Here is a 60,948-nt window from a genome sequence, read left to right on the forward strand (position 1 = left end):
ATAATTGAAAGAAGCAGGAGAAAATTCTGAGGATGTAACCCAGTGGGTCAAATTTTCCAAGAGTACATGTAAGGCCATGGGTTCCATTCCCAACTGAAAGAAAACAAAACTTACAGGAAAAAAAAGAAGGTGGGGGAGAAAAGGGGGTTCTGTTAAAAAGTCCTAGAACAAACTGTAATTTCTTCTGTTGTCTATCTTTTGACTCGTGATAGTATTTCTAAAATTTGCTATTTAATGCTATTTTAAACAAAAACTAAAAAGTTAAATTATTTGTGTGAATTTTGCTATATATTATTAATGAACAACAGCAGACAAGTGTATCTGTAAGTTATGGTGTGGAATAACATTAAAAAAACACATATATGAGTGTTTTGCCTGTATGTATGTGAGCCACATGTGTGCCTGGTGCATTCAGAAGCCAGAAGAGATATCTCCTGGAGTTACATACACTGGAGGACTGAGAACTGAATTGTAGTGGGTAGCCATTCCAGCTTCGATCTGGAAGTTCCAACCCCCACTGAGGCTTTGGTAATGGTCACCCCCACAAGGCGGGGCCAAGAGAGGACCCAGAAGACCCCAGATCTGCAACTGCTTGCTTGGTGCCTGGACCCTGGACGCTGGAGGTAGACGGAGCCGGACTGCACCATACCTTTGCCAGACCCTGTAATCTACCCCTTCACTTGTAAGTTACTCCACAAAATAAACCTCCCTTTTAACTACGTGGAGTGGCCTTAATAATTTCACCAATACTGAATTCTGATCCTGAGCCAACTCTCCAGCTTTCTTTAACTAGAAAAGAAAAGAACTGTCTGTGTAGCTGGGGTTCCTTCTGGGAAGACAGCCCGGGAACACTGAAGAGTAGAAGGGTAGATGCCTTTGACTCTACAACTTTCTACACTGCTTGAATTTTCAGTTTCTGTCTGTGCATAGATATTCACTTAGATGTGCGTGTGTGTGCGTGTGAGTGTGTGTGTGTGTGTGTGTACATGCCTACACTCCCATAACATATCTTGCTTTTATTATTTATTTTTGGATTTAAAAATGAATGCTTTAGTGATTTAATGAATATAATGTACGGCCATTAAAGTATTCAGACAGTACAGAGATGAACAATGATAAAAGCAACTAGTAACTCAGATACTCGAAATTAGCCAGCAGGACACGTGGTTCTTGTCTTTCTCTGTAAATATAGATGAAGCATGGGTGATGCAGGCCCGAGCGTGAGAATGAGAGCAATGGAGGAATGGAATGGGGGGATGAGGTGGGGAGGAGAAGACACACAGTTATTTTGTATGAGGTTTTTCTTTTTTCTTTCTTTCCTATTTTTTTTTTTAGACAGGGTCTCTAGCCTAGGCTGGCCTTGAACTTGGAATCTTCCTGCTTAGGCTCCTGAGTGCTGGGATTCAGGTGTGTGTTTCTCTACACTTATTGCGGACTCCTTTCTTCTCTTTTCCAAACTACTTGTTTTAATCACAGACATGTCCACTTAGATACTATATTGAAGATAAGATTAATGGGAACTCATGTATTTGTTCCTTTCCTCTGTCCTCTCTCTACCAACTTGTATTGCTTTTTAAGATTGTTTTCATTATTGATAGAGAGTAAGACTGAGTCAACAATGTCCAATGTTATTGAAAGATATAAACAAGCATTCTTTTTTATTTAATAGTTAACTTTTTGTGTGTGCACATGTGTATGTGTAGGTACATGTGCCCATGTGCATGCATGACAAAGTGGAAGATTCCATGAGTCCCAGGGGTCCTCCTGTCTCAGCACCCAGTGCTGAGTTACAGGTGCAGGTGACCAGGCCTAGCTTTGGCATGCATTCTAGGGATAAGGACTCAGGACTTGTGCAGCAAGTGTTCTTACTGTCTTCTAGCATAAGCAGCCATTCTGTTTATTTCCAGGGAAGGGAGTATGCAAACACCCTTCTATCCTGCCGTCATCCATCAGAGGTCAGCCCTTTCTGTGAGTGGCCTGAGTCTCCCTCACCTACCACAGAATTTGCATATTTATCCATCTTTCCAGTTTTCCCTTTTTCACGGGATCCTTACCAGCATTTAAACAACCCCATCTCCCTCCCTTGTCATACTCACAAATACTGCCTTTATTTACCATCAGGACCCTGGCCCACTTCTTATCTCCTTCCTTCCCATAGTGGTCCAAACTTTTGAAAGAATGATTAGAAATTACTGCCTCAATGTCTATTAATTTTCAGATCACTTTAATGCGGCTCTTTCTACATTATTTTTTAGAACTATTTTTTTAGCAGTGATTTTTCTACACTTTTCATCTTAGCCATCATAAGAACAGTGTGTATTGCGAATTTATCCATGTGCCAAATACAGCTTTGACTTTTTAAATTTGTGTATATTTCCTCTAGAATCCTCTGTTGCTTTGCCTGCATGATGTAACCCTCCTTGGATGGTCTTTGTACCTCTCATGTCCGTCCCCCTCCCCCCGTGTCCCTCCCCCCATCCTTAGTTTTCTGGACTTTCCTGGAAATTTCTTAAGGTCTCACTTGCTGTTTCTTTCCTCCTTTCTGTAACACTGTTGCCTCCAGACACTGAAGTGTCTGCTGATACACAGATGTCATAAAATGTTCTTTCATCTTGTCCTTTAAATCTCTAAAAGGTATGAACTTTCCTGTCAACTATTATTATAATACATCAATATGTGTCAAGAAAAGTTAACATTTCCTCAACATTAGCAAATAGCCCATCAAAAGGCAACTTTCTAATTATCTCCTATGTGGGAACCCATTTTCAGGTTCTTGGTGGCTTTACACAGCAGGTCTACATAGAGAGGATGATTGGACCACAGGCCTGAGTGCAGGTCTGCACTTGGCTGTGCTGGGGGGAGGTCTTTTGCTTCACTCCTTGGTGTTTCTATAAATACCCTAGGGCAGAGACAGTTGGGCTGTTGAAATAGGTTCCAGCCCCTCTTGGGGCTATCCTGTATTTTCTATCTGTTTATCTAAATTCTTCTATCTAATATTTCCTGCTGTTCTCACTCAAGAAAACTCTGGGGAACTGTGTGGTTGGTGGGTAAACGCCCCACACTCATAGTGATAAAATCCTTCCAAATTTAAAAAACTGATGTTTTCATCAAGTTAATCCTTTGCTTTCAACCCATTAATGTCTTCTCATTGGTCTTAGGATAAAGAACAAAATCTGTTGCCTGCCTGAAGGCCATGCACATTTTATTTATAATGGCTTAGCCAGTCACCCAAATCAATGGAATTGGATATAGAAACTTTCTTTGTTTGGTTCAGTTTTTTGAGAGAGGGTTTCTCTATGTATTCCTGGCTGTCCTGGAATTCACTCTGTAGGCCTCGCTGGCCTCTAACTCAGAGGCATGAGCCACTACTGCAAAGGTGGAATATAGAAATCTTAAGTGATATTTCATATTGATTTTTTTTTTTTGAGACAGCGTTTCTCTGTGTAGCTTTGCGCCTTTCCTGGAACTCGCTTTGGAGACCAGGCTGGCCTCGAACTCACAGAGATCCCCCTGGCTCTGCCTCCTGAGTGCTGGGATTAAAGGCGTGCACCACCACCGCCCGGCCTTTTTCTTGAGTTGACATACAATCTACTGTAGTGATACATTTTGTACCCTAATAAAATTTGCCTGAAGATCAGAGAACAGAACAAGCCACTAGATTAAACATAGATGCCAGTCAGTGGTGGCACACATTTAATCCCAGTATTTAGGAGTCATGGCCTTTAATCCCAGCATTTGAGATCTCATGCCTTTTTGTGTGAGGACTCAGGAAGCCCTTTTGGCTGAGGATTTAGAGGCTTTCAGTCAGAGGACTTGTGGTGGTATTGTGTTCCCCAAAATATTGTGGATGCTAATAAATTTATCTGGGGACAGAGAACAGGATGGCCCAATATTAAACATAGAGGATAGGCAGTGGTAGCACACGCCTTTAATCCTAGCATTCCAGAGGCAGAGATCTACCTGGATCTCTGTGTGTTCAAGGACACAGCCAAACATGGTGACTCACACCTTTAATCCCAGAAAGTGAGCCTTTAATCCCAGGGAGTGATGGCAGAAAGCAGAAAGGTATATAAGGTGTGAAGACCAGAAACTAGAAGCTTTTGGCTGGTTAAGCTTTTAGGCTTTTGAGCAACAGTTCAGCTGAGATTCATTCTGGATGAGGACTCAGAGGCTTCCATTCTGAGGAAACAGAATCAGCTGAGGAATTGGCAAGGTGAGGTGGCTGTGGCATGTTCTGCTTCTCTGATTTTCCAGCATTCACCCCAATAACTGGCCTCAGGTTTGATTTTATTAATAAGACCATTTAAGATTCATATTACAAGGATTCATGGAGTTGGCCAGATGAGAAGTTTCTCTAGTGGCTTGTTCCTTTGTCTCTCTGATCTTTCAGCATTTACCCCAAAATCTGGCTCCAGGTTTTTATTATAAGACAATTTAGGAATTTGTGTTACAATCTATAATATTAAAAATCTGCTAGGTCCAGGTGTGGTAGTGCACACCTTTAATCCCAGCTCTTGGGAGGCAAAGGTAGGTGGACCTTTGTGAGTTTAAGGCCATCCAGGGTGACATACTTAGTGAGACCCTTTTTCAAATAATAATGATAGCAACAGCAGCAGCAACAACCAACCAACCAAGCTAACTGAAAAACATTAGTGATTACGTGATTAGTCTGTTACTTAGAATGCTATGTGGTGATATTTTATTTGTGCTGAAATGTGATATTTTATTTTTATGTTAATAAATAAAGTTTTCCTGGAGATCAGAGGAAATAGCAAACCATTAACACAAAAGTCAGGTAGTAGTAGCACACGCCCTTAATCCTATTATGTGGTAGGTTGGGTCTCCGTGTTCAAGGACACACTAGGGAACATCCAAGCATGGTGACACATGGCTTTAGTCCCAGTACCAACCATAGAGACCTGGAGGTCTGTACAGACAGACAGTGAGAAGGAAGCGAGGTGGCTGGGCTAAGAGCCAATGAGAGGGCAGAACGGCAAGGTAATAAAGGCATGTGTAGACAGGAAGTGGCTCATTTTGGGGAGTGGCAGAGCTGGAGAGGTAAGGTTGGTTGGTGGCTATCACTAGTTCACTGATCTCTAAGGCTTTCACCCCTATATTTGGCTCTGTGTTTTTCATTTACTAGGACTGCTTAGAAATTTGTCTACGTTTGGCGCCCAACATAGTCCAGGTAGCCAGCTGTCTCTGTCATTCTATATTTTGGAAGTTGCTTATAATGCTCTTCCTGTTTACTTAGATAATATTGTATCCTTCTGAGGTCTATGATGTAGTTGAAGACTAGATAGTTAAAATTATAATTTTCCTTGGTTATGATAAAAGATAAATTAGATATGAAACTTTAGATTCACAAATATAAGATAGATAGAATATTTTCTTTAGTTTTGCCAAATACAAATAGACTAGATATTGTAACTGTAATTCTTGCTTGATAACTGTTCTATTATATATAATTTTACTATGTTAAAGTTAAAACCTTCCTTTTTGTTTAATAGAAAAGGGGAAATTTTGTGGGATAATGCTTTTGTACACTGGTTTAATAAGATGCTGACTGGCCAGTAGCCAGGCAGGAAGTGTAGGCGGGCCAAGCAGATGAGGAGAATTCTAGGAAGAGGAAGGCTGACCCAGGAGATGCCAGCCCACTCTCCAGGGAGCAGCATGTGATGGCACACAGGTAAAGCCATGGAAAACATGGCAACATATAGATTAACAGAAATATGCTGAGTTTAAATGTAAGAGCTAGTCAGTGGAAAGCCTGAGCCAATGGCTGAGTAGTTTTAATTAATATAACTTCTGTGTGTTTACTTGGGTCTGAGTGGCTGCAGGTCAGGACTGGCAGGTGAGAGAGATTTGTCCTGACTGCCAGCTGGCCAGGACACAGGAAAACTTCAGCTATAATGCTTTGTTTTTAAAATAGCAAAGTGTGTATTTTATATATTTTCAATGGCTATAATCATCCCACTAGATGTCAGAGTAGCCTAAAAAGCAATTTCTCAATAAAAGTATTGAATAAAACTTCAGTTAAGCTATTGTATGTTTCTATGTTAGTTTAATGAGGAGAGAGAATGCTTTTGTTGATACCTTTGAAACTGAAGTTGTAGATGTTCTGAGGTTGTATATTGAATATGAAAGTTAGAATTTTCTTGTGTTATAGAAATTTTTGGTTTTTCATTAAGCCTCAAACTCTAGCAACTGTAAAATATCTATGGCATTAAAGCTATTAGTATTTTATTGAGTACCAAATACAAGTCTGATACTTTCCTAATATTTTAGTGTTGTATCAGATTTATCCTCAAATTATAGCAGTAATTAAAAGCATCTCAAAGGCTGACAAGATGGTTTCAGGGGTAAAGGCATTTGCTGCCAGACCTAATGACCTGACTTTGATCCCTAAGACTCACATGGGTGAGAGAAAAGAAAAAAATTTATGTAAGATGTCTTTTGACGTTTATATTCACTTACAAGCAACCATGCGCGCGCGCGCGCGCGCACACACACACACACACACACACACACACACACACACACACATACACACACACACACACACGGTAAATCTAAACAAAACATTCCTGAGTGAGATATCTATTTTGAAAACTAGACTTTAAAGAAATTAAATAACTATCCTTAAAAATTCTAGCCTATTAACTATTCATGATTGTTTTTAAGAATAAATAGGTATTCTAAACACTAGAGATGTTTTAATCATGAGAGCTGTTAACACCCACAAGCAGATAATGATGCTGATATGTGGAATGAGTGTAAGGTTTTTATTAGACACACCTGGTTATCAACAACACCATTTGTAGCATTAGTCTGATCTTGAACAGGCCGTTTCATATCTCTGACCTTTAGTTATCTGTTTTGTTTTTTGTTTTTTGTTTTTTGTTTTTTTTTTAATACAATCTTAGTCCTTCAATTTCACCAATGAAGACTTGGGAGCCAGATGCTGGGGTGAAAGCCTGCTATCTCAGAGAGGCAGAGAAAGCACCTAGCTGACCTTCTTCCTCTCCAATGTCCCCCAAAGGAGAAACCTTTCTCATTGTCTTAAACAAAACTCCTCCAACTCAATGTCCCTCCCTTCTACTTCCTGTGCATCTCTCTCTCTCTGTCCTCCTGACCCCTAGTACTCTGTTGTTTTACTCTGTCCACTGGTTGCTTGCTTGTCTCTTGACCTGTGGTTGACTTTATTTAATCCTGTTTACAATGAACAGAAAGCTCTTGGATTAAAGGTGTGTGCTAGGGCTGAGCCATACTACAACTAGGAACAGTTTTTTTTTCCAGTAAATAATGTAATCTCAGGGTTCACAGAGTGATCAAATATCCTGCAACAGTTCTCTCATCAATAAAATGGAAATACAGCCTAATGTCTCCCCCACAGTGATGAGATGAAGGCTAAAGAAGAAAATATATGCCATCTACTGCAGTGGCCAGTCATAGTTAATCAATCTTTGTATTATTTTTGTGAATCTGAGAGCAAAGCAAAATTAATATAGGTTAAAACCCCTCCTATTTGAGTCATGGTAGATGACCCAATATTGGTGCTCATGTATATGTCTGAATGTATCAATAGACATTTTGCATATAAAGACTAGTATTGGATTTAAAAAGTGAGCAACTATGCTTCCATTGAAAAGTGAAGAATTACAATAACTTACTTTGCACTCTACCAACATTTTAAGTACTTCTGTTGCTTGGAAATGAAAGTGGACGAAGTGGAGAATTGAATTTCATCCTCTTCATGCCATGTTTACCACTACTTATCACTTATTACTATGTTCTAGTACTTCTTTAATTTTTTAGATTTGTTTATTTTCATTTGATGTGTGTGCATGTTTTTCCTGAATGTCTGTGTGTACTACATGTGTGCCTAGTGTGTGTGTGCATTACATGTGTGCCTGATGTGTGTGTGCATTACTGTTTTGTGATATTTTGATTGCATTCTGACACTCCCAAAATGGCGATAAAATTTGTTTTGAATCAGAGGGTGCAGCTAGCTATCAGCTGACCAAAATTAACCACAGAGGTTTTGGAGGACTGAGGACAGATAGACAGGAAGTAGAAGGGTGGGGCTTAGAGAGAGTCCTGGTTTTGTGGATGGAGGAACCAAAGAGATGGGAGGTCACTGGTTGCTTCTTCACTGCTTCTGTGATCATTTGGGTTCTTACTCTGATATCTGACTCCTGAGCTTTTATTAGTAAAGAATAATTAGATAATGCATGACATTACATGTGTGCCTGGTGTGTGTGTGTGTGTGTGTGTGTGTGTGTGTGTGTGTGTGCATTTTTTGCACGTGTGCCTGATGTGTGTATGTGCATTACATATGTGCTTGATGTGTGCAGAGACCAGAGAGGCTGTAGGATTCCTTGGATCTAGAGTTATAAGTGGTTGCAAGCTGCCATGTAGGTGCTAGAGACTGAACCTGGGTCCTCTGCAAGAGCAGCCAGTGCTCTTAACCACAGAGCTCTCTCCCAGCCCTAATACTTCTTGTTGAACTCCAATAACTACCAAACTATCACTCCATTTTTTTTTCTCCTTTGTACAGGTTTTTTTCCTTTTTGAAGATGAGTGCCTGAAGGTACAGCTCCAATAGCTTGCTTGGCACCTACAGGTCACCAGCACAGTGAACACATTGTGACTTTGACTTATCACACCAGAGACTCTTGCCAAATTTTCCCAGATAGTATGGCTCTGTATATATGCAGAGGTAGATTAAGATAGTGGGAACAACATCCAGTGTCTCTAACTCAAGTTTATAATTTGAGGTTTTTGTTTTTGCAAATTCATTTAATGGGTCTAGAGTGAAAAGGTATTTCATGCTTAAAGAAACTAAAAATTGAGAAAATATAAAAATGGTATAATAAGCACTGTTACCCTCCTGATAGTAATTTTTCTTATTATAGCTTAATGTAGCTAGAGTTAAAACATTACCGTTTAAGGAAAGCAAATACAATCATATTACAAAAAAACCAATACCATCATGGGTTGGAGAGATGGCTCAGCAGTTAAGAGCATTTGCTGCTCTTACAGAGGATCAGAGTTTGGATCCCAGCTCCCATATCAGGTGATTTACAACATCCTGCAACTCCAGCTCCAAGGGATTAGACACCCTCTTCTGGTCTTTGTTGACATCTGCACTCTGGTGCACATAACCCACTCCCCCTACACATAATTTTAAAAATAGCTTAAATTACCTTCCTGTCTCCATCCAAAATATCTACATGAGGAGTTTGGTGTGCTTCTTGCCCCCTTATATCTACAAACAAATGTAGAACCATTTGTATTTTAATCTGTGTACATTATACATTGTACTTTATAACACCTTATCTATTCTTCTGTGGCTTTTATTACTCAGTATTATACATTTGAAATATGTTTCATGTATTTCCTTCAGTTTTGTATACACTGGCAAGTTTTTTTGTCAACTTGATACAAACTAGAGTTCCCAAGGAAGAGGGGACCTCAGTTGAAGAATTGCATCTGTCAGATGAGCCTGTGAGCCTGTCTGTGAGAGCATTTTCTTGGTTAATGATAGCTGTGGGAGGGCTCAATCCACAGTGGATGGTGTCACTCATGGGCAGGTGAGTCTAGGCTGTATATCTGAGCATGTCAGGATGAGCAAGCCAGTAAATAGCTTTTCTCCATGGTTCCTGCCCTGGATTCTTTAAGTGACAGATTGTGACTGGGACATGTAAGCCAAATAAGCCCATTCCTTCCCACAAGTAGGTTAGTCAGTGTTTCATTTTCACAATAGAAAGTAACTAGGTCAGTGTAAAAGTTGATCGTGCGAATACTTCACACCTTATGTGTTGAATTCCTGAATGATTAAAGTTCTGTTTTTGGTTTTAATTCTTAATTTTAAAATTTCATGTTTACTGATATTTTGACTACATGAATATCTGTCCACCAAGTGCCCACCAAGGGGGTGTTGTATTCCCTAGACATGGAGTTACAGATGGCTATGAACCTCCATGAGGGTGATGAAAATTGAACCTTCATCCTCTGGTAGAGCAGCCAATGCTCTTAACTGCAGAACCACCTCTCCAACCTTTTGGTTTTAATTCTTAAAAGCCAATCTAGGGCAGGGGATTTAGCTCAGTGGTAGAGCGGTTGCCTAGCAAGCACAAGGCCCTGGGTTTGATCCTCAGCTTAAAAAAAAAAGTCAATCTACAGTTTGTTGATATTTTGAGATGATGTTTTGCTATGTAGTCCACACTGGTCATGATCTTGTGATCCTCCTTCCTCAACCTCTTGAGTACTGGGATTACAAGCATCCACCATCATATCCAGATCTAGTGAGTATCTTTCTTCACAGATTCTGGAGCGCGTGCACACATACACACACACACACACACACACACACACACACACACACACACACACACGCACACACACACCCCTTTAAATAGTGTGCGTATCTTTATACCAAATAAAACCAAACTTCCTCCATCAGGAAGGTCCTATTCCTTCTCTTTTCATCAAAACTTGACAAATATTTTTTCAGTGATTAATGTGGTCATGCAAAGATGTTATGTTTATAGTAAATCATCTATGGACTAATGGCATGAAACCAACTAGGTAATACTGTTTTTCATATGTTCTTTTGAATTTGGTTTGTGGATGTTTCATGATTGCATGTTGCTTGTTCCTTTTAGATATTTAAAAAGTTTTTGAAATCTTGTTGTAACACAAAAAAGGTCTTATAATAAAAAACAAAACAAAACAAAACAAAACCAGAGCCAGATATTGGAGTGAAAGCTGTAAGGTCAGAGAAGCAGAACAGCCAGCCACTAGCTTAGCTTTACAAAATCCTCAGCCTCAAGAGAGCAAGTTCCTGTTTCCTCACACCTTATATACCTTTCTGTGTCCTGCCATATTACTGCCTAGGATTAAAGGTGTGTACCACCACTGCCTGGTTCTGTTTCTCTCATGTAGCCCAGTGTGGCCTTGAACTCACAGAGATTCAGCTGGATCTCTGCCTCTTGAGTGATAGGATTAAAGGTGTGTGCCTGACCTCTATGTCTGATTTAGTGGCTGGCTCTGTCCTCTGATCCCCAGGTAAACTTTATTGGGGTACACAATATATCACTACATCTTGCCTATAAAGAAAGGGCTTTCCTCTAATAAAATTTCTTCCTTAGGAAGATCATACCATATCAGCACTACCAGCTTGTATTAGCTTATACATTCTATTGAGGTTTTATATATATTTATATATACTTTTTGAAACTTTATGCTTTACTTAAGATTAATGTTATAAAGTATATCATTTTATTTAAGTTCTCAAATTATCACACATATGATATTCTATAGGTATTATTGTTGATTGGGCTATATTTGTTTTTCTTTGAGAGTATAAAAATTAACTTTTTAAACAAATATTTATTGAATATCACCTCTGTATCTAATTCTTCTCTAGATGCAAAGGTTACAGCAGTGAAAAAAAAAATCCCTTCTAATTACACATCTTGGTACTACTCTTCAGATGAAATGATGGTCCCAGGACAGAAACAGAACTTCATTGTGATGCCCACAATTTGTGGACAAAAGCACTCTTGCTAGTCATTTCATGCCGAGGACTGATAAAACACCTTCCGTCAGTGACAACAGACATTTGACTTTCTGACCACTTTTGGCCATTTTTTCTTTACAAACTGCTCCCTTAGTCCTTTTGACTTCAGTTGTGTAAACAGGAAGTATTCTTCATCAGTCATGTTACATACAATTCAACTGTGAAATTGTTTGCTTTTATCTATGCACAAATCCTTTCAAGTGGCTTGTATGAATTTTCATTTTGTTAATATACAAAGCGAATTTGAATCACACCATGAAAATAGAATGCATATCTTGTTTCTGAAATCAATGGAACAATTAACAATTGAGGCCATGTTAATCTTGATTTATATATAGCAAAATAATTGATGTGAGTTAACTCAAGGAAATTTTCAACTTCAAATATGAATTTCTATATTACAATTGTTGACTAGCAGACAGTGGGTTTAGTAAACTCATTCTTTTTTTTATTAAGAAAAAGATTTCATTCATTTTACACACCAATCAAAGATCCCTCCTTCCCTCCCCACCCCCCAGCCTTCCCTTCCCTACTCATCCTTACTCCCCGCAACACAGGAAGACAAGGCCTCCCGTTCAGAGGCACATCCAGTAGCAGCATGTCCAAGCCCTTCCCCCTGCCTCAGGGCTGCATTATAGGTAGTGGGCTCCAAAACGCCGGTTCATGAACCAGGCATGGATTCTGATTCTACCACCAACCCCCCTCCTCCTCCCGCCCCCACTCAAGCGGATCAAGCTACACAACTGTCTGGCCATGCAGAGGGCCTAGTAAACTCATTCTAAAGAAGCTCTTAGCAAGTATATACAAGAGTAGATTTTAGTTCTAGTGTATTTTCTAGTTTAAAATATGGTTAGAAATCACAGTTAACCCCCAAATTATCAGACAGATTACAGAAATATTAGGGCCTAGTGCAGAAATATCGTGTTCTGGCGGAATAAACTTCACAGCCTGGGCAATGTTGGAGACTGCTGAAATGAGACCAGCATCATTGATGGCCTGAATCACAATGTAGAACATGGTGCTATTTCCTACTTCCAAAATTTCTGGTTTGAATTCAAAGTTTTCTTTTGAGCCAGCCTCTTTAGGTATCAGACTAGAGGTATTCACTAAAGTAGTGTTGTTAAAATTTTGAAGATCCCGAGAATGCTGACTCATTTTGATGACATATCTATGCGCTGGAAAAAAAGAGACATGTGTTCATTAGAGTTGTGAGGATGTTTCTCTGCTCTGCACTATGCCTATGTAGGAGTTACCAGACGTGCATGCCGAGCTTTAGTGATGGAGAGCCCAGGTACAGTTTGTATCTGGCTAGCTTGTCTTAAAGACAGGTATATGGACAGTTATTTTAAAAATGTCCAGTTACAAAAATCACAGAAAAGATAATTCAGTATCGTTAATACCAGCCCTCCACCCAGAGTCCAGGTTTCTTTTTAGAAGGGCGTAGAAAGAACTGAACTCAGTTTTAAGTTAGAACAAGGAACGCATAATGTTCATGTGCAGTAAAGACCGTGAGTATCTTCTGTGACTTTTTATTAAGTTGAAAGAAGGAGTAATGGGGTGGGGGTGGGGCACTCAGCGAGAGACAAGAGAACAGATGAGGATGAGTCAAAGGCATGGCAGCCGGATGAGCACTAATTACACTGATGTGCTCAGGACCTAGTGCGGCTTCGACCTGCATCTGGATTTTCCTCCTCTTCACTATTCTTTTTTAAAAATTTATTTTTAGTATTTTATTTTGTGTATGGGTGTTTTTCATGCATGTATGTCTGTGTGCATATCTGTTGTGAAGGAGGACAGAAGAGAGTCCCCTGGGGCTGAAGTGACAGATGGTTGGGACCTCCTTGTGGGTGCTGGGAAGTGGCGCTGTGTCCTCCGGATAAACAACCATGCTCTTGTCTGCTGAACCATCTCTAAAGGAGATGGGGGGAGGGGCACAATCTTAAAGATTGATTTTATAATCTTAGGATAAAAATGCAGGAATAACTTTGGCTAATTCTAACTTTCTTGAAGTTCAGTTTTTACATTTAAAATAAATTAATAATGGCCTATAGTAGACACTCTATAAATATTATTTATAAATGAGACATTGGAGAAATTTCAGGGAAGAATTCAAATGTTATTTCATTCAGAATACCTTTTTTTAATTAAAAAAACATTTATGCATATAATACTTATCTCTTTTGTAAGTATGTTCCCCTTATAGACTCAGTTGAACAAAGAACTCCTGGGATCGTTTCCTGGCAACAAGTGTTGTAAATGTTTATACAAAAATGTAATGACTTAATTTCTTACACATGACTCATTCTGAATACTTTAAAACTCAGCCTCCAGCTTACCTCTTCCTTTGTCGAGGACCTTGCCAGGGGCGGTCCATGTAAGGTGAAGATGATGTCCGTTAAATTCGGCTTCCAGATCTGTGACTCTACTGGGTGAGAACACAGGAGGAGCGTGGCCACCACCAGGAGGCGCTCCAGACACATTAAAGGACCCTCCAGAGGCTAGCCTGCTGAAGTCTTCCACAGGGGCTTCTTGGGTTTCAGGTCTAGGTGGGTTCAGGATAATTTTACCTGTAAAAAACAGCCACAGATATTGTATCCCTCATATTGTCTGTTCTTTATCTCATGCTGATCTTAAAGCTGTTCACGGTTCATGTAGGCTGACTATAGACATTGAAAAGTGAGAGAAAAGCTTATTTATATATCGTTTTGAAATATGCTATGTTAAAACTAACTTTTCGCCTATTTTAACCTACTGCTATTGCATGAGTTCTTCGACAACAAGGAGCCACTCAGCTCCCTAGACCTAGCATTTAGCACAAGGCTTGTTGATGACTTTGGGAAATGTATTTTGTAAATGAAACAAACTGAGGGAAATGTTAACAAAATATGTAGAAGCATGGTTTATGCTGGGTCCACTGACATGAATGTGATTTTGAATCCCAAAGATGATAGCGTAATTATATACTTGGGTTTTCCACATATATTATCCCTTTCAGCATTTGTTGTATGTAATTTAGCTAATGTAGCCAATACATTCTTTTTAATGCTACTCACCATCTTCAACATAACCAGGTATATATAAAGACTTGCTCTGTTGTCTTAAACTTAGTCTGGCTGTGTTTTTTCTTGCCTGGACATGTACTTTTAAGCTGTATCTACCATTTCCATGATAATCTGTAAAATATCTTGTGTAGATGCCATCATTTTTAACAGTGTCAGCACCTTGATAATGAAACACAATAATTAGTCATGCAGTAAGTTAAAATGAAAATTGACACTTTACAAGCATTGGTGATATGAGTTTATCAGAGAGTATAGGACAGTTTAAATCCTAGTATTTTTGTTTAAAGCTTGGCGTGACTATGTACTAACTCTGTTGTTTTAGAAAGTATAATTTATAGTAGGCATTCAATTAACATTAGCACTTATATTTCACAATAGAAATTTGTCCATAAAACTCTTAGAACCGACAAAGACATTTAGCAAAGTAGCAGGATATAAAACCAATGTGAAAAATCAGTTTCCAACTTTTGTGCAATGACAGTATATTATGACCAATGAAGTATAATTATTACTGGCTGAAAAGCCAGTAGCTTCCCCATACACCAATAATGAACATACAGAGAATGAAAGCAGGAAAACAATGCTATATATAATACCTCTAAAAAAATACTCAGGAATAACTTTAATCAAGGAAGTGAAAGACTTCTTTGATGAAAAATTTAAAACACTGAAGAAGGAAATTGAAAAAAGACACTACAAGTTGGAAAGCCCTTCCATACTTACACATTAGCAGAATTAATACTTTGAAAATGGCCACATAGCCAAAAGCAATCTACAGAATGATGCAATTATAATAAAAAGTCCAATGACATTCTTTACAGTAATAGAAAAAAAGCAATTATACAGTCCACATGGAAACACAGAAGACCATGGATAGCCACATCAATCCAAAGTAAAATGAGCAAGGCTGGTGATACCACCATGTCTGGTGAGTCATGCTACAGGACCACAGTAATGGAGCAGCACAGGACTGCCAAGAGCACATGTGCAGACCAGTGGCATAGAACAGAGGACCTAGCGCTAAACCCACACGCTGAAACCATGTGATTTTGACAAAGATGCCAAACATACACATTGAAGAAAGATAGCCTCTTCAACAAAGAGTACTGGGAAATTGGACAGGTACATCTAGAAGAATGAAACTGGAACATTAGCTTTCAACTTTTTAAAAATTATTATTATATATACAGAAGAGGGCACCAGATCTCATTACAGATGGTTGTGAGCCACCATGTGGTTGCTGGGAATTGAACTCAGGACTTCTGGAAGAGCAGACAGTGCTCTTAACCTCTGAGCCATCTCTCCAAAAATATGGAACGCTTCACAAATTTGCGTGTCATCCTTGTGCAGGGCCATGCTAATCTTCTCTGTATCGTTCCAATTTTAGTATCTGTGCTGCTGAAGCAAGCACAGCTTTCATCTTGTATGAAATCAATTCTGAGTAGATCAAACACCTTAGTGCAAGATCTGAAACTCTAAACCTGTTGGAGGAGAACACTTCAGAATATAGGCATAGGGAAAAGGATTTTCTGTGAAGGATACCAATAACTTGGTAATAAAACCAAGAATGGACAAATGGCACATGAAAGTTAAAAAATTCTGTATAGTAAACAACCAAAGGAAGCCTGCCATATGGAAAAAAAATCTTTGGTAGCTATAGATCTGACAGGATAAAGATCTAGAAAGTATAAATAACCAAAAAAAAAAAAAAACCTACCAAAATAGATAACAAATAGGTTGATGAAGTGAACAGTTTTCAAAGATGAAGTACCAACCTTCATTGAGAAAGATCATTGACCATATGAAGAGTGTCCAGGATTCTTAGTCAGAAGGTAAATGCAAATTAAAAATACTTCGAGATTCCATTCTCTCTCTCTCTCTCTCTCTCTCTCTCTCTCTCTCTCTCTCTCTCCCCTCTCTCGCTCTTGAGACAGAGTTTCTTTGTGTAGCTTTGCACCTTTCCTGGAACTCACTCTGTAGCCCAAGCTGGCCTCAAACTCACAGAGATCCGTCCACCTCTGCCTCCTGAGTGCTGGGATTAAAGGCGTGCACCACCACCACCCAGCTCCATTTTTTCCTTTCTCATTTCATCCCAGTCAGAATGTTTATTATTAAGAAAACACAATAAAAATGTTGGCAAAACATGTGTGTGTGTGTGTGTGTGTGTGTGTGTGTGTGTGTGTGTAGCAGAGAAAATTCTTATACAGCACATTTGGAGTTGTAAATTAGTTGAGTTCCTATGGAAATCAGTATGAAGGTTCCTCAAAAAACTGAGAATTGAATGACTGTATGATCTATCCAGAGAACCTCACTTGAATGTCTGTGTTCATTGCAGCACTGTTCATAATAGCCAAGCTCCAGAATCAGTCCAGGTGGCTATCCAAATGTGAATGGAGGTGGTACACATATGCAACAGAGTGCTACACATCAGAGAGAAGAATGAAATATCATCTGCAGGAAAATGGATACAAAGTTGAGATTGCCACATTGAGCAACATAAATGAGATGATGCAGACAAGACTATGTATTTTCTCTAATTTGTAGATACTGGCTTTTATACAGATAAATAAAATTATATACATATCTGAAAGTAGATGTGAGACCACAATAATGGAGGCCACTAGTGGGGGAAGCAAGAGAGAGAGAAGGTAGAGAAGGATGAATATAGTTAAAGTATGGAATATGTTTGTGTGGAAAGCCTACAAGCATGTTTGATATTAAGAAGGAAGCTACCGAAACAAAGACCATCACTAGACGGGTAAAGCATATGCAAAGCACTAACACTGGTGAAAATGGAAAAACTGTACTTTAATTTCCATGGGAAGCTGCTGTGGATGATTGATTGATAAATAAATCACTGATTGGCCAGTAGCCAGGCAGGAAGTATAGGCGGGACTAGCAGAGAGAATTGAGAGAACAGGAAGGCAGGGAGGAAGAGATGCCAGCCTGCTGTCCAGGGAGCATGATGTAAAGGCAGCAGGTAAAGCCATGGAACACATGGCAACATATAGATGAACAGAAGTGGGCTGAGTATAAGAGTAAGAGCTAGACAATGGTAGGCCTGAGCTAATGGCCGAGCAGTTTAAATAATACAAGTGTCTGTATGTTTATTTTATAAGTGGGCTACAGGACTGCCAGGGCTTGGCAGGACCCAGAGAGAAAAATTCTAGCTACAGGAAGCATGAAATTGATAATAGACTTTAACCAAAATAAATGTCTAGGCTTGTTTTGTCAAGATAATCAAGTAAAATGTTTTAAAGACATCATTACTCAAATAGATTTGTAAATGTATTAAAAAATATTGACTCCAAGTTATAGTTATAAAATCCTATAGGAGAATTGAGATTCCATGGTGTCAACACAGGTTCCCATTACCTGCCCCATTGTCCCAGAGCTCCAGGGTGACTTGATGTCCATCTTCGGCTTCTATAGTGGCTGTGACATTGGCTCCCAGAACAGGCAGAAACCCTTGGCTGACTCGTGCATAAACAATCATCGGGCTAGTGTACTGTGCTGTGTTTTGACTCATGTGAGCAGTTGCGATTACTGGGGGCGTCGTAGGACTTCTTGCTCGAGTGGTCACTATCACCGCTAGCGACTGAGGTTTGGCATCCTTATTGAAGAGGCTGTAGGTCCAAGTCCCTGTCTGAAAAAGTTTTCTTTAAGAGCTTTGCTAATATTTTCCTGCTACTTGGGATGTACGATTATTTGGAAATGTAAACAAAATAAAACAACTTGGGGTACTGGCGATGCAACCCAGACTTCATGAATGCTAAGCAAGTGTCCTATTAAAAGTAAAGACTTACATTCCTTAACCTAATTAATGACTTTAAATATGATTGTCAAAAGAGAATGGGTAATATAGATTTGGATGGACAGCTATTCTACTTAATTTTTAATGAAACATACTGTCATTGTTTTAGTGCCAACAATGTAACATGTCTTTATTTCTTAACACAGGATGGATTAGTGAAACACAGTGAAAAGACTTACTTCTGCGACGCCTGGTATTTGAAGTCGAGCAGACTGCATATTTAATTCATTATCTTTGAAATCTGAGGTTGTGTATTTTTTTCCTTTTGGATCTTGGAGAGTAATTTCTGGCTTTCGTACTGTCCAGGTGACAACAAAGAAAGTGTCATTGCCAATGGTACTATCCACAGGCACTGTGCCAGTTACCTGTTTCCTCCCTGCAATATTCAAGGTTCTGCTCTCCAACTGTTACAGAAATAAAAAGCAAACACATAAAACCCATTTGTTATTTTCAGTAATGGAAGTTTAATATTTAGGTAGTTCATGGTAATTTAAAATCCATATTTAAGGTTCAATTACAATGACAAAGAATATTTTCCAAATCCCCCCCCCCGTCTCTCTCTCTCTCTCTCTCACACACACACACACACACACACACACACACACACACACACACACACGTTATTTTACCTTCCTCACAGTGGTTGTACTTTAAACATATGGTCTGGCCGATAATGCTGTAGCTTGGGGGGAATTCTGTCACACCAGACAATGTCTCTGCTGCTGCCTCTAAAGGTAGTTCTAACTAAATCTATTGTTCTAATAAAACTTGAGATTCAAAGGCTGGGGTGAAGACCTGTGAGCTCAGAGAATTAGAATAGCAACTGGCTAACCTTCAGTCTTTGCTGGCGTCCTGGAAGTCATTCCCTTCCACAACACCCCAACTAAAAGCCCCACAGTAAGCTCCTCCCTGCTATTTCCTGTCAACCAGTTGCTAACCCCACCTCGCTGAGCCTAGTTTAATTTTATTTAATTAGCACAAATGCAGCATGAAGAAATGTAACACATCTTTGCAGGCTTAAACAAATATTCCACAGACACACACACACACTATGTAGCCCACACTGATCATGATCTTGTGATCCTCCTTCCTCAGCCTCTTGGGTACTGGCATTACAAGCATCCACTATCATATCCAGATCTAGTGAGTGTCTTTCTCCACAGATTCTGGAGCACACACACACACCTACACGCACGCACGCACGCACGCAGGCACGCACGCACGCATGCACGCATGCACGCACGCACGCACGCAGGCACATACTCCTTACCTGAAAGATTCATGTCTAAATCTTTACTGTGGGACTGAATGGTATTTTGGAATTGAGCAAATATTTTGGCCTTGTATTTGAGTAACCATAGAGAAGTTTCTGTTTAGTGAGATGAATAGAAAATGGTTCAAGAATGAATGAAAACAGCAGGTACTTAATGAGTTAAGAAGTCATTATGTGAAGAAGTGGAGAAAGAGGAAAGAACTTAACTTGAAGGTCAAGAAAGACAAAAATTAACTTTAAGATGGGGAATTGTTAACAGCTTTCCACTTCACACACACACACACACACACACACACACACACACACACACACACACCTAAAAATAGAAGAATACAAGATAAAAGGTTTATGTCATATAAAAGAAAATTCACTAATGGTATATTTTACAATGGAAATATTTTTATGGCAAAAATGATTTATCAGAGAGAGAACATGTAATAGTAGTATAATAGGAATTTATTGCAACGAAAGTATTTTTACAAAGTGCTGACCTGCAGAGCCTTCTCAGAGATCCTGCCACTTCTAGATGAAATCCCACTGAAAGCATCCATAAGGCCAGTTACGTCTTTGTTGGCATAAAAGCGAAGCCCTCCTAAAGGGGAGTTTTAAATGGGAAAATCAAATGTCCTTTCAGTGACAACTTTAAAATCCACTTCACATTTCCTTTTTATTATTAAATTAAAAATTACATTTGTTTTAGTGTGTGTGCGTGTACATCGTGTCTGTGCATTTTTGCATGCATACACGGAAGTCAGAGGACAGCTTGTTGGAGTTACTTCTTCCACCATGTTGCTCCAGGGGTTGGACTCGGAGTTTGGAGGTAAACACCTTTACTCACTGAGCTGTCCCATCGGCTCGTATGAACTAACATGCTATAAAGCAAAACTTTCTAAGAATCTCATGGATGTTGAGCGCCTCTCTGAAGTTACTATAGACTTATATTAACCAAAACTGTATTCAAAATAGGTAAGAGAAAAATAAATGGAAAATGTAAGAATAAGGCAAATTTCATTTTTTATATGAGCTAATCATCAAATATAAATGAGTTAGTCAAATTGGCTTAAGTACCCATTGGTTTTATAAAAGGTGAGTCTTAAGGTTGCTCCTAAGAACCAGATGCTTATTTCTTAGTTGGGTCAAAACACACCTAGACAATTAGAGGATGACAGTTTGTAACAGAGTAAACATAGGCAATATGCAGAAAATACTTGATAAGTGAACCAGAGATTTCTTGGGTATGAAGAGTTAGGAAAGAATAGATCCCAAAGGGTAAGAATTAGACTAGTGACTGCCAGAAACACACCAATCTGTGCATAGTAACTAAACTAATAAATGCCACAAAGGCCAACTGGGAGATGCCCAAAGTAACCCAGACAGGGAATTATGAGTGCTGGGGTAGGTTATGACAGGGAAACAGCTACCCAGTTTAGGAACATCTGTCCAAACCCTTCTCCAAAGTCATACCTGTCATGGTTGACAGGCTCTCTAGTTCTTGGGCAGCAGAAGGCCCCAGAGCAATGGTGTGGATGATGGCACCACTGCTTTTGACCTCCTCAAAGCATGAACTTATCTGGCCATCTTCCCCATCTGTCAGCAATATGATCTCAGAACCAGAAGTCCTCTGGTCACTGGAAGTAATTGCCTGTGAAAAGCAATGTGTTAATTACAGTATTACTTCAGAATACATTTAAGAACACACATATTTTTTACATTCTCTTTCAGAGTTGATACATGGAAATGAGTAGAGCATTAGACTTCTCAGTACTTTTAATCCTCTAGATATACACATTTTGGCTACTCAATTGAGGTAGAACAAGTCTATGACAGTTGCTGGTATATAGTAACTACTTAATAAATAAATATAGGCTGATGTTCTCACTCCACTGAATACTTGATGAAGACACGAGATTCCCAGACAGTTGTAGAAGGCTTCAGAATGAATGGCATTTGCAAAATCAGGACCAAAGTTGGGTGAGCAAGATTGAATTATTTGTTATGTGACTTTTTAATTAGTTACTACTAAATTTTAATTTAGTTACCTCTAAAAATTTTATGACTTTCCCAAAACAAAACTAAACAACTTTGGCTTATCATGAAGGAAGAAGTTAATAAATTTTCCATTATAATTGGTTTTCATAATTTTCTGACTTCTCCTACCAAGAGTATTAGTTAGTATTAGTTAAGAGTCTAGGTGGTGTTAGATACCTTGGTTTTAGGTACCTTGAGAATAAATTCTATTTTTCAAACATGAATTATCATATTCAGTCTTTCCTGAGACTTGCCCAAACACACCACACACACACACACACACACACACACACACACACACACACACACACACCACACTTTATAGATTGTTAGTGTCATGATCAAGTTTATAGACTCTAGAAATCGGATTTTGAATCCTAGACTTGGCAATTGTTTTATGATCTTGAGATAGATTTTATTATTCTAAAGTTAAGATTCTTTTTGTGCAGAATGGTCATGGCAATATTACCCAACTCCTAAAATGATATGGATGTAAGATCATGCATCTAAAGCATTTAGTATGGACAGTAATGTAGTATACAGTCAACACATAGCTACTTTTAAATGATTCTGAAAGTGGTACACCTACGTATTTATAAGATTTTATTAAGTAAAAGATGTTTATAATACTGAATGTAATTTGCCATCATCTGTTCAGCAATAAACTTTGTGACCAAAATATAAGATATAATGAAATTTACTAAGAAAAACATACACCGATTGATACAATCATTTAAGAATGTTTCTAATATATAGTACTCATATTTTAAAACCGAGTAGACATATGATAATTATTTTCATAATAGCAACACTTGTGTAAACATTTACTTATCTTTCATATTTGCCACATTTAAATGAGCTAAACAACATTACTACCCATATCATCTGGGTTCAGGAAACAGATTTTCAATATTGAGTTACATTCCCAAGATCTTTTAGATAATTCACAGTAGAGTGAGCATCGCAGGTTTTTAAAGCCAATCTCTTTTTTTGACAAATGGGAGCCACAAAGGAAGTTAAGAGAGACGTGAACTAATGGTCTGCACAGAGCAGCAGTGATGGCTTCCAAGCGGAGGAAACAGCCTTCTGTTTCAGTGACTCAAGACACAAGCATCAGTACAATAGTGTGGAGCCTGACAGGGAAGAAGACTAGATGAACATCACAACCTCTGAGCACACTGGTCAAAAGGAACTCCGCATTTTTAAGTTACAATCATGATTGCATTTTATATCCACCTGCGCTCATTGCAGATTGCATGTGGAGCTACCTCTCTTGGATTTTTAAATGAAATTTAAATTAGGGTGTTAATGACTTTGGTCCATTACTATCAAGTTGTCACTGGCTTCTCTCTGCCCATGGCATTATAGTCCATGCATAGAAACTCAAGTGTGAGAGTCCAGAGAAATGTGTAGCTCCTCAGTGAGGTTTTGATGATTGTTTGCCCAAAGAGATTTCACCTCATCCACTCTCCAGTGCCACTCGGCATCTCAAGATTTTATCAATGGAACAACTGGATGCTGAGAGGCTGTGGCTGTAATTAATAGTTGGTGAAGTTACTTTTTTTTTTCCTTCCAGAAATGCTTTGTCTCATCCAGATCAGAATGTTATTAAATGCTAGAACTCTGAGTTCATGACCTGTGTTCAAAGCTAAATGAACAGGATGGAAAGCAGTAAGTAAATGGCAAGTTGTATTAAATTTAAAAGATTACCTGAAATCCTGCTTTAATTCCACGGCAAATTGAAGTTCCACCCGAAGCTTGTCGTGGGAGATTTGCAGTGATCTTTGGGTAGTCACTGCTATTAGTTATTTCCATTAGATAATTTTGGATTTTGGCATGCTCGTCAAATGTGACTAATCCAACCAAAGATTTCTTTTCAACAATTTGAGTTAAATAAAGTTCTGCGGCTTGATTCATTTGAATAAGACGGTCTTCCTGTAAGAAAAGGGTGAATGAACAATTTCGGAGTGTCTAAATCTTGACAGATTAATGAAAGACGAAGTCATCTGTGGGCCATAGAACATGGGAATAGTTAATGGACTTTAAAAACATTTTAACTCTCACATTTTTAAAAAGTTTAAAATGTTTACACATCAGTTGTTATGGCTGTGAAAGCCTTTAAAGTCTATGCCGTTTAATAACAGTTACCAATTTGGAAGTTTCAGCTGAGGAAATGATTTTTAAAGTGATAAGAAGGTGCTTATTGGAATGTATTTTTAAAAAGTAGCACAATGAATATCTCTAAAATGCCCACTAATAAAGAATTATTTGAATAGATTATGGAACATTGTTCATATAATATAATCATTAAAAATTATGTTTGTGCTCTTGATGGGATATTGCTGCTCCCAGACAGCCTAGGTTATTAAAAACTCCAGTAACAAGTGTGGGAGTCCTCCTTATGAGTTGCTGACCAAGGTGTTTTTAAAGGCTCCCCAAACAAGAGAGGTCATTATCATTGATTTTGGTTGTCCCTGCCCCGAACTAGACAACACACATTATTTGTAGGACACAGAGAAATTAAACTGGAGAGAGGTAAGAAGCATCTTCTCTGTTGTATACCTTTCATTTTGCCAGAAAGTGTATATAGGTCCCTGGAAATAAAAAAAAAGTCAATAATCTTATTCAGTGGTGGACCCTGAGTGCTACAGTGCCCACCTGCCAAACAGTGTGTCTACTGGTGTAATAGTCAAGTGACTGTTATGGGTGTAATCAACTGCCTTCTGGTCAGATATGAGGCCCTGTCCACAAGAGAGATTTGTGCTTCATACTGCAAAAATGGTCAGGAGTGCAAGGCTGGGGTGATCACAGGCTGTAGTGGGGAACCTATTACCGGTTTTCCCAAGTGTACGTGTTAGCAATAGTATAAATAATAAATCAGTAAAATAGTTGCCTTCTAAACATGTTTCTAGCCATGGATTAGTGCTGCCTGCAGAATCTTAGCTTCTTCATCACTCACAGAAGCTCCTTTTGCCGTGGGAAGTGGTTAATCCGGAGACTCAGAACTGGTCAAAGTGCTGAAAATAAGGGAATTTTGAGTGAGTGATCACCCCTAAATGGGACCTCTGTATTCTGCCTTCCCCCAAGTCCAGAAAACATGGAAAAGGGGAGGTGGGAAGAATTTAAGAGCTGGAGCTGTGAATGGCTGTCCTCTGGACATGATGTGGCCATCGCACTCATGAGATCACAGCAGCTGTGGTGACAAGATCATGTCCATCAACATTTCAGAATGGATGGGGACGGGCTCACGAGGAGCTATGGGGGCTGCTGGGGAAGGGGTTCGTATTTCCTCACAGGTAGCCACTGATAAATTACCCATGTTTTCTATATTCAGTGAGTTATTACTATAACACTCATCAAAGTGGTAGGGATATTTGTCAAGATGGAGAGAGAAGGGACAAGACAGGGTGGTGGGGGTGAATATGTTCAAAATATATAACATACGTTATGAAATCATGACAAAAATATTTTACAATTTACATCATGGAAATGGGCCTACATGCTTGCAGTCCAAGCACCTGGGAGCCTGAGGCAGATTGAATGACACAAGATTAAGACTTGTCCAGGTGACACAGCCAACAGCAGGCCACCTATGGCTCCCAGCATGACTGTGTCTCAAAAACAAAGAAAAAAAACCCAAATTATTTAGTGTCCAAATGCTTGCCTAGCATGTAAAAGGCCCTGGGTTCATTTCCCAGCAACACACACAAACACACACACACAGCCCACACACAATTTTTTTTTATGAAACCATTTTTATGAGGAGTGCTTTTGATATATGCCATAAAAGTTAGATTACAAAATATCTAAAATGTAACAGTTTTGTAGAGGAAAATCAAATAGAGTAGTAAAAATAAAACTGGAATGGTACATTGAATGATGAAACTGTAGATTTTTCCTTTGGTTGTATTTTTTCTAGGAAGAACTGACAGTTAAGGAGTAAAAATGACCAATAATCTAATGAACAATAAACAATAATTTGTTTTTTTAAACTTAGTCTAGATACTTATTTAGATAAAATCATTGGGCAGATATTTATTTGAACATTAATATCTCTATATATTTGAACATGAATATATTGTTTTACTAGAACTAAACCTAAGAATAAATTATAGTTCTATATTTAACTTAAATACTTAATTTAAGAAATCCAGTAAAAAGTGTCTTACGTTTTTCATGCTTCCAGATTTATCTAGCACCAGGCAGACTACCCGCTGTTTGGACTTCAGCAGTGAAAATGCAGGTCGGGGCGGGGCTTCTGTACCTATCATGGGAGAGGAATTCTGAAAATCAGCAGACTTCTTGATTACGTCCCACGTGCTTCTGTAATTGCACATTTTGTTTTGTAGGTTTGGGGCTTCTCTGTTGTGCGTTTTTTCTGTGCAAAATTCAACCACCTGAAAAAAAAAACCCAAACAATTCAAACACAATATTGTAAAAATTTGTAAGGAATCACTTTCTTTTCCAAATATGAAGTTAGCTACCATGTGCATCCTGAACATGATTTGTCTCACGACAAGAGTCACTTTGTGGTCAGGTGGTGGCCCACACCTTTAATCCTAGTACTCCGGAGGCAAAACCAGGCGGATCTTTGTGAGTTCGAGGCCTGCCTGGTCTACAGAGCAAGATCCAGGACAGACTTTAAAACTACACAGGGAAAATTTGTCTCGAAAAACCAAAAAAGAAAAAAAAAAGTCACTTTGTAATCGTGTTTTGCCATCCCTTTTACGAGCCCCGAGTGGGAGCCAGGCGGAACTGATGGACAGCACACGCTCCAGGGAGGTTCTTTCGGCACAGTCGAATCGCATAGGTGAAGCATGATGGCAGCTCACACAGCTCCTTGAATTAGCTTCCAGCTTTCTCTTCTAGAGTTTTGAGAATCTCACATCTTGAATTAAGTTTAAGAAGAAAGAGTTGTGTAAGGCTCGTGCTAATTTCTAACAGTCCCCAAAAATGGTACAGTAGAAATGTACAAGTTTCTGTGCCCAGATACTTGAGGACAGCTACTAACAACCTCTCTCATTATCAGTGCTTATGAATTCTGATACATAAAAACAGTATACCAGAAAAATTAATAAAAGTTCAGGGAGAAAATTAGGAAACATACTTCTTTCTCCGAGTATCGAATCGAATCACTCTGCCAGTGGGGGTTTTTATTACTATAAACTTTGAAAGCCTCCAGGTTTTCAAAACCTGGAGAAAGAAGTGTCAACATAAATTGGCACAGTGTCCAGGAAGGGAACATTTTACAATAATCTCTTGAAAGCGGATTTCAACAGTCATTTTGTTATTTTAGTTCTCCCATCCAACACCATGTCTGCAGATCTAAGCGCAGAGTCAGAACTAGCTTTGCTGTGGGATATTAAGGGGCAGTGCTGTGGGATGTTCTGTATGCTAAATGTGTTGCTCTGATTGGTTAATAAGTAAAACACTGATTGGCCAATAGCCAGGCAGGAAGTATAGGCAGAACAAGTAGAGAGGAGAATTCTGGGAAGTGGAAGGCTGAATCAGAGAGACGGTGCCAGTCGCCATGAGGAAAAGCATGATGTAAGATACTGGTAAGCCACGAGCCATGTGGCAACTTATACATTTATAGAAATAGGTTAATTTAAGATAAAAGAACAGTTAGCAAGAAGCCTGCCACGGCCATACAGTTTATAAGAAATGTAAGTCTCTGTGTGTTTACTTGGTTGGGTCTGAGCAGCTGTGGGACTGGCGGGTGAGAGAGATTTGTCCTGACTGTGGGCCAGGCAGGACCAGGAAAACTCAAGCTACATAGCTTGTTACATTTAACTATCTCAGATTTACATTGTAAGAGTGTGCTTTGTTTCTGAAATGGCTTGGATTCAAATCTCCCAAACGGGGTAATATTGGATAGGAGGAAAATATGGATGCAAACAAAACAGTGCTTCAAAGCACTTCCAGGTAGGAGGAGATGCTTGTCACACCAGGTGCTGCTTCCTCCTACCATTCCCATTGCCATTGAGTCAAGCTTTGTGGGTACCTGTCTCTTGTCTCACCCCATTCCCCACTTGTGTTCAGCCTGGATCCTTCACTTCTATCACAGAACTTCTTGACCCTAGAATGGTAGTAATTTCCCCAGAGTGTCCATTCACCCCAGTGGTATTTAGAAAATTAGAGAAGACAAATTCCTCCCTTTACTTTCTTAGCGCTGTCTGCCTGCAATGTTCTGGTGAACATTAAAGCCTTTGCTGACTATGGGCAGTGCCCAGCTCGGGCAGCCGCGTGGCACCTGTGCTGCACATACACTGATTTTTTTCAGGTTTGTTTTTTTGCATATAATTCTTTTCATCTTCCTGCTGTGGTAGTTTATATTTACCTCTTCAAATCCTAGTTTAAAAACATCCCTTGGGAAGTCCTTGCTTCCAATGCAAGTACTAAGCAGGCCCATCCATGCTTTGCTTCCCCAGTCCTGGGAGACTGGTTACCTTCAGGGTGGAGTGGCCACAGAGAGAATCCATTGTCTGGCTTTCAGAAACAATGGCATTAGCTCTATATCTCTTCCTACTTTGTATTAAAATTTTCCCTTGGTATTTCTGTCTTTCTCATTAAACTGAAAATTTCAAGAACAGTTCATCTTCTGGTTATTTCTTGATTTCTAGCTTCAATCACAGTGCTGGGCTTGAGATAGAAAGAATGAAGTTTGAAGGAAAGAGATGATAGGCTATTCAATATAGTTGATATATATAATTTGTCTCCTGGGTCTGAGTTTATGCTCTTGTATATAGTATATTTAATCTGTGTTATGATAATTAGAAGTTATTGTTATTTTAGATAGGATACATGTCTAACATGCAATATTTGCCTCCAAACTATGTCTTGTGTAATTAGCTTCCCTGTATATTTCAGGCATGTAGGTATTCCCTTACTATTTATGTCCCTAGTAGGCAGCAGGAGTCACCTCTTGTCATAGTTAGGGTTCCTAGCTATGAAGAGACACCATGACCACAGCAACTCTTATACAGGAAAGAAAGCATTTAATTAGGGCTGGCTTACAGTTATAGAGGTTTAGTCCACTATCATCATGGTGGGACATGGTGGCATGCAGGCAGACATGGTGCTGGAGAAGGAGCTGAGGGTTCTACAATCTTGATCTGAAGGCAACAGGAAGTGATCTGGCACACGGGCATGGCTTAAGAATATGTGAGACCTCAGAGCCCATCTCCATGGTGACACACTTCCTCCAACCTACTCCACCAAAGCCACACCTCCTAATAGTGCTACTCTCCATGCGCTTATGGGCCAGTTACATTCAAACTACCATACCTCCTGATAGTCATGTGCCTTGGTGGTGTATGTTCTGAACATCCTCTTGAGTCACATGATTTCTTGTCTGTTTGGATATTGAATAATTTTGTTGTTCCAGCTTCAGCTGAGAAGTTCCTCAGTCGTGAGGTACATCCACTTAAATTTGGGAAATGTATGGAGAAGTAAGAGGAGCCAGGGGAAATGGCTTGGTAGTTAAAAATATTGGCTGCTCTTGCAGAGGACCTGGGTTTAATTCCCAGCACCCACATAATGATTCATAACTATCTGTAACTACAGGTCCAAGGCCTCTTCACAAGTATGATAGAGAGATCCATTTGGGCAAAACACATGTTCACACAGAACAAATTTTAAAAGAAAATTTCCAATCAGTATTTCTACTTGGATTTTCATCATTCCCTAGGCTCCATAAGAATTTTAAATTTCATTAGAACCTATAGATCTTTATAAACCTTTGCCTTATAAATATTTGTTGCTAGCCATTTGCTGCTTTTAATGAACTGATCTTGCAGTTTGGAGATATATTATTTTTATTAGTTGTTTTGAATACTTTCATTAGTTTCATGTTTTAAAATATATTTTTACCCATATAGAAACTTTTTTTTTTTTTTTTTTTTTAGCTGAGGATCGAACTCAGGGTCATGCATTTGCTAGGCGAGCGCTCTACCACTGAGCTAAATCCCCAACCTATATAGAAACTTTTAACAGCAAATAAATAACAGTAAATACACAGTCTTCCTGGTAGTAGAAAACATATGTAAACTAGCCATATAACAAGAGGTTAATGCACAGAATTTATGTTATCTGAGGGAATAGCTGAGCAGCAAAGTCCACAAATAATCTGGTGGAAAACCAGCAGATGATACAAATAGATATTCTGAAGAAAAGACATACAAATGAATGATAGATATGTGAAAAACTTCAACACTGTTGTCAAGAAGTACAAATGATAGCCATCTCCCTTTTTGTTAGGTGGTTATAATAAAAGACACAAAAAATAAATGTTGAAGAGAATAGTGGAAAGATCAGCTTGCACTCTGGTGAGGCTTATCAATCAATTCAGCCATTTTTAGGGCAAATTATAGAAGTTCCTCCAAAAACTAAAATAGAAATACTAGAAAACCCCCAAAATCTTACAACTGTGTATATATAAAAATCAATTTAGGAAAATCAGTATGTTACTCCTATGTAGTTGTATGCCCATGTTGGCTGTGCTAGTCAAAATATAGAAATATAGTCAATGTAAGTGTCCATCAATGGATGACTAGATTAATAAAATGTTTTATATATATATACATATATGTATCCATAATGGAATATTATATCATAAAATGAATGAAGTACTATTATTTGTTCCACCATTCATGAACCTTGGGGACATTGTGCTGACTGACATAAGCTAGGCATAGGAAGTCAAATATTTTACTCATATGTTGAGTCTAAGAAAAGTTGATCTGTTGTTGGTTGTTTTTTACTCTTTGTGGGGGATGGCCCACCACCCAGCTCCCAAATAAATCACACACAGAGGCTTATTCTTAATTATGAATGCCCAGCCTTAGCTTGGCTTAGTTTCTAGCCAGCTTTCCTTAACTTAAATTATCCTGACTACCTTTTACCTCAGGGCTTTTCCTTTTCTCTAACTTCTGCAAATCTTACTCTTCCTCTGTGGCTTGTTGTGTAGCTGGGTAGCTGGCCCCTGGAGTCCCCCTCCTTCTCTCTGGCTGCTCGATCTTCAATCTTCTTCTCCCAGATTTTCTCTTTCTGTATATTCTCTCTGCTTGCCAGCCCCATCTATCCTTTCTCCTGCTTCGCTATTAGCCAGTCCTTTATTAGACCACCAGGTGTTTTAGACAGGCACAGTAACTCAGCTTCACAGAGTTAAACAAATGCAACATACACAAAAGTAGCACACCTTAAAATATTCTACTATTGATCAAACTATATTGATCTAACAGAAATAGAATCCAACATGAGTTCACTGCCGCTGTGCAGTGGGGTGGAAAGGGAGATGAAAGGGGTTGGTTAATGGGTATAAAATTTCACTTAGAGAGCAGGAATGAGTACTAGTGTTCTAAGGGTGACAGTGGACACAGTGGCTGATTACAGTTAGCATAATTCTGAGTTTCAAAATAAATAGATATGAGGATATCGAACATTTGCATTCCATTTAGTATGTGTTTGAGGTGATAAACGTGACAATTAGTTCTACATGATTATTACACACTGTATACATCTATTGGGATATCATACTTTATCCTAAAAAATTATTATATGTCTATTGAAATTAGTTATTTTTTATCAGTTAAAAGCTAGGAAAGAGAAAGATGGGCTAATCCTGAGAAAAAGCTATGTAGTTATTTTCCAACAACATTATACATTTTGTAATTTAAAATCTGTTTATTTTGTGTCTACTTTGTGTCAAGCACTGTTAGCATGTTGCTTATATTAGCCCTTATAAACCAACAACATAGCAATGCAGATTGTATATTTTAGTTTCCAATTAAGGATGAGAGAACAAGGAGCTGAAGAGATGGCTCAGCATAAAGAGCACGTACTGTGCTTGCAGAGGACTTGGGTTCAGTTCCCAGCACCCATGTGGTAGCTAACAACTAGCTGTCTGTGACTCCATCACCAGGCCACTGGATGACTATGCCCCCTGCAGGCTCCAGCAATCACACACACCATGTGAACATACACACAGATACACACACACACACACACATACACACACACACACACACCACACAATTAAAAATAAATCTTAAAAATACATAAGAGAAATACATCTCTGATTTATCAATTTTCCCTCAATCACAGCTTGAAAATGAAGAATGAGTTTCTGTACTGAGACCATCTGATTCCCAAACACCTCCTATTACTCATCAGACTATATGTTTAAAGGTATTTTAGGGCCAACAGTAGCTCAGTGAACTTTTTGTTATTATATCTATTCTGTGGAGACAATACTGTACATATTTTATAATATCAATGTTTATAATTGTTTGGTAAGCTTTAGTGAGAAGAAAATGGAAATCTTAGAATGTTGAAAGCTCTATTTTAGATTAGAAGAGTAACATGAATAACATCCAGGGAAGAAGTAAAAACAACGTTGTTACTCTAGATACAAGATCAACAGACAAACGAGGAGGTACTCTATGATGGTATCATGGGTTCCATTGAGAAGGGTACCCTGCTCCATATGAACCTGAGACACAAGTTAGTAAGAAAGAGCAGACACATCATGACATGGCCTGGAGAAAATGGCCTGGAATCAAACCTAAGAGTAATTTCCTTTCACTCTGTTTGTACACATACCATCAGGAGAAAGCCAGTTTCCATAGTTAATTTCCCTCCAAGGATTCCTTTTTCCCCCAGAAAATAAATAGGAAGCACTTACAGAATTGAGATTTTGCATGAACATTATGGAGTCCGGGGCAGTCTGATGTTTGTTTGGGATAAATGCACACTTGGCTTCATACAGTCCTGTCCTTGAGTCACGTCGACATGGCCTTGTTGTGCAGCTGCCCCTCTGACATTCCTTGACCACATTTGAGCCATCAATGCCAGTGGAGCATCTAGGAAGAAGAAATAGATTACTGTGGTGGTTCTGGGTGTTGCACTCGGGGCTTGTGTATGCCAGGCCAGCCCTCTGCCACATTGTGAATGCCTCAGCCCCCATGTTTTTTGTTTTTTTGTTTTTAATTCCTCAATTTTTCAGTGCTAAAGGTCAAACCTAGACAAAGCAACACCCCCAAAATCTGTCAGTGGCAACTGTTATTGGTCATCACATACCACAAACTCCATTTTGACAAGAGTAGATACAGGGCTTAACCCAGCCTTACCATGGATTTCAATGGAGTCAGCATTTTTCAGCCTTTATTGTTATTTTTAAATGTTTGTGTATTCTCAGTCATTACCATTCACCTCCTTTGAGGCAGAGTCTCTCCTTGGCCTGGAACTTGCCAGTCAGGCTAGATTCACCAGCCAGCAAGCCCCAGGCATCCTCCTTTCTCTCCCTCCCCAGTGCTGGGATTATAGACATGCATCACCATGCTAGCATTTTTGTGTGAATTCTGGGGATCATTGTTAGTTTCTCATGCTTGTAAAGCAAGTACTTCCTAGTCTGAGCCAGATTCCCTGCTGAGAGCCGCACTTTTAGTTCATATTCCTTAAGCATTCATTGCTAACTAATGTGATCAATAAGTCTATTGCCTTGGTTACATCGAGTTAAAAAAGATAGTAATTCCTATATTACAGTAATACTGTGAAAATTAAATGAACTAAGATTTACAGAAGAACTATTTTTGGTGGAGTGAGGTGAGTCAACTTTATGGTTAAAATTCTTTGATTTTATTGTATTCTTCACTTTACATCTTGAGCTGCACTGAGTAGGAAGCACAAGTGATGAATTCAAACCATTTGGACTCATGATAAAGGTAATTGTCAAGTCCCTGGCAGGGTGTGGCCAGAGGCAGCAGAACAGGAAAAAAGGATTCTAGAGAGCTTCCATTTATAGGAAGAATTTCTTCCCATTTTAAACTTTGTGATATTAGTTCACTTCCATAGATTAATTTTATTTCAAGGATAAAGGAGATCTTGGAAGATATTATCTTATGTAAGTTCAGCCCCAAAGCTGAACTCATGTAAGATGGCACTCGGTTTCTGGTATGCTGTTAGGAGCTCAGTGATACACCTCTTTTCATGATTGGTCATAAGGAGACTCACTGATTATTCCATAGTTTATAAAGCACTTATTATTTGATAATTCTTTGTTTAGTTTTGACTTTGTTGCAGGCTCAGTACTAGGAGACTGAAAAAAGGACACAGTGCTCAAGGATCTTAAAATCTCCTGAGAGAAAAACTTCTCCCGGACAGTCAGGGCTGGCTGATAGAAGTGTGAGAGGCCCACGTGCTGCCTGGGAGCTTTTCCCAGCCTTCTCCATCAAACCTCCAATGAGAGGGGCAGAAAGATCCTGAGATAGTTTTGTGGTGGGAATGTGGGGAAGGAGAGAGCGCTGGGACAGCCCAGCCTGTGTGCTGCTCCAGGCAGCTCCACAGAAAGGAATGGGGCAAGTGTTTTCGAGAATGCCACTTCATCTCAGAGACGTTCTTCCAGAGACTGACTGGCTCCTGACCTCCGTTTCTGCGTTTCTCAGTACTTTTTCAGTGTTCTGTTTGTTACTTTCAGTTTGAAGGCTTAAACACTTTACAAGTTTATACACAGAGTTTGGTTACATTTACCCCAGAATTTCATTTCTTAAAAAAAAAACTACTTACTCATTCATCCCCACGAGAAATATGAATTTTCAGTAATTTAGAAGTAAAATATATTAATCACAAAGCCCTATAGCAACTTAATTGGTTTCAGTGAAGCAGCTGGACCCTAAAAATTTTGAAATTCAAAGTGTGCATAGAGTCGAGATAGACGCGGGCCATAAGAGACGTTAGAGGAAGAGGAAGAAACATGTCACATGTCTTCTTTCTATGCAGAATTAGTGTAAAATATATGTGAAGAAATGAAAGTGTAAAATGATACTGAAAATGTATATAGGCTTGAGTTGCAATTTGTTAATGTCTGTGGATTTACCTAGTTCATTTCCTGCTACCAATAAATAATGTTTGTAAAATTCCAGTGAGTATTGAAATAGGTCCCAGTACCTGACTATCTCCTTCTCAAGAATGGGACACAAAGATTAGTTGGATATGTATTAACACATAATGGTGCACCTGAATATTGTGGTGAGCTCTCTGAACACCTGCCCACTTGAGCTGTCCAGTACAGAGAGCTGATGCCATAGGCAAGAAGATGTAGAATCAGTTTAGTTCATACTGTGATACCTTGTTGCTTCAAGAGTGTTCTTTCCGGACATGTAGAAGGGCCGATCTGTGTTAAACTCATCAAATACTCCCCACCGGAGATGGGCCCACTCATGAACAAAGACTCTGCCTGAAAGAGAAAATTGTCATCTATAAAGCTGAAGTTATAATATTTGAACACAGTTTCCCTTTATTTTCAGTCATTTGTTCATTGCAAGATTGAAATTGTTACAAACTTTAGAAATTTATACTTTTTAATAGCTCAAAAAATTCAAATATGCTAGTTACGACATGTGACCCATTACTTTTAAGTTTGAATGCACAAATATGTGGAATGTAACTATCATATTTTCAAACAAAGGTATTACTTAATGTTTACTTTTCTTAAAGTCCTCAAAATCCACATTAATAGTGATGCTTTGCTTTTCCCCAGTGAAAATAAGAAGTATAAAATATGTATTTTTACCTCGGGGTCCATACGTAGGCAAATTATCAGTCAGTAGGAAGTTTGGAGTAAAATGTATGTACTGTCCTCTGTCTCCACATTGTCCATATTGAAGTGTGTAGGGATCATCTCCAAATTTCAGATTAGGGTCAGCAACTATGACATCTGCCTTAAATGCAGAAGAACAAATGCAATCAGATTACAAGGGCATAAGAAACAAGAGATTTTACAAAAAAGAACTGTTTCATCTAAACTGATAAAAGTTGGGGCCGAATAGAGGGCTCAGTGTGTGGTGATATTTTATTTGTGTTGAAATTTGGTGATATTTTATTTGTATATTAATAAATAAAGTTTGCCTGGAGATCAGAGGAAATAACAAGCCATTAACTCAAGTCAGGCAGGGACAGCACACGCCCTTAATCTGATCACTTAGCAGGTAAGGTCTCTGGTGTTCAAGGACACACCAGGGAATAACCAAGCATGGTGACATACACCTTTAATCCCAGTACCAACCAGAGAGACCTGGGGGGTCTGTACAGACAGGCTGTGACAAGGAAGTGAGGTAGCTGAGCTAAGAGCCAATGAGAGGGCAGAACTACAAGGCAATAAAGGTGTGGGAAGACAGGAAGTTGCTCACTTTTTTGGAAGAGGCAGAGCTGGGAAGAGCAAGGTTGAGTCAGGAGACGCCAGCCCACCATCCAGGAGCAGCATGTAATGGCACACAGGTAAAGCCAAGGAACATGTGGTGACATATAGATGAACAGGAATGGGCTGAGTTTAAGTGTAAGAGCTAGTCAGTAGTTAGCCTGAGCTAATGGCTGAGCAGTTTTAATTAATATAAACCTCTGTGTGTGGGAAGTTACTTGGGGGAGGCAAGTGGGAAAGTTTTGTCCTGACTTCAGGCCAGGCAGGACACAGCAAAATTACAGCTACTTCAGTGGGTTAAGTGCTTTCTGTTTATGAAGAAGGACCAGAGTTAAGTCCCAACACCCACTTAAAAGCTAGGTATTGTAACCCATGTCTGTAACCCCAGTAGTGAGGTGGTAGAGACAGGCAGACCACTAGAGATTGTTCTCCAGTCAGTCTAGCCAAATTGATGACTCTCAGATTCAGTAACACACCCTGTCTCCAAAAAATTAAAGGTCAAAAGCAAATAGAGGAAGACATCAAATATTAACCTCTGACTCCTACATGAGCATGTACACATACACACATACACCCTACATACTGTGGTTAGATTTTTAGATGGTCTTTTAATAAGAAACCCAGAGCCAGATATCAGAGAAACAAAACAAACAATAGCCAACCTCACCTCGCCAACCTTCAGCCGGTCTTCTTTTCTCAGGCTGAAAGCCTCTGAGTCCTCACTGAATCTTAGCTGAACTGCCTTTTTCTTATCTCCTCATGCCTTACATACCTTTCTCTGCCTGTCCATGTCACTTCCTGGGATTTAAGGCGTGTGTGCTTCCCAGTACTGGGATTAAGGGTGTGTGCCACCACTGCCTGACCTCTAAATCTAATCTAGTGGCTTGCTCTGTTCTCTGAATCTCAGGCAAGTGTATTAGGGTACACATATATATACACACACAACACACACACATACACTACACATTACACACTACACACACACACATATGCACACATATAGCATGCACACTACACACACACACACACACACACACACACACACACACACACACACACACACACACGCAGGTGTATGTCCACACATACATATGCACAAAGTTGTGGACATGTATACAAACATAGTTCACACAAATGTATACACACATACACAAACAACAAAAGAAAAGTTATATTACTAATTACTCACTTAATGATTAATAATTATCAAACTTTCTAAGTATTCACTTGGAAAAGGCACAAGAAACAATTTAGGGGCTGGATGTGACACTTACTTTGTCATATGATTCTCGTTTTGGCATTAAGTACTCAGATTTTGACTTCCAGGTCATTGGGACTAAAATGCTCACATCCCTGAAATAAAATCTTCCTTTGCTGGCTTCGAACAGGTAAGTAGAGGCTTGAGTTACCATTTCCTGATGAAATTAAAAGTGCATTGTGGTAAGAAATTCAAAACAAAATGAGCATGAACATCTGTACCCAAACCAGAAGAAACAAATGAGGGCGCCTCTCCCTCAAACATGTCTGCACAGGGTAACTGGAGAAATGGGATCCACTTTACTGAATCTCTCCAGTCTATAAACTCATTTCCACATGCCCAAAGTAAACTCTGATTTTCACTTGCCCACCCCTCCAGCTGGCGGTTGGGGTGGGGATGGGAATGAACTATGAAAGTGATGATGCTCAGAAGTCTGAAGGCAAGTTGTTTATTTAAGCAGTTTTCTTAAAATTGGGTTGTTTAAACAAACTGGGAGATTAAGGTCTGGTGACATTTGTATTTGATGTTAATTAGAATTGTTTTTGTTTTATTTGTAGTTATCACCTAAGTGGATTGTATACATAAAAGACTAGACTATAAAAACATAGTTTTTGAAAGCTTCATATACAAATATGAATCTACATAACTCCCCTCCTTATTACCCCCTCCAACTCTTCCTGTAACCTCCACTCTCCTTAGCAAATTCATGACCTCATCTTAAATTATCATTGTTACATATATGAATACATTTCTACATATACATCTGTACATATAGCTTACTGAGTCATTCTAACATTGCCCAAGTGCTAATAATAAAGATAAATAAGACTTTTTTTTTCAGCTTGCTACTTGCTATGATCTAACAAACCAATCCATTTATAGAGGAATAAAACCCTGTGATGCTAACCATATGGAGATTTTGAGAGGATCTAAGAACAAAGTACACATTACACAAATGGTTTTATTATATAAATGCAATTAGAAATAAATCAACTTCAAACATGTCTAAAGTTTTCCTTAAGGTAAGATAGATTAGAATTTTAGGTTTTCCAAAGTTGAGCATGTGAGAGCAACTGGAGAAATGTGTCAAACAATAAACTGCTAGAGTTTAAGTGTACATTTGCTGTATAGGTTTTGTAAAAGCAACATTATTAAGATAAAATGCGAGAACATTTCTCCATTTGCTCTAAAGTCTATTACCTTAAATTTAGTTAATAACTTATTAAGAGCTTGAACAGTAGTTTTAATGTATAATAAAAATACAAAGTTAAGCATCTTGACTTGTAGATTATACTGCAGACATAATAAATGCAATCAAAGCAGTTTTGAGAGGGTATAACTCACTCTCTTTCTCTTTCTGTGTGTTTAAATACCTAGGTAAAAAGAATTATTGACATGTTAATACTCAGATAATGAAACCCTTCTTACCTTTATGCTTTGGATGAGTCTTTCATCTTCTGGCACACTGGGATTAATTGCAATGACCACACCCTCATATCCATTGTTGTTTAGATGGACCATGGAGCTTTTTGCCTCCTGCAAGAGATGCAGGCTGAGGAACAGAAGGACCTTTAGACCTGGCACCATGTTTGTACATGCTAAGTGAGGTAGCTATGAAAGGAGGGTTTTTATGTGTCTGCTTCACTCAGGAATTTGGATCAAGACCAGAATATTTACATGTATTTGGTAGAGAGAAATGCTGATATCTCTTGGTGACCTTCCTTATCCAATTTAAAGACTTAGTTGTTAAGTGACATGGGTATTGTGGTGAATACATTTATTGTAGTTTCTAAGAGAGTAGACAGTGTGGAACTGCTATAAAATTTTGTGAGTTAAGTTCTGTTCTCATGAGCTTATTTTGTACAACTGTAAGTCTTCCAGTGCTTAAGTGGGGATGATGAGTCCCTGAACCTGCCAAAGACTACTAGAAAAACCGGCTACTGGGAGGGAAGCCATGGCTTTCATGTTCCTATCTCCAACTGTTGACAATATTTCACTTTGCCAGCCCAGGCTTGCTGCAGCCTTTCCTGTAATAACTTTCCATGTTATCTGGAGCATTTTAGTGTTTTTTTCAGCTTCCCTGAGTCATTGTAATTTTTTTTGAAAGGTTCTACATTTTGTTTTTGGAAAAACCCACACCACCAACTGAAACATGACCAAGTCTCTGGGTTAAAAATGGTCACCTCCATCTGGAAGGATTGATCAAAGACCATGGTCCAGTATATACCTTCAGCATTGCTGTGGTAGGAATCCTCACAGACCCAGCTTCATTTTCCAGTGTCTTCTCTTGGAGTTGGACCTGATTTTGTTACCAGTTTTCATTCGAACCCATTGAGGAATAGAACGATTTTGCTTTTGTTTCTTGGCTGGGAATTGCTTGAGTATGAAAGTCTTGTGAGCAGACATGGCAAGAAACCGAGTCAAGTTTAGGGCACATGATGGTAGAGGAAAGAACTTGCTATTGTGTTCTGTCTCTGTTGATCGACTCAGCTTCACCAACATAATGTATCTTCTTAGATTTTCGATTCTCTTGTTAGCAAGAGATTGTTTTTCTGAGTTTATTTCTCCCCTAGCCTCAGTTTCCCTACTTAGAACAGGAGGTCTTCTAAAATGAATGCTGTGAAGATTAAATGGAATAGCATGTGAAGCTGGGTTTGGTGCCATACACTGTTGGGTTACAGATGGAGTAAACCATGTATCCTAAAGCCAGAAACAACAGGAAGATAAAAGATGAGTTTCCTAGGGCTATCTATCCACTATCAAGTGGTCATCCCTGAAATCATATACATATAAGTAGCACTAAATGGGCCAAGCAGATTATATTATATATCTAGGTATGTGTATATTCACATTAATAACAAAGAGAAAAAGCCATGATGTTGAGAGGAAGCAAGGAGTACATTTAATTAAAAATATATATTTATATATAAAGAAAAAGGAACATGCATATAAAATCAGGTTTTATAAGTTTTGTGCAAAGTCCTGAACACAGCAATAATATTTATTGGTTGTTTTTCCTCATTCCTCTTTATTATTATGAAAAAGGATGAGTGTTTCTTTGTGTCCTGTACCCCATGCCAGCGATCTGCTCTTCAGCAATACAGAACTGAGTAATGTAGGCATTGGCTCCAAAGAACTTGAAAAATGGAGCAAACAAACTTCTATAAAGGAATTGTATTACACCACTTGGGAACCCAGGAGTGGGAAAGTTTTCAGGATGAAGGGAACCAGAAAGCCTTTGGGAGGAAGCTATTCTTTAGAAAATGGAGGCATGGAGAAGTTCATTTGCCCCAAAGAGTCTCAGAAGTGGGGAAATTTGGTGTTTGATCTCAGGCCGTTCCACCATAGGGTCTGCATATTTAAAATATATCTGACATAGCCTGCTTTTCAGAAGTTAGATCAGAGGAATTCATCTTGAAAACCATTCTGAGTAGTTTTGTTGTTTGTTTGCTTACATTTAAATGAAGATTCAAGAGAATGCTGATCACTAGAACCTACTTTGCATGAGAAAAAACAGTCTTACTGTTTTGTTTAAATATTGGGCCAAATAATGGACTCTCTTTGGCAGGCTTGCCTTAAAAATTCCAGTTGTATAAATCTTTCAGGACTGAACTATTAATTTTGGCGATTTGATGGCAGAAACCTTTCAATGGCATTCTTCAGCTGAATCTGAACTCAAAAGTGGACAACAAATGAAAGACCTTGTTACAGCTTCTGGAAGTGAGAGCTCTGTCTGTGTTTGTGACTTCACATTCTCTCCTGGATGCTTATTTCTGAAATGTCCTGTCCTCCAAGGAGAGACATAATATTGAGGGTTCAAGTACAGAGATGATAACATGTCAGCTCTGTACCTCCTTTTCTCCTCCCCATCTCCCTCTCTCCTTCCTTTTTCTTTCCTGTTTTTTTTGTTTGTTTTTGTTTTTTGTTTTTTGTTTTTTGTTTTTGTTTTTGAGGCAATCTTTCCTATAGCCCAGGTTGACCTCTAACATGCTATGTAGCTCAGGATATCTTTGAACTCCTGATCTTCCCTCCTCCATTTCCCAAGTGCTGGATTCCTGGTGAGCACCACTATGCCTAGCAGGTCCATCTTCAAAAGGGCCAAGTGAAAATGAATTATAAATATTTTCTAGTCTATAATCAAATCCATTCATTGAGAATTTAGTCTTATTTTAATGAATAACTTTTGTACTCAATTTTTTTGGGGGTCCCTTTTTGTTTCTTTGTGAAGACTGCTTGCTTTTGTTTTGTTTTGTTTTGTTTGTTTGTTTGTTTGTTGTTTAATTGTAGCCTCCTTTTGTAACAGCTAATTGTAAGTAACATTTAACCTGGGCTAAGGGATGCCCAGGTAAGAGTTGGAATGATGTTCTTGGGGTGTACGTGAGACTGCCTCTGGAAGCGGTTAGCATTTCCATCAGTAGAGCTGAGTGAAGATGATCTTCCCTCATCAAATGTCTTGAGAACCACGAAGAACACAAATGCAGAGAAAATGGACTAGAGAGATGGCTCAGCAGTTAAAAGCACATACTGCTCTTACTGAGGACCTGGGTTCAGTTCCCAGCATACATGTCAGACACTCCTATCCATTTGTAACCCTAGCTCCGGGGAATCCAATGCCTCTGGCCTCCTTGGGCACCTGAACTCATATGCACACAACCCCACACAGACATAAACACATACATATAATTAAAATTAATAAAAAAATTAAAAATGCAGAGATAGGGCAATCCATTCTGGTTGGAATGGAGATACTCATTTTCTCTGTGAAAGAATTGTTATGGAATAATGGAAGTACTAACTCAGATAACCTAGGAAAATCACTTCAAGCAGGACTTTGACACTTAAAAAAACCTTAAGAAGCATTATTAAATATCATATGATATTGTAAGCATGAATGTTGGCATAAAACATTTGCTAATTAAAACTTGTTTTCATGGCTTTATTTTATAAAACTGTAAATCGAGTGTTCCAGGGTTTACTGGGGGAGTGGAAAGTCCCTGAGCCTGCCTGAGCATATGGGAAGAACCAGCTACTGCATCGAAACCACAGCTTTTCTGCATGTTCCTATCTTCAGCCGTTGGGAGTGGCCCAGGCTTGCCAGTCCAGGCTTGGTGAAGCCTCATCTGTAAGATCTTCCCACAACATCTTCATTAGGAGCGGTTTCTCTTGCAGTCTAAATGAGGCACTGTTGTTCCTCACCTGTTTGTCTTGGGCTGATTGGGACAAATATATCACCTGAATAGCTCTCACACACTATTACTGGCAACAAAGTCCCCTCCCCTGCACCCACAACTTTAACCTCTCTCCTCTATTTCTTTAGCTATAAGATGAGGAAAACAGTATCTTTCTAAAACGAATGTTGCAAAAGTTAAATAAAAAGAATGCATGAAGCATGTGGTGGCCTGCATTACTGGGTTATGTGTGTAGTGAGACCATCTCAAAAAAGCCAAAACCAGCATAAAAAATTAATAGCTAAATGAATGAATGAAAAGAAAAAGAAATACAAAGAGCATGTGTGACAGCATGTGTCCCCGAAACATCAGTAAATCTTGGTGTGGTTCACCCATACAGAAAAAGATGAGCTTGCTTCTCTGAGTTCTGTGCCCCTTCCCAATGCTCTGTTTGAGTACCGAGTGGAGTCAACGTGGACATTGCCTCTATAGCACATGAAGATTTGTTTCATGGATTAAATTGGAATAAAATAACATTCAAAATACAAAGTAGAGTGAGAAAAGTTCTGTAGAGAGTTACAGCAGAGTACCAGGGAACCCAGAGTCAGAGAGCAAGTTCTCAAGGGGAAGAAAGCCAGGAAGAAGGCTTTGGGGTGAAAACTGAACCCCAAGGGAGGGAGTATGTCATATGGTAGGTAACAGCTGCTGACTGGGCAGTCTTGAGTTTCATCTCAGGCCATTCAGCTTTGGTTTAATTTTCTCCTTCAAGGCAGGGTCTCACTAAGTAGTCCTGACTGTTCTGGAACTCAGCAGAGACCTGCCTGCCTCAGCCCCCAGAGGGCTGGCATTAAAGGCTTGTGTCATTATACCTGAGCCTTCAGACTATCTGAAAATGATGTACGCCACAGGATATGTTTCAAAAGGACAAATGGAGAATATTGACCTTGGAAATCATTTTCAAGTAGTTCCTTTGGTTTTCATTTAAACAGTAGTTCTCAGTCAAAGATTCAAGAGAATGTGGACTGCTTTGAAAGATTTTGTATGAGAAAGAGCCTCCCTGTCTTATTAAATATTAGGCAATACGCATCTGCCACAAGGCTCTTGGTATGGGTTGAATATGGCTTATTTTCTCTAAAACCCATCTTGAAATTATGCTGAGAGGGATTGTGCTGTGATTAGAAAGCCTTTGCTTGGAGTCCTTCTTATGGGAATGGATTATTAGCTACTGTGAGGTCAGACTATCACAAAGTGAGTGTGGTTCTCATCTTCTGCGTCTCACACAGGCTCATGCTTGTCCTTGATCTGCATCAAGAGCTGAAGCTTCATGTGGCCCTTGCCCGAGGCTGCCTCCCCAAACCACTTCCCTTTATATGTTACCTGTTCACAGGAGTTCTGTGTAACAGAAAAGAGACCAATACAACAAAGTAATTTGCCTAATTATGCATTTGCCTGCCTTTCTTTTGCTTTCTAAAAATAAAAAAATGCAGAGAACATATAATAATACCTTATCAGAATTAAAAATGTTTTCTTTTTGGAGACAGGATCTTGCAGTGTAGCTCAGGCTAGCCCAAAACTGGGCTATGTAGCTTAGGCTAACTTATGACCCTTCTACATTGATACCTAATTGCTGAAATCACAATCATGTACCACCATATCCAGCCAGGTTTTTCTTTATCTTGTTTACTTTGATATTTTCGAGATAGGGTTTCTCTGTGTAGTTTTGGTGCCTGTCTTGGATCTCGCTCTGCAGACCAGGCTGGCCTCAAACTCACAGAGATCCACCTGGCTCTGCCTCCCGTGTGCTGGGATTAAAGGCATGAGCCATTGCTGCCTGGCCTAGCCAGGTTTTTCTTAAAAGATTTTTGTAATCCCAAGGCTGTCTAGATATTTCTTTCATTTTAAAGATTAGTTTTAAAATTTACCTTTTAAGTTGGAGGATTTTCCTAATTTGAGTTCACCCATGTGTGCACTGCCTACAGAATACTACTTTATTTTTGCCTGTGTATTGAATTAGTTTCTCAGTGCTCTATGGAAATTAGTCCTCCCTTCCTTCCTTCCTTCCTTCCTTCCTTCCTTCCTTCCTTCCTTTCTCTTTCTGGCCGATTTACACTGCAAACAGACATCATTTTCTCTTTCCGAGGTTTATATTGTTTCCTTGTGCATTTATTTCCATAAAATTCCATGTTATATTTAGTGTATTTGATTTTTCTATACTAATATTTGGAAATTTTTAGTTCTACTAAAATTTCCAGTTTAAAATATGAATAAAGTTGCAACAAATAGAAAAATTGTCAAACTGGGGTGGGGCATTTTGGTACCCAAAGCAGGAATAAACTTGACAGCCTCGGCAATGTTGGAGACCTCTGATCGGAGGTTGGCTTCATTGATGGCCTGAATCCCAATGTAGAGAGCTTGGTACAGTTTTCAATTTTTTCTGGTTTGAATTTAAAATTTTCTTTTGAGCCAGCCGCTTTAGGTATCAGAGAATCAGTTTTCACTAAAGTAGCCTTGTTAAAATTATCTTTTATATCTTTTATATACGCCTACTCATTTTGATGAAGTGTTTACGTGCTGGAAAAGAGACTGATGTTAGTTACGAGGAAGGTTCTCTGCACTGGACTGCGCCTGCGTAGGAGTTACCAGACGTGCATGCCGAGCTTTAGTGATGGAGAGCCCAGGTACAGTTTGTATCTGGCTAGCTTGTCTCACTGACTTTAAAGACAGGTATATGAACAGTTATTTTAAAAATGTCCAGTTACAAAAATCACAGAAAAGATAATTCAGTATCGTTAATACCAGCCCTCCACCCAGAGTCCAGGTTTCTTTTTAGAAGGGCGTAGAAAGAACTGAACTCAGTTTTAAGTTAGAACAAGGAACGCATAATGTTCATGTGCAGTAAAGACCGTGAGTATCTTCTGTGACTTTTTATTAAGTTGAAAGAAGGAGTAATGGGGTGGGGTGGGGCACTCAGCGAGAGACAAGAGAACAGATGAGGATGAGGCAAAGGCATGGCAGCCGGATGAGCACTAATCACACTGATGCGCTCGGGACCTAGTGCGGCTTCGACCTGCGTCTGGATTTTCCTCCTCTTCATCTTTCTTATCTCCATTTAAAAGTGTAAAGCAGAGACCTCCTCATTTGATTAATTCAACAGAAAGCTTTTGACTGCTGATATTCTGAAGTAAGGTTTGTAAACGATAACGAATGCAAAGTGTTTAGAACAATTCAGTAAGTATTTAATTACCAGGTGACTGGAATGTTAGCTGCTGGAAAGGAAAGCCGGATGCCAATATGAGTACTGAATTTCACACTGACTTTAGAAATCTAACAGAGAAAGTGACATAAACTAGCTTTTGAATTGTGAGTATAAATTATTTGTAGCTCTTATTTGGCATAAATACCTTATTTTTTATGTTTTTAGATAATGTAGGAGTTGCTTAAAATGTGTTAAGTAATTTTTTTTTAATCTCTTAATTATGTTTAACATTTAGTTTCTCCACTGATAAGTCTTATCCATTCAACCATTCTTCACACAAACCTTGTTTTTCATTTAGGTTGATCTATCTATCTATCTATCTATCTATCTATGTATCTATCTATCTATCATCTGGAGTTATCTCTATGTGTATTTCGTACTTAATTGATTTCTAAGAGCAGACCGTGTTCCAGAGAACCCAATAATGTTCAAAACTGGACAATAATTGAACAAAGTTGACAAAGACAGAAATGTTTAGACAATTGCCCTTGTTTATACTAATAGAACCCAACAGAATGGTGTTACTTCTCATTTAATTTAAAAATAGTTCAAACTGAAAGCGACAAATTGATAACAAAAATCTGAAAAAATTGTATTAGAATTTTAAATTATTAAAACATGGATAACTTGATTTAACTTATATCTTTTGGAATTTAAGTTTTTATATTTGAAAGTAGGTGAACAATGGGCTATTGTAGCCACTCTACAAATATTATCCATAAAGAAGACTTTGGAGAAGTTTTAGCAAATGAAAGATAATGGGCTTTCTTTTAGAACATTTTAAAACTCAGCATCCAGATCATCTCTTCCTTTGTCAAGGATCCTGCCAGGGGCGGTCAATGTAAGGTGAAGATCATGACCCTTAAACTGGGCTTGCAGATCTGTGACTCTACTGGGTGGGAACCCAGGAGGAGTATCATCACCACCAGGAGGCGCTTCAGACACAGTGAATGACGTTCCAGGAGTTTCCCTGCTGAAGTCTTCCACAATAGTGTCTGTGGCTTCTGAAACCTCAGGTCTGGGTGGATTCCAGAGAATTTCACCTACACCCCCACAGAAAAAGTAACTTTCTATATTTGCATGCCTGTTCCTGTAGGTTGATCTTGATGCTACTCAGTGCTAATGTTGGTTAACAGCAGATATTGAAAAGTACAATGTTTATTGAAAAAAAAAATCTTGTTTTAACAGAATTTTGAAATGGATGAGGGGACATTACATTTTAGTTAAACTATATCTAATACTTGCCTGTAAATTTTTTTGAGGACACAAGTTGTTTTATCTGTATTTGCAGCTCCAGCATCTAGCACAGAGCCTGTATCATAGAAGATGCTGAGTGAGCTTCATCAATGTAAATGGAAAGATGACTTGAAGGGGGTATTAACAAAATATGCAGAAACCATGGTCTACGAATCCACTGACCTGAGTTTGATTTTGAAACATTCAGATGATTACAAGGAATTACATGCCTGGATTTTCAGTAGTCTGTTATGATTTTTGATGTTTGTTGTATTCATAGACCTAAAACCACACATATTTCTGTTTGAATGTTACTTACCATTTTCAACATAGCCAGGTACATATAGAGCCTTGTTTGGTTGTTCTAAATTTACTTTAGTGATGTGTTTTCTTGCCTGGACCCTGACTTTTAAGCTGTATCTCCCTTTTCCATGGTACTCTGTAAAATATCTTGAGTAGACGCCATCATTTTTGAGTATATCAGCACCTTGGCAATGGAATGTAAGAATTAGTCATCTAGTTAGAAAAACGGCAGTTGTGACTGTAAGCACAGGTGATGTCAGTGATTTCACAGGTAAGATAGCACAGTTTCAAGTACATGAATCCAGAGTCACATCGTTTTGCTTCAAAGCTTGGCTTGGTCACATGATGACCTTGTAGTGTTGGAGTAATTCACAGTAGTTGTTCAGTCCTTTTGTGACGCACATTTGATTAGTAATTGCTGTTCTTATTTCCTATAAGAAACTTACCAAGAAAATATAGAGAAAACGAAGTACATTAAAACTGACAATGGAGATGGAGAAGAACTGTACTCAACTTCCTTCCATGGTTCAAATAAAATTGCTCATGAACTTTGAAGATGATGATGGTGTTTATGTCTGTGCAGAGGTTTGACACATTACAACTGGATTCCACTCACTTTGAAATACAATTCTTAAGCCTATAGAGAAAGTACTGAGATAGAGTCCAGAGAGAGAATTTTAAATTCAGTGCTCTCAACGCTGGTTCCCATTACCTGCCCCGTTGTCCCAGAGCTCCAGGGTGACTTGATGTCCATCTTCGGCTTCTATAGTGGCTGTGACATTGGCTCCCAGAACAGGCAGAAACCCTTGGCTGACTCGTGCATGACCAATCATCGGGCTAGTGTACTGTGCTGTGTTTTGACTCATGTGAGCAGTTGCGATTACTGGGGGCGTGGTAGGACTTCTTGCTTGAGTGGTCACTGTCATGGCTAGCGACTGAGATTCGCCAGCCTTATTGAAGAGGCTGTAGGTTCAAGTCCCTGTCTGAAACAAACCATATTTTAATTGCTTTGATAGTGTTTTCTTACTCTGTGCTTAGGATATATAATTACCTAGAAATGTAAAAAGAAGAATAATGATTGCTTTTTTGATGATGATGAGGGAGCTAGCACTTCATGCAAGCTGAGCTAGTGCACCACTCAGACACTACCTCAGCCTAAATAAAGATTTTTAATATCTGATTTTATAAACTAATAACATAGGTCTGAATCCTTATGTGTTCTATTAAGATTATTTTTAAGATGACCTATCTGTTACTGTTTGAGCATTGAGAACACAAAAGGGGCCTTTATTTTCTAATATTAATTGATAATTAATGAAATTTGAAGAATAGATTACCTCTGTGATGCCTGGTATTCGAAGTCAAACAGAGAAAACATTTAGCTTATCATCACCTCAGAAATCTGAGGTTGTGTATTTTTTTTCCTTTTGGGTCTTGGAGAATAATTTCTGGCTTTCGTATTGTCCAGGTGATAACAAAGAATGTGTCATTGCCAATGGTACTATCCACCAGTACTGTACTGTTTATTGATTCATTCCCTTTAATATTCAAGGCTTTGCTCTCCAACTGTTACAGAAATAAAGAAACAAACATACAAAACCCCCTATGTTATTACTATGGAATTTTAAAATTTAGCAGTTCAATTTTTGATTTAAAAATATTTCAGCTAAAATATTTTTTCAGTAAAATACTAGGTAAGGAAGAAATTAAATTATTAAAATTAAATTTACAAAAATTATATAGAGTAAAATAATATTATGAGGAATAAAGGACTGGAGGAGATGAGGCATGTGTAAGCCATGGGAACCAGTTCAGTAAGGAAGTGCTTCCTCTATACAACAGAACCGTTTCTAAGGAAGAGTTCTTTGTTAGAGAACAATAGTTAGTAATTAGGATAATGGGAGTTTATTGCAACAGTGAGAAGACAAAGGGTTTTCCTGACCTGCAGAGCCTGCTGAGAGATCCTGCCACTTCTAGATGAAATCCCACTGAAAGCATCCATAAGGCCAGTTACGTCTTGATTGGCATAAAAGCGAAGCCCTCCTAAAGGGGAGTTTTAAATGGGAAAGCCTATTTACTTTGTGCTGACATTGATCTATTTAACAATCTATTTAAGATGTTTAGTTATACTCCACAAAATATTACTCCTCAAGATCCTCAGTGTTGTAGCGTCCCATGCAGAATTCTACAATTACTAAAACCTTGCTCAAAATAAGTGTGATAAGAACAAAGGGAAATTTAAGGAATTAAAATTGTTTTTGATTGATAATCAGCCACCAAAAGGAAGTGCATGCTATCTTAGCAAAGCCTGAATGCAATACAATACTACAGAGATGAAATTTAAACCAGTTCTTAGAAGCTAATGGCTTATTTTCTAGTTGGATCAAAACCACATCAATGATAATTAAAGACTGACCGTTTAGAACAAAGTAGAGATTGATGAAAACAGATAATGGGGACAAAGGAGAGGGAGATTACTTACATGAAAGAAGCTGGGAAAGACTAGGTTACAGAGGAGAAACGATTGCTTAAACTATGGTATTCATTAGTATTTATGGAACTAATAAGGGTCAGGAAGCCTGTCTGGGCGATTACTGCAGTAGCCACACACGGCTTAGGATGCGTTAGGACCTGACAGAAACACGCCACGATGGAATGAGCCCTGAACGGGTAGTTAGGCCTTTCAGGCAAAGCATTTACAGCCTCTAGGTCTCCATTTGGTCTTCCATAAAATTGGATGACCAGACATTTTCTGTGGGATTGAATGTGTTTTTAAACTGAGAAATAGTTTTGGACGCAGTTGAGAAACCATAGAGAAACAAGGTATTGGTTGAAATGAGGATCAGAATGAGCGATGACAATCAATAACGAAGAACCTGAGAAGTTCGCATACGGAAGAGTGGGGGGCGGGGAGAAAAGAACCCGAGTAGGAACAAGCGAAGATGAATTTCGAGACATGGAATTTTTGAGCAGTTTTCAGCCTATGGAGAAGAACACGTGCGGCAAGGCAGACTACAGACGATTGTCGGAACACTTCTGAGGTTATACCTGTCATGCTGGACAAAGCCTCCAGCGCTCTAGCAGCGGAAGGCCCCAGAGCGATGGGGTGGATGATGGCACCACTGCTTTTGACCTCCTCAAAGCATGATCTTATCTGGCCATCTTCCCTATCTGTCAGCAATATGATCTCAGAACCGCAAGTCCTCTGGTTACTTGAGGTAATTGCCTGAATGGGAAAAGCCACGTTATTAATCACAGAAAAATGATTTCTGAATAGATGAAAAGCAAAAGTAAACTGCGTTTCACTCCTGGAAGAGTCCATGGGCTTCTGCCGGAGCTGGAGTCTGGATTTGCCTAGTCTTCTAGCAGGACACACAGGGGCTGCAGAGAGCAGGAAGGCTACTTTTTTCTTCTTGCAGATGATTTGTTTTTATCAGGTTAGAGTGTTATAAATGAGGAGCTCAGGAGCTCACCACCCTTGCTAAGAGTTAAAAGTGGTCAGTGGCAAGTGACAGTAATGAATTTTCTTTTCTAACCTGGAATCCACTTCTGAGTCCGCTGCAAATTGAAGTTCCACCACCAGGTTTTTGAGGCAGGTTTGCACTGATCTCTAGATAGGAGCTCTCATTGGCCATTCTTACTAGATGAGTTTCGATTGTAGCAGTACTATCAAATGTGACCAGGCCAACCAAGGATTCCTTTTCAATAATATGAATTAAGAACAGCTCTGCTGCTTGGTTCATTCGGGTGAGAGGAGTGATAGGGTTTCCCTGTAAAAAAAAAGAGATGTATTTATATATACATTGTATATAGACATATGAACAACCCTGGAGTCTCTTGAAACCTTGTCAGATTGGTAAAAGACAAGAATCACCAAAGACCATAGATCTTGATAATAATTCTTTGGTGTATTTTAAAGTTTAGCTTCTTCATGTCATTAAAAAATGCAATCTATGAAAAAAAAATCAGTTTGGAGGTTTGATAATTGGCTCAGTGGTTAAGACTTCCCACCCATATCTGAAGAGAAACAGAGGAGGAAAAATGGATTGGGGAGGGGGTAGGAGAGGGTGGAGGAGAAACTTTGGTTGGGATGTAAAAACAAAAGAATAACTAAACAAAACCAAAACTGAAACAAAAAACAAAAAAAGAGTTCTTTCTGCTCTTGCGGAGAATCTGGGTTCAGTTTCAGAACCCAGATGTGGCTCACACTGTACCCCAACTGCCAGAGGATCTGATGGCCTCTTTTGGCTTTTCAGACACAAGTGGTTCACATACACCTATGCAGACAATGCATTTATACACATAGAATAAAAACAGACCTTAAAACCACTAGATATTATACTTGTAAAACTCTTACCTTTTTAATCTAACAATCTATTAAATAATTTCTCTGAATGAAATATTTTTTAAAATGTATATTTTAATAAATACCAAGTAGAAAAGCATCAAAGATGTCCAACTACAGGGGCTTGATTAAGTTATGGCAAGATAATATGACATAATTATTAAATATGACATAATTCTTTTATTCCATTTTCTTATTGAAAATAAATTATTTTCCCATACAATATATCCTGATTATAGTTTTCCCTCCCTCTACTCCTCCCAGTTCCTCCTTGCCTCTGGATCTACTCCCTTTCTGTCTCTCATTAGAAAAGAAAGGCTTCTAAAAGACAACAATCGAACATGACAAAATAAAATGTAACAGGATGAAGCAAAACTGTCATATTGAAGTTGGACGGGGCAACCCAACAGGAGGAAAAGAGTCCCAGGAGCAGGCACAAGAGTCAGAGGCCCACTTGTTCTCACACTCAGGAGTCCCATGAAAACACTAAGTGAGTAACTATACTATATATGCAGAGGACCTGGTGTAGGCCCGTGTAACCCCTGAACTTACTGCTTCAGTAAATATGGCATAATTATTAAAATCTTTCACAGAATCCTTTTTTACATGGGGAGTTTTTAAAGCATATTATGTAAAAGATCAGATTATAATACATAGAAAATATAATTACATTTTTGAAGAAAAAGGTAGACATTAAGAATAAGAAAAGCATGAAGTGAACTATCATGGATAGCTTCCATTTTTCCTTTCCTTACTCTTTTTTGAGATGAGATCTTAGTAGGTTGCCCACATGAGCCTAAAACCAATGGACACAAGTGGTCTTCCTGTCTCAGCCTCCTGAGTAGCTAAGATTAGGCAAGCACAATTTCATCTGACTTCACTTTTCTGTGTGTGTTCAATTAAACTTGTTCTAGTTAGAACCAAAAGATACGAGATAAAAATTATCCATAATCTTATGACCTCCCTCTTAACCATCATTTTTTATCACATGGTTCAATGGCATAAACATATGTGTGTTAGTTTATTATAACTAAGATAAAATTAAGTTATATTTCTGTATTTAACTTAAATACTTAATTTGAGAAAGTCAGCAAAAAGTGTCTTACGTTTTTCATGCTTCCAGATTTATCTAGCACCAGGCAGACTACCCGCTGTTTGGACTTCAGCAGTGAAAATGTAGGTTGGGGTGGGGCTTCTGTTCCTATCATGGGAGAGGAATTCTGAAAATCAGCAGACTTCTTGATTACATTCCACGTACTTCTGCCATTGCACATTTTGTTTTGTAGGTTTGGGGCTTCTCTGTTGTGAGTTTTTTCTGTGCAAAATTTAACCACCTGAAAAAAAGAAACAATTCAAGCATGATATTGTAAAAACTTGTAAGGGATCACCTTCTTTTCCAAATATGAAGTTAGCTACCTTGTGCATCCTAAACAGGATTTGTCTCCTGACAAGAATAACTGTATAATCAGATGTTTGGAATACATTTTACATGCCTCCAGTGGAAGTGAGTAATACTATCAACACACACAGCTAACGCCTTTTGGAGATTTTAAAGTTAGACCATCAATGAAGAATGGAGGCTGGTCATGTGATCATGTCACCTTCCTGTTCCTCATCTGAACTTTTGAGGATCTCCATTCTGAGTTATATTTACAGGAAGAGTGTTATGGCTTCTGGTGATTTCTGTCCCCTAAAAGTGGAATAGGAGAGATGGCTGTCTTTTATTGTCAATGCTCCACATCTCCATGGTTGGCCCAGAAACTTGAGGACAGTTACTCTAGCCATTTAGCTTGTTATTAGTGCTGATGAATGACACATATAAACAATACCCTTGAAGGGTAATAAAAGTATAAGAGATGTAGACATTTCTTGGAGTGATGAATGGTATCTAAAAATCTGCCAGTAGATGTTTTTATTACTATAAACCCTGAAAATCCTCTGCAGGAGAGGATTTTGAAAGTTCTTACCACAAAAAAGAGCATCAATCTATAAGGTAATAAATATGCTAATTAGTCCTGTTTCATCATTAGACATTCTGTTTGTCTATTGAAATGTCACATTGTATCCCATGAATTTATTATATCTCAAGTAAAAATTAAAAATTAAAAAAGATTGGGTTTACTTAGATAAAGAGATGACTATATATTTTGAAAATTCATTATCCATTTTAAGATAAAAATTTAAGGCTTGTTTTGTACCTACCTTCAATCAAGCACTGAGCTTAAACTTATTTATATTAGACTTTATAAACATAACAATAACAAAGGGAAACAAATATTTCAATTTCATTTTTAAAATAAGGAAACTAAATATCATATTTAGCAGTGTTCTCTGAGAAATATCTTGAGAATGACAGGGTGGGTTTCTATGTCAAGTCCATTGACTTAATACATTTGTTGATACCCATCAAACTATTTATTTAAGCCATTATCTCCGTGAACTTTTATTCTTATATCTGTTCTATGGAGGCAGGGCCATGTATATTTCCCAAATATTATCATTTTATAATGGTTTGGCAAGCTTTAATGAGAAGAAAGAGGAAAATTTAGATGTCAGCTGAAAACTCCAGTGTAGATTACTTTGGGAGCGATATGAATAAACACTTGGGAGAAACATTAAAGTAAGGTTGTTATTCTACACACAGGTCCAATAGACATCAGTGAGGGAAGGATTTAAGAAGTTATGTGACTCACTAAGAAGGGTACAGTGCTGCATTTGAAGATAACGAACAGCTTAAGAAGAAGGGGTAGGATACTATCCAGACACCCCTGACATGGGCTGAATGATTGATATTCTTTCTCGTTGTGGAGATGCTTACTATCATAGTAGACATAGAGCTTCATCACTTAATACTTTGCAAGGATTCTTTCTTGAGAAAATGGAAAGTACTTACAGAATCACCTTTGCACGAACGTTATGGAGTCCCTGGCAGCTTGGGCTTTGTTCGGGATAAATGTACATTTGGGCTCATAGAGTCTTGTCATTGAATCTCGATTGCATTTCCTTGATATGCAGCTTCCTCCCTGACGTTCTTTGACCATGTTTCTGCCAGAAATGTCAGTGGAACATCTATGGTAAAAGAACTGGATTACTTTTGTGGTGCAAGCTGTTGAACCCAGGGCCTGTGCATGCTAGGGAAGCCCTCTACCACAAAGCTACACCCTCAGTCCCAGTTTTGAAGCCACACATTCTGTTTTTAAATTGAACCTAGGCAAATCAGCAATAAATACCAATGTTCCAAAGTCTTTTTCACAGTGACAACACTGTTTGGTCATGCACAAGCATTTCATTTTGACAAAAGTAGGCACAGTGATTACCTGTACACACCCTTGGTTTTAGTAAAAACTGTATTTTCTCTGTACACTCTTAAGTAGCCATTGCTTCTTGATATGATCAATAAATCTACTTCCTCTGTGGTTGTGGGATAAGATAGTAATTTCAAACTTACATGGATATTATAAAGATTAAATTAGCTAAGAGTTACAGAGGAATTTTTTTTTTCTTTTTAGTGAGGAGAGCAAGTTAAAATATGCTTAAAATCTTCTTAAATTTCTATATATAAATTATATGGCTTAAATGTATAGTAATTTGTAGTTTACATTTTTATAACCAGTAAGCTAGGCTAAAGGAAGAATTGGAAGGACACAGGCATCAAGCCGTTGGGCTTCACTACAAAGATAGTTGCCAAATCCCTGTCAGAAAATATGAAAAGGATTCTAGAACCTTCTTTATGTGTACAATTTCTTCCTATTCATACTTCATGACAGTAGCTCATTTCACAGTTTGTCTGTGGTACAAGGATAATAATAGTGGTTGTAATGTCTTTCACGAGAGATGGCTCTAGGGTGTCCAAGAAGCCTAACTTATACATGATGAGACTCAAAGTTTCTGGGCATAGTACAGGGGCATGGTAAATGTGGGTTTAGAGGCTTGTTTTCACTAATACATATCTTTTTATAACTGATGATAGGGAAATGCATTCATTTGTTTAATGTTTTAAATACTTATCATTTGATAATCCTTTGCTAGTTTTGACTTTGTTAGAGAACTACAAAAACAAAACAAAACAAAACAAAATCCATAGTCTCAAGGATCTTCAACTCTATTGGGAGAAAACAAATCTCCTGGATGGCTAAGGCTGGTTAGTAGAAGTCTGAGAGAGGCGCTCACATGCTCTCTGGGAACTCTTCAGGGCATCTGACCTCCCATGGGAGGAGCAGAGAGACCACGAGGAGAAATACATAAAGGTTGAATAGGCATTGTCTAGGCAAGGGATAGTTTTGTGGAGGTGATAGTGGGCGAGGCGGCTGTGCTGAGAGAAGCCCAGCCTGACTCAAGATAGCTTGACACACCACACATCACAAGGGGACGGGAGCAGAGGGTTCTCTAGCATCCTCCCTGATCTAACCGACATTCTCTCACAGAGTTATTCCTCCAGACACTGATTCCTATTGTTCTCAAGACTTCCTCAATATTCTAAGTGTTTGGTACTTTTAATTTAAAAGTCAAATTAAACATTTTACCAGTTCATACATAGGACTTGAGTAAATCTAACCATAGAATTGTACACGAACTACCCAATAGAGAGTGCTGAAAACCCATTAGGAGGAAGTTTTAGAGTCAGATTAGGTCACACCGTGATACCTTGTTGCTTCAATAATGTTCCATCTGGACAAGTGGAAGGGCTGGTCTCTGTTAAACTCATCAAATACTCCCCACCAGAGATGGGCCCACTCATGGACAAAGACTCTGCCTGAGAGAAAAGATTGTCATCTATAAAGCTGTAGTTGAAACAATTTCAGGATGATTTTTCCCGTCTCCTTTGAATTTCTTGCTCATCTGTTAACCTGAGCTGGAGACCTCTAGAAATCAATATTTTTCATTAGCACAAAAAAGATGAAATGGAATGAAACCAACAAATGACTCATTTAATTATCAACTTATCAATTTATAATATACAACAGGTTGACTATAATCAGCATATTTCTTATATTTTTGGTTGTGAGCCTAGCCTTTAATGGGTGAGCTATCCCTTCAGCCCATAAACAGCATATTTCTAAATGAAGGTATTACTTAATGTTTACTTTTTATAAATTTTAGAAATCCACATTAATAGTGGTGGTTTGCTTTTCCCCAGTGGAAATAAGTATAAAATATATATTTCTACCTTGGGGTCCACAGATAGGCAAATTATCAGTCAGTAGGGAAGTTTGGAGTAAAATGTATGTACTAACCTCTGTCTCCACATTGTCCATATTGAAGTGTGTAGGGATCATCTCTATATTTCAGATAAGGATCAGCAACTATGACATCTGCCTAGAATGCAGAAGAACAAACACAGTCAGATTGCAAAGGGCATTAGAAATGAGATTTTACAAACAAGGATCATCTCTTTTACACCCGTAAATGCTGTATTACTAGTTTTATTCCAAAGACAATTATCATTTACCAAATGCACAAGTATTCATCTGTAAAAAGCTCAGGGAGATGCTTAAAAGAGGGATGTGACACCTACTTGGTCATATGATTCTTATTTTGGTGTTAAGTACTCAGATTTTGACTTCCAGGTCATTGGGACTAAAATGCTTATATTCCTGAAATAAAATCTTCTTTTGGTGGCTTTAAACAGGTAAGTAGAGGCTTGAGTTACCATTTCCTGATGAAATTAAAAGTGCATTGTGGTAACAATGTCACACAACAAAATCAGCATTCAAGTATGTACACAAAGTAGAAATTGAACCAAAGCCCCTTTCCCTCAGACAGGATAACTTTACAAAGTCTCCTAAACTTGTAAGTTTCTTTTCACGTGCTCGAATTCATGTGTGCTTTTACCTGTCACCTCCTGAGGTTAGGAGCAAAGATGCTGGATGAGATATAAAAGTAATTAGGATTGGAGGTCTGTGGGAGATGCTTGGAAAGTTAAGAAAGGCTTAAGAGTCTCACTTAGCAGCCTACAGCAGAAGGGAAGGGTTGAAAAAGAGGGTCGTGATCAACATCCCTGGCTCCTAGAGCTGACTAGGACAGAAGATCTGCAGTGCACTGGGCATTCTCAGCTGGCCACGCAGTAATGGCTGAATTCTTGCTTCAACTTGGAGTGCCAGTGAATGAGAAACAGGAAGCTGGTTGTTCTCCTCATATTGCTGCTTCTGTTGGCCTGGATAAGATTATAAAAGTTCTTCTGGAAAAAGGTGAGAAAGTGAATGCTGTCAATCAAAACGGTTGAGAAACAAGCTGAGATCTTTGTCATGTTATTAGAAGGTGGGGTTGATCCAGATGCAGATGGTAAACATTGATATAAGGACCAGCAAGGAATCCAATGCATCAGCAGCAGCAGCAGAGAGCAAATGAAAACGGTTTTTGCTTTTCTGCACTAGAAAGCTACCACAAGCTGAGCGGTTGTGGCGCACCCATTTAATCCCAGCACTTGGGAGGCAGAGCTAGGTGGATCTCTGTGAGTTCAAGGCCAGCCTGGGCTACCAAGTGAGTTCCAGAAAAAGGCGCAAAGCTACACAGAGAAACCCTGTCTTGAAAAGCTACCACAAATGCCCAAGAGGCTGAGGGTCACACTTCTTTACACTTAGCCTGTGATGAGGACAGAGTGGAAGAAGCAAAGTGACTGGCCACCCAAGGAGCAAGTACATACACAGAGAAGAAAGAAGAGAAGACACCCCTGCACATGGCCAAAGGTGGCCTGTGTTAGTACTCAAGAGAATGGTGGAAAGTTGAGCGATTTGGATTTATTGTTTATACGTTTTGTCCCCAATGTCCTGGGAATTAATATATTGTGCACAGAATGTCTTGCACAGATGATAAGTTTTCTCAATCTGAATCTTTATAGTTTTGCATATTTTTATACTTGATGTTAACTTCATCTTTAGGGAACACACTATATATAGAGAAGAGATAACTAAAAATAAATATAGTAAAAATTTCTCATTAATATCAATATAATAAAAGATAAAGTTTTACCAAGTGGTAATAATAAAAATATGAAAGGCTTGCTGGTTTCAGCTCTGTCAGTTATTTTATGACTCTAAATCACTTCATTTTTCATTTACATAAGTGTTAGAATCCTCGGGACCACATCTTAGTGATATTGAGAGGATCAAAGAATAAAGTACATGTGCTGTGTGCTAAAAGCCTTTTATTACAAGCAAAATTAGAAAAAAATTGAATTAAAAAATGTGTAATGTTTATTTTCTTTAAGGCAAGATAGGTAAGGAATTTAGGTTTTCTGAAGATGTGCATGTAAGAGCAACAGGAGAAATGTGCCAGATAATAAACTGCTTGAGATTAAGTGTACATTTGCTGTATAGATTTTGTAAAAGCAACACCATTAAGATAAAATCTAAGAACATTTCTCCACTTGCTCTAAAGTCTATTACCTTAGCTAGCTAATAATTTATTAAGAGCTTAGACACTGATTTTAATGTTTAATAAAAATAAAAAACTAGGCAGATACTCATCTTGACTGTAATAATAATAATAATACTGCAGACATGATGAACACAGTCAAAGAGATTTTGGGAGGGTATAACCTTGTGTGTGTGTGTGTGTGTGTGTGTGTGTGTGTGTGTGTGTGTGTTTAAATGCCTAGGTAAAAAGAATTATTGACAAGCAAATATGCAGATAATGAAACCCTTCTTACCTTTATGCTTTGGATGAGTCTTTCATCTTCTGGCACACTGGGATTAATTACAACAACCACACCCTCATATCTATTGTTGTTAAGACAGACGATGGAGCTTTTTACCTCCTGCAAGAGATGCAGGCTGAGGAACAGAAGGACCTTCAGACCTGGCACCATTTTTGGATATGCTCAGTGAGGTAGCTATGAAAGGAGGGTTTTTATGTGTCTGCTTCACTCAGGGATTTGGATCAAGACCAGAATATTTGCATGTGTAGAGTGAAATACTCCTATTTCTTGATGACCTTCTTTATTGCATTCATTCTACAGACTTAGCTGCTAAATGTCAGTGGGGATTATGATAAACACATCCATTATACTTTCTCAGACAGCTAAGGCAGCAGGTATTTACTGAAGTGAGGCATCTTTTTGAGTTGTTTGTGTAGGTATCCTCACAGTGGTGGGTATTCATCATCGCCATGACCATGACCATCACAGTCACTATTGTCAGACAGCACCTGAGGTCTAAGTCTTTGGTGTGTTTATAGGGACAGGTAAGCAACTGAGAAGAAAGCACCAGGAAAGAGCAGATGGAAAGGCTTGTATTAGAAAGCAAACATCAAAGAGGACGGAAGTGGGAGTGGCAGTGATTTATGACTTTATATTCGTCCTTGAGATGGGAATGCTGTAAGCACAATGTTTCAAAAATGGCTGTGGATCAAATGGAGACTTTATTTTATTACCTTCCATGATAGCTATCTGTTTGTTTCAGCTTTCAAATGGTATTGAATTTCCACATCCGTTTGTAACTTGAGAACTTCACCTAAGATATCTTTTTTCTTCCTTCCTTCCTTCCTTCCTTCCTTCCTTCCCTCCCTCCCTCCCTCCCTCCCTCCCTCCCTTCCTCCCTCCCTCCCTCCCTATTGGTGAAATTATTAAGGCCACTCCACATAGTTAAAAGGGAGGTTTATTTTGTGGGGTTAATTACAAATGAAGGGGTAGGTTGCAGGGTCTGGCAAAGGTATGGCGAAGTCCGGTGGTGTTCTCTGGAGAACTCTGCTCAGTCTACCTCCAGTGTCCAGGGTCCTGGAATGAAGAGGGAGACCTCCTCTTGATCCTGAGTCTTCAGCTTCCTCCTCCGCTCTGACTTGTGTGCGGGACCATTACCGAAGCCTCAATGGGGGTTGGAACTTCACCTCCCTCCCTCCCTCTTTCTCTTTCTTTCTTTCTTTCTTTCTTTCTTTCTTTCTTTCTTTCTTTCTTTCCTTTCTTTCTTTCTCTCTCTCTCTCTCTCTCTCTCTCTCTCTCTCTCTCTCTCTCTCTTTCTTTCTTTCTTTCATTGAAAAAAGAGCTTTACAGCTTGATTAGTTGTACAATGTCATTATGAGTTGGCTCCGGAGTCAGATCTATGTGAGCCTGTCTCCTCGTCCTGGTCAATTAATAGTCACATATTTCTATGTTAGGGGTGCATGACTCTTTTTTACGTTTTGTCTTTTCTGAAATACCTGATTTTTTCTGTTGCAGTTCCCTCAAAATTCTGCATTATGAGATGTTGGAAATGCTACAAGAATTAATCTATAGAAAACCTTCATGCACGTGTCCTGACTCCTAAGAAGCCTCAATAAATAGCATACCTTACCCATTATAGGCTACTTTGCTAATCAGCTTCTCTGTTTTAACGAGTAAATTTTGTAAGACTGTGAATATTGTCTTGTAGGGTTTAAATAGAGTGGGGAGTGTAGAAGCTGTGGGTAACAGAGTAAAAACTGTAGCTCCTTGGAGTGCATTTATCGTTAG

The 60,948-nt window shown here is 38.7% G+C and overlaps 2 protein-coding genes, 1 non-coding gene and 1 pseudogene across 3 annotated transcripts; all 4 read right to left on the minus strand.

The window, feature by feature from the left end:
• Positions 1-12,421: 12,421 nt before the first annotated feature.
• LOC118585917 (calcium-activated chloride channel regulator 3A-1-like) lies at positions 12,422-38,803 on the minus strand. Its single transcript, XM_036190914.1, has 14 exons — positions 38,645-38,803; positions 37,233-37,373; positions 35,335-35,482; positions 34,890-34,998; positions 32,449-32,626; positions 25,934-26,161; positions 23,475-23,699; positions 21,201-21,378; positions 20,228-20,328; positions 18,643-18,867; positions 18,025-18,295; positions 14,641-14,808; positions 13,924-14,154; positions 12,422-12,762 (listed from the first exon to the last, which is right to left on the minus strand). Exons 1-14 carry the CDS (start codon positions 38,801-38,803, stop codon positions 12,422-12,424), a joined length of 2,703 nt encoding a protein of 900 aa, XP_036046807.1.
• On the minus strand, positions 15,955-16,060 carry LOC118586513. The gene has a single exon (XR_004945381.1). It is a non-coding gene; the product is annotated as a U6 spliceosomal RNA (small nuclear RNA).
• A 666-nt stretch (positions 38,804-39,469) lies between the features above and the next one.
• Positions 39,470-39,622, minus strand: LOC118585380 (putative 60S ribosomal protein L39-like 5). The gene has a single exon (XM_036189882.1). It carries the CDS (start codon positions 39,620-39,622, stop codon positions 39,470-39,472), a length of 153 nt encoding a protein of 50 aa, XP_036045775.1.
• A 5,015-nt stretch (positions 39,623-44,637) lies between these two features.
• On the minus strand, positions 44,638-59,331 carry LOC118586008 (annotated as a pseudogene).
• Between the last annotated feature and the right edge of the window lie 1,617 nt (positions 59,332-60,948).

The sequence above is a fragment of the Onychomys torridus genome, chromosome 6 (genome assembly GCF_903995425.1).
Source record: "Onychomys torridus chromosome 6, mOncTor1.1, whole genome shotgun sequence".
Lineage (NCBI taxonomy): Eukaryota > Metazoa > Chordata > Mammalia > Rodentia > Cricetidae > Onychomys > Onychomys torridus.

What these genes read in the sequence shown, in the direction of transcription:
- LOC118585917 (XM_036190914.1), bottom strand. Translation starts at nt 38,803, where the DNA reads ATGGTGCCAGGTCTAAAGGTCCTTCTGTTCCTCAGCCTGCATCTCTTG. An exon ending in AACGAGAATCATATGACAAA is followed by an intron (nt 35,483 to 37,232) that starts GTAAGTGTCACA and finishes TCTGCATTTAAG; the next exon opens with GCAGATGTCATAGTTGCTGA. An exon ending in GAATTAAAGCAGGATTTCAG is followed by an intron (nt 21,379 to 23,474) that starts GTAATCTTTTAA and finishes TGCTTTTCACAG; the next exon opens with GCAATTACTTCCAGTGACCA.
- LOC118585380 (XM_036189882.1), bottom strand. Translation starts at nt 39,622, where the DNA reads ATGTCTGCTCACAAGACTTTCATACTCAAGCAATTCCCAGCCAAGAAA.